Raw genomic sequence first — 72089 nt, forward strand, 5'->3', positions numbered from 1 at the left:
CAAAAAAATAATAGGGGTACAACAGACTCCAAATACACTGCTTTAATGCACTAAAAAGTAGTACAAGGCAAACAGGGTCGAACCACAGAGACACGGGACAAAAGTCTATACCTCTTTGCGCAAGGTACTTTGATCACAAAAGGGGGTTTTGTTTGAAAAAGTAAAATAATAAAATAACAATCTACTTTAAAAACATGCAGAAAGTGAAATAAACTTATAAATAATTTGATTGAGGGGTTCTAGTTCTAGTTCTCAATGTTGTTGTTCAACTTGATTATGACTTGATGTAATTCATGATTGCTATTCTAAGTTGGTAGTGAAAGATATTAACATGCTCTAATACCTCTCGCTTGCCAAATTATCTAACCAAAACATGCTCTTTGATTAGACCTAGCTTAACTAATTCAACCTAAACACGCTCTTAGATTGTATTGAAAAACTGCATTCGGTTTTGTACAAGCTTCCCAACAATGTTCATTTATTCTCATACGCTTGGAAGTGTGAAAACATGTGATATATGTTTTACAATAATAAAACTTATTGTTTGTTACCAATTATTAACTTAATAGAATGATTAGGTGCCCTAAAAGTTAACTTAACTACACAAAAATTCAATTCATGAAAGTGGTAAATCAAACACGAATCAAATTCAAGGGTTCTAGTTTAAAAAAAAAACATAATCAATAGAATAGAATCACAAATCAAACATCAAATCATATTCTTCAAGTCAAGCAATCAACATGTTTTGAACAATAACTAGAATTAGGGTTTCTTAGCCACACATGGTTAATAACAAATCAATCAAAAAGAAATATGGAATTGGAAATGTTTAATGCTTACAAATGGAAATCAAAAGTGTTTGCAATGATTAGGTCTTCTCAAAAGCTCCAAGAAATCTCCCTAAAATTTCCCCAGATCGTCTAAAATTGCTCCAAATCTGTCTCTGTGAAAAGTGTGGCGATCCTCCTTATTTTATTAATGCTCACGTGCTTGCCATAAAACCATACATTTTTAGCATAGTCATGCCTTTTCCCATGTGTTTTTGGAATGGCCATTTGTCTTGACCATGTGTTTTTGGAATGGCCCATGCTTTATTCTAAAAGTCCAATAAGTCTTCACTGTTGGCTCCATTTTCAGTCTAGCTTCACCATGAGTCATGTTGCTCAAATATAAGATGAGAAAGGACAAACACGACCCGTTTTGGTGTGACATAAATCGTGTTTTAAATGTAGTCCTTTGTTATAATGATAATGCAATAATGACTCAAGTTATGACTTCATGTTTTCTTCCATGGCATGACTGGTCCATCTTCTATTCATGCTCCAAAGATCCATGCTCCATGCTCCAAGCTCCAAGTTTCATGCTCCATGATCCATGCATCCAAGTTCCACACTCCATAATTCCTGCAAAATAAATCAAAAAATAGTGAAGTACTAGACATTCTTAATGAAATATGCAATTGCCCAAATAATTAACTAAATGCAAGAATTATGAAGTAGAATGCTATGAAATGACGGAAATAAACATGATGCACCTATCACATACATCAAAACAACAATGTTCAAAATTAACAAGGCATGTGAGTTCAAATTTTGCTTCGTTAGAGGTTTCCTAAAAGGATATAAGTGTAAAGGTTGACATGTTGGTCAAAGAAGTTTTGGAATCAAAATCAACCATATCCATAAAGTCCATTGAGAAATCATGTAACACCTGTTCCAGGTATTACTTATTTTATATAATTTTTAGACTATTGGGCATAGACTCGGCGAGTTGGGAGTCCAACTCGTCGAGTAGAGACATTTTTATGGACGCTAGAACAGGACCTACTCGACGAGTCGGAAGGCCCCGACTCGACAAGTAGGAGCTGTAAAAAGAAACCCTAATTTTCAGGGTTTGTACCCTATATAAAGAACATTAACTCCTAGGGCTGGCCTCCTTACCAGCCTCCCTTGGCCAGAAGAAACCCTAGATCGTTTTCTACACTTGTTCATGGAATTTTGAGAGCTTGAGAGTGATTCTTGAAGGAAGTCTTGAAGACAGAAGTACCAAGCTTAGAGGAGTGACCTTGGATCCAGAGAGTCTACATCAAAGGTTGCATCTTGGAGGTATGAAGTCACAACCTTGACTTGTTGATTAGTAGATCTCATTTCATGAAGTTTTAGCCTAGTTTGGGGAATATTTTGGGATTGAGCAAATTATGAAGTTATGGCTTCAGATCTGGACATATCAGGGCCTTTGGGGACTTAAAGCTTCTAACTTTGATTAAGTGTTTTCAGCCTTGGATGCCTTGCTTGCATGTAAAGTTTGCAACTTTACGTGGTATCTACATTAGGAGAGCTTGGATCTGGAGTTTGGGACCCTAGATCCCACTGAAAAGGGCTGGGCTTGAAGAAGGCTGAAGGAACTCGTCGAGTCCCTTAGCTGACCGACGATTCGAGTAGGGTTTACCCGTTTTCGGCTCTCCAGAGTGTTTTCGATTGTCAAGAGTTTTCGGTTGTCATCAATTTTCGGTTGACATGTGTTTTCGGTTGTGGACAATGAGGGACTCGGCGAGTTACAAAGGTAACTCGGCGAGTAGATGAATTACCCAGAAACTCGACGAGTTGCTGGGTGCACTCGACGAGTTGAGGTCAACATGGATTGTTGACCTTGACCGGTGACCTTAACCTCGGACCAGGAGTTGACTACGGTTGACCATTCGATATTTCAGGCCTTTTGTATTGGGCCTTATTAGGCTTTATGGGCCATTTCAGGTTTGGACTATTATTCGGGTTGTGGGTCGTTGGACCAGTTAAGGAGGGATGTTTTGATTGGGAATAAGTTATTGGACTTTAGGGTAAGGCCCATGCTATGGTTTGGGCCCAATTTGGAAAAGTGGGCCATTGGTGGACTTTTATGAGTGTTAGAGTTTTAGGCTTGTTTAGTTCTGGGATTGGACTTTAGTTGTGGATCATACTGGGCCAGGGGTAGAATGGTCATTTTACCTCATGCATGGATTAAGGATTATGGTATGGGACCCAATTGCTAATTGGGTATATTGATTGGTAGTGACAGCTCTGGAAGCTGACGGGGCAGCAGCTAAGGAATTAATGTCGGAAGCTTCTGTAGTGCGAGGTGAGTCTTCTCACCATACCAATGGGTCTAAGGCACCAAGGCCAGCCCATTTATCTGGTTGTGATGATTGTTGCGAATGTGCTATTGATACATTATGTATTTATATGAAGACCATGTAAGGGTTCCCATCGCAATTAGTTATATATAGGCAGTATGCTAGTTGATTGTGTGGTATTTGGTATGCTAGTTGTCTTTGTGATACTTGCATGGAAGACCCCGGGGGGTTCCCGAGGCAGTCGGATATAAGACCATGTGGGGTTTCCCATGGCTTTCCAGGCTAAGACCATGTGGGGGTTCCCATTGCAATGGGCTAAGACCATGTGGGGGTTCCAGTGGCACCCGGTGTAAGACCCTGGAGGGTTTCCAGGGCATCCTTATATGTTTGTATGTTTAGCTCATATGTTGGTATGTATATTTTGCATTATGACTATGTGGGGGTTCCCATGGCAGATAAGACCACGTGGGGGTTCTCGTGGCACTAGGTGTAAGACCCTGGAGGGTTTCCATTGCTTCTTTATATGATTATATGCAGGGCTTGTGTGGTAGAGATAACTTTTACAACTAATACGATATGTGTTATGTGGATTGTGTGTGGGGTATGCTCTGGGGGACTCACTAAGCTTTGTGCTTACGGTTTACAGTTTTGGTTTCAGGTATCATTGATTTGGAAAAGAAGAGCTCGGATTGATCGCAGTGCACACACCTATGATTTCCGTAATGAATGATTTTGGGATGAAATCTGATAAATGTTTTAATCAAAAATGTTTTGGAATGATTGGAATAAATGATATCTATGTTTGAGTTATATTAAAAATGAAAATTTTACCCCTGATTTTTGGGTCGTTACAAGTTGGTATCAGAGCCTTGGTTTGAGGGATTCGTACATACTTTCGGGGGTGTCTGAACTCAAACTGAGGATCTGTAAAGTTTTCAAAAGGAAAAATATTTGAAGGAAAGAATTTATAAGACAAGAAAGGGGGTGGTGCATGCAATCATCCGAGCTCAAGTAAGTTTTCCCCAAAATACCCACATATATTATTTGTTATGATTTGATTATGAATCTGAGTATCGCATGCTAGTTAGGGCTAGGGGAGATGCCTTTATATGTTGTATGAGCTGGTAGACTTGCATGCTAGTGCTGAGTAGGCAGCTATAGATTGGCCTGATATGTGAGGCTTGTAGCCTTGGAAATACTATATGCCATGCTAGAATGAGAATAATTATTGGTATTGATAACTGCTAAGTGTATGTTTTAAAATTTGTATACGGTTAGGACCTTATAGCCTTAGAATAATTGGTTGGGCTCGTTTCCTGTTTTGTGTACAATTTGCATGCATAATGCAGCCGGCAGTAAGGATGGATGGATGGATGTGGATAGCACGGGTTGTGGTACGTGGACTGAATGTCCGATGATAGCTTCGCAGGTTGGAGAGTGCCTTAGGGAGAGCCTAGGATGAGATTAGTGACAGGTGTTACCTGCTAGCGGGTTGTACGGGTCGATAGACTGACTTGTCTAGTGTATACTGGTTAGATTTACCGATTACCTGAATGCTGCTTGCTTTTTGCTTCGTAGGACTCTTATTAATGTGAGTTAGCTATTAAGCGAATATGCTAAGTCACATGTAGCACAAAATTGATAATCTCAGAGTGATGGGCTTGACCCTATTGCGCTGCTCTCGTATGAGTCCAACCGTTCTAGGGATGAGAATTTTACTTGAAGGATTATCTGATCTCTTCTACATGTGGTTATATCCATGAGGTAGCTAGTTGACATTAATGAGAATCTTTCAGCAGCTGAGGGCAGGGTGAGGTTGGGAACCTAGGAAAGCCTAGGATATGCTCCAGTGAGCTTAGTGGGGTGGTTCGGTGAAGTTGGAAACCTAGGGGGAGCCTAGGAGGCACTTCGGTGGATATTGTGTTGCTGTTTAGCATACATTTAGTACATCATGGGAGTAGGTGGCTTAGAGGATTCAGGATGATTCCAGAGGAAAGTATGGATAAGTCTGGAAGGTAGTATTGGGCCCGTACTACTGAAAGCACAGGATCCATACTCAAATCGGGGAAAGTCTTGGAGAATCTAAGAAGCCTGGAGAGGAGAATTCTCGATTATGATTGGACCGTAGGAATAGCTGCTTTGCAGGATGAGGATGAGCACGCATGGGTAGGACCAGGGTTTGGTCCCAGCTCCGGTGGTAAGCCAGTTAGTGGAAGGACTGCCAGGATTTTGAGTTCGCCTTGGATCAGGCGGCAAGGATTGTGCGATCTATTGCACATTCGGGATTGGAGACCAAGTCTCAGGGATAGTTTGTAGCCCGGTTTAGAGCAGAGATTGCTCCAACTATTGCAGTGTAGTCGTGATGATTGAGCTAGTGAGTGGGTCAGGGTGCGAGACCCTGCATGATATGGGTCCCAGAGCCCAAGGGCGGAAGATCGTTTTGGAGTACCTTGAGCAGGAAGGTTCGGGGCATGTGCATTCAGTGGAAGGTCTCGGGAAGAGACCCAAGATGTGGGACAACATTTGACAGGCCAGCAGGGCCAGAGTCAGTGCAGTACGTGCCGGGAACCGTACAATGGAGTTTGTCGCTCCAGGGGTTGGGTTGCTACTGGTGTAGCATGATTGGTCACGACAGCGAGATTGTCTACAGGAGGCAAGCCCGTTATATTTTTTGCGATCAGAAGGGTGGCAAGGAGGTCGACCATTTGATGATCAGAGAGGAGCGGTGAGCGCATTCGCTCCGGCTATTTTGAGTATCACCAATGGACGATTGGTTAGAGTCGGAGCCCAGCAGAGAGGGGCCCCACCTTGCAGGGTCAGACAGGGGAGATCGGAACTTCAGCAGGCAGGGGCGCAAAGTATGTACCCTTTTGCCTCCCCACCAGCGTTGCCTGTATTTAGTAGCGGTTATTTTCCATCAGCATGAATAGGCGTATCATTGGTTGTTATCTTTGGTTGTGGTTGAGTTATACGCACCTTCAAGAAGAGTTATATGCCATCTGCATACCATGGATTTTGGTGGAATAGTACGGGGTTGTCTCCTGGTATATCGCGGATTTTCCAGTATTCGAGTGTCATTTTGGGTATGGTAGGGGTTGGTTCAAGGGTTTGTACGAGGGAGTTATGACTAGGACTCAGTAGCCTTAGCAACTATGTTGGAAGAGTTTTCGGGGTTGTCAAAGGAAGAGAGATGTTGTTGAAGTTTTGCTTAGAGCATCCGACCCTTGGACGTCGAGGTATGGGTGCGGTATCAGTTTAAACATCTAGATTCATTGATGTCGTTGGGATACAAGAAGTGTTAGCTAGTTTTCAGGAGGTGTGTTGTTTTGGGAAGAGTTACTTATGGTGCACTCGTTTGGTAGGCACCGGTCGTCAGCAGATTGATCAGTGGAACGAAAGAAGGACTAGAAATCCTTCAATTCTTTATGTGCCAAGCGGACTTAGGGGAATGTAAGTGGGGGAGAATCATTCGGGAGCAGGAGCGGTTATGACAATAGAATAAGTTTAGCATCCCCTTCGGGGAGGAAGGCGACCCAAGAGGCTGATTGGCTAGAGAGTTGTGTGGGTTGGTAGTTCGGTAAAACTTCCTAGCATATGAATCACGTCTCATTGGTGCTTGATAGCAGAATGTGGGGAATCAAGTTGGGGTTCCGGTCATGGATTGAGTTCAGTTTGGGGAGTTCCGTCAAGTGTTCGCTTGACTCTGTATGGAATTCGAATTTATAGGTTAGGGGTAAGGGTTTTAGGTTGTACTAGTGTTAGGGCGAAAGTGTTGTAATACTACGGGGGTTCCGTAGCATTCACTAGCAGCAAGATGGTGTTGGAAGTGTTGTAAGTCTGCGGGTGTAACCGTAGCATTCACAAGGTTGTTGGATAGTGTTGGAAGTGTTGTAAGTCTGCGGGTGTAGCCATAGCATTCACAAGGTTGTTGGATAGTGTTGGAAGTGTTGTAAGTCTATGGGGTGTAGCCATAGCATTCACAGATTCGTTCAGGTAACTTAGGCCAGGGTGGGCCAGTTCGCAAAGATTGCGGGAAGCCACAACTTTATAGAATTAGGACCGAAGGTGGTTATTCGATCGGTTATCCGTGGGCAAGCCCATATGAATAAGGGAATTCAGAATGGAACTGATAGAGACTGTTGAGTCAAGGGTTTGGATCTTGAGTTGCAGGATCATGGGGATAAGTAGTACATGACACAGTAGGTCTACGACTGGGTAGTCCTGATATTGGATCTCTTGGGAACCTGGTCGTTGGACCGGGTGCGAGACTGGTAGTCTCGGGGATTGGCTAAGGGTATCTATTATCGATAAGGTAAGGGATGTCGGAAGTTATGTTGCATTATGGATCTTGAGGTAGTAGCGGGGTATCGACCCATTTCGGGAAGGATTCCGAATCGGGGTTCGCGCATATTCAATACATGATTTTGTTTCAGTGAGATGAGATTTGGGAGCATAAGGATGCCAAGGGCATCAAATGCAGGATACCAGGATAATGAATGGGTATGGTTCGATGGTAGCTTAATCCATCATGATGTGTCTCGGGCGGGTTCTATCAGTAATAGGGCCACGACATGTTAGAATCAGGAAACGGCAGGATGAAGGAGACCGAGAATGACGAAAGACTATCGTACTCGGATAGCACACACTACTATATTGGATTCAGTGGCGACAGGTTGTCAGGTAATGATGATTGAGGTGTCAGAAGGATTGACGGAGCCATGAGTAGTGGTAGGACAACTACTACTAGATGAGGTCTCTTCGGATGTCGCGTGGGGCGAGTGTCAAGTGAGGGAGATTTTGTAACACCTGTTCCAGGTATTACTTATTTTATTTAATTTTTAGACTATTCGGCATGGACTCGACGCGTTGTGAGTCCAACTCGTCGAGTAGAGACATTTTTATGGACGCGGGATCGGGACCTACTCGACGAGTCGGAAGGCCCCGACTCAGCGAGTAGGAGCTGTAAAAAGAAACCCTGATTTTCAGGGTTTGTACCCTATATAAAGAACATTAACTCCTAGGGCTGGCCTCCTTACCAGCCTCCCTTGCCCAGAAGAAACGCTAGATCGTTTTCTACACTTGTTCATGGACTTTTGAGAGCTTGAGAGTGATTCTTGAAGGAAGTCTTGAAGACAGAAGTACCAAGCTTAGAGGAGTGACCTTGGATCCAGAGAGTCTACATCAAAGGTTACATCTTGGAGGTATAAAGTCACAACCTTGACTTGTTGATTAGTAGATCTCATTTCATGAAGTTTTAGCCTAGTTTGGGGAATATTTTGGGATTGAGCAAGTTATGAAGTTATGGCTTCAGATCTGGACATATCAGGGCCTTTGGGGACTTAAAGCTGCTAACTTTATCAAGTCCTTGCCCTCATTCATGCTCCAAGTCCTTTGACAAGCTTTGATTAAGTGTTGTCATCCTTGGATGCCTTGCTTGCATGTAAAGTTTGCAACTTTATGTGGTATCTGCATTAGGAGAGCTTGGATCTGGTGTTTGGGACCCTATATCCCACTAAAAAGGGTTGAGCTTGAAGAAGGATGAAGGAACTCGTCGAGTCCCTTAGCTGACTCGACGAGTCAAGTAGGGTTTACACGTTTTCGGGTCTCCAGAGTGTTTTGGTTGTCAAGAGTTTTCGGTTGACATGAGTTTTCGGTTGTGGACAAGGAGGGACTCGACGAGTTACACAGGTAACTCGGCGAGTAGATGAATTACCCAGAAACTCGACGAGTTGCTGGGTGCACTCGATGAGTTGAGGTCAACATGGATTGTTGACCTTGACCGGTGACCTTGACCGGTGACCTTAACCTCGGACCAGGAGTTGACTACGGTTGACCATTCGATATTTCAGGCCTTTTGGATTGGGCCTTATTAGGCTTTATGGGTCATTTCAGGTTTGGACTATTATTCGGGTTGTGGGTCGTTGGACCAATTAAGGACGGATGTTTTGATTGGGAATAAGTTATTGGACTTTAGGGTAAGGCCCATGCTATGGTTTGGGCCTAATTTGGAAAAGTGGGCCATTGGTGGACTTTTATGAGTGTTAGAGTTTTAGGCTTGTTTAGTTCTGGGCTTGGGCTTTAGTTGTGGATCATACTAGGCCAGGGGTAGAATGGTCATTTTAACTCATGCATGGATTAAGGATTATGGTATGGGACCCAATTGCTAATTGGGTATATTGATTGGTAGTGACAGCTCGGGAAGCTGACGGGGCAGCAGCTAAGGAATTCATGTCGGAAGCTTCTGTAGTGCGAGGTGAGTCTTCTCACCATACCAATGGGTCTAAGGCACCAAGGCCGGCCCATTTATCTAGTTGTGATGATTGTTGCGAATGTGCTATTGATACATTATGTATTTATGTGAAGACCATGTGGGGGTTCCCATGGCAATTAGTTATATATATATGTAGTATGCTAGTTGATTGTGTGGTATTTGGTATGCTAGTTGTCTTTGTGATACTTTCATGGAAGACCCCGTGGGGTTCCCGAGGCAGTCGGATATAAGACCGTGTGGGGTTTCCCATGGCTTTCCAGGCTAAGACCATGTGGGGGTTCCCATGGCAGTGGGCTAAGACCACGTGGGGGTTCCAGTGGCACCCGGTGTAAGACCATGGAGGGTTTCTAGGGCATCCTTATATGTTTGTATGTTTAGCTCATATGTTGGTATGTATAGTTTGCATTATGACTTGTTTGGCAGGAAGACCTTGTGGGGGTTCCCAAGGCAGATAATACCACGTGGGGGTTCCCGTGGCACTAGGTGTAAGACCCTGGAGGGTTTCCATGGCTTCCTTATATGATTATATGCAGGGCTTGTGTGGTAGAGATAGCTTTTGCAGCTAATATGATATGTGTTATGTGGATTGTGTGTGGGGTATGCTATGGGGGACTCACTAAGCTTTTGTGCTTACGGTGTATAGTTTTGGTTTCAAGTATCATCGATTTAGAAAAGAAGAGCTCGGATTGATCGCATTGCACACACCTATGATTTCCGCAATGAATGATTTTGGGATGAACTCTGATAAATGTTTTAATCAACAATGTTTTGGAATGATTGGAATAAATGATATCTATGTTTGAGTTATATTAAAAATGAAAATTTTACCCCTGATTTTTGGGTCGTTACAAATCAGTTGAAGTTATCAATCAAAAGATTGAACTCTTGGCTAAATCTATGTATAAAGTAAAGCTAGTACAAGATTCCTAAAAGGATGTATTGTCAAAGTTGAAGTTGGTTTTCATGGGTTTTCAGTTCAATTAAATGATAAAAATGATAGAAAAACTCCCGAGTCGACGTGTTTAGAGACTGATGGTTTCTTTACAAGGGGAAGATACGAGAGTGACAATGCCTTAATAGACCATCACTATTATCGGAACTACTCATCTACCACCATTCAATCATGCGTATATTTCAAGAAATGTATAAAGTGGAGAAAGATTTTATGGAAAATATCAATGTTCCTTTACTTTTACTACTTATCAAGCCACTATATAAATTTCGTATGTTAATGCCCTACTTAATCGAGGAGTAAAGGCTGGTTTCAAATAATCTATTGGTGGTCCAACTCAAGCCACAACAATAACAACAACAACAACAACAACTAATGAAACCCAAGGAACCAAAGGAGCTGAAAAGGACAAGGGATAAGATATTGTCGATCCAACCCTATAAAAGGAAGATAGGAAGAGGCGTGAGCATGAGAGAAAATGACTTCCTAAGGCAACAACTGGCTATATTAGAGAATTAAAGCTAGATTGATATTGATGCTCGTTTTTTTAACAAAGTGTGGAATGAAACTACAATCCAGGATCATGCCTTTAGCGAGGAAGACTTATTTTAGATACTTACTACATGTAGTTATTCCATGGATAATCTTCCTACTGACCAAACTGATCTAACAATCACTCCAAAAGCTTTTACATTCTATATATTTTAGACAAAAGAAATAGAGACCCTGACATCCCAACAACATTTTTTTGTTGATTTGATTTCATGCAATGAACAAAAAAGATTAGGAAGATGTATGAAGCTTGGATGGGATCAAAGGGTTAATAAGTATCAAACCAACTTTGAAGTTTGAGAATATTTTCACAAGTCATGAATTTTGAAGTGTCATACATGGAAGAGGGAAAGAGAATATTTACTGTTATAAATTTTACACTAATGAATTCACATGACTCAAGTATAATATTTTGGTGGAAAAAATCTCAAAATATCAATTGGCAACTATTCAAATAAATATATTATTGATGTCTTAATATAATAAGTTGGGAGTATGAATTTTGACGTTAGAGAGATATAAAGATGGACAAATCATTCAAACTTTGGAATGGGAAATAATGTATACTTTTCACACTTCACACAAAGGCATGCGAATTTTACCCCACCTGCTGGGGAACCAGTTGACCAGCCCCAATCGGGGACGGGGATTCCCCGCAAAAATGGGTACCTGGTATGGGGTTGTGGATCCCAATTATGCTAAAAACGAGGATGGAGTTAGGGCCGGGTAAACCAATCCTCAACCCGCCCCGCCCCCATTTTGATGACATTGTATATATACAATATATATATATATATATATATATATATATATATATATATATATATATATATATATATATATATTAGTATGTTATTAATTTATTGAATTGGAATTAAGTCCACTAAGCATGAATTGATATGTATTAAACTATTAGAGTCAGAGTCCATATATCAAATTATGTTCCTAATTACAAGAGTTCGGCAATATTAACTTCGTTCAACAGTCCATATATTAAATCGTCACTTCTCGTTTTGATGCTTGTTAAATTTTATAATTGATGTAAACACAATCTGATTATGGAATCTGGTTTTGATAAGTTATTAGACTTGAAATTATTTTTACATAAGTTGAGTTTATTATGTTAATAGATTGGGTATGGACATAGGATGGGTCGGGGATGGGCAAGGGATAATCCCAAAATCTAAAAGGAAGGGATTTAATTCCCTTATCCATCGGGGATGGGGATGTAGATGGGGACCAGGTTAGACACTCAGAGATGGGGACATGGATGGTCAACCCCACCTCATCCTCGTCCCATACTCATACATTTAGATCTTGAAGAGAATTTACAGAATCGGTTAGAAATAGCATATTGTATTGGGTTATCCTCTAGGTATAGACATAGCAACAAATATGGATGACTTCTATTATCTGGGTATTTGTTGTGAAAAGGTTGTAGCAAACATTAAATCACTATTAAATATTAAATATTTCATTTACAACTAAATAGAATATTAAATTTTCTATCTTCCAACATCCAAATAACCCATATATATATATATATATATATATATATATATATATATATATATATATATATATACACATCATTGTGAAGATGCCTGTTAGATTTAAAAAATGAAAAAGTGTCATGGACAAATTTAACAATCCCTCTACATTAGCCAATCCCTTTACCACCGTCGATAAAGGGAAAACATGGATGTCAGATGAGATGAAAAAATGGCTTTCATGAAAGCAGTTTAAGTCAAGAAGGAGTATAAAGCATATGAGTGACCAGAGTGTATGATATGGGTGTGTCAGTGTGTGTACCGATATGTCAGTGCGTGTGTACGATATGAATAAAAAAAACTTGGATGGATGAGAATTTTTTTCCCTATGAGTTTCTAGAGTGTATTGTTAGAAATAATAATGAGTAGTGTCTTTTATTGTTCTAGTATTTTAATTATGTATCTTGCTTATTCATATTTTCATAATTTGTAAACTAGTAACTTTATATAAGACTGGTTATTTCTAATGTAATAACATTGTATTAAATATGTTCTAAATATGACACCTAGTACCCTCCAAAAAGACTTTATATAAAGGGCATCCTATACTACAATTATTCACATCAAACCAAACACTCTCTCTATATATCATCATTGCAAATATGTTTGATTCTCCTTATTTAGTAAGCATATGGTGATGCCAGATGATGTGAAAAATATTCTATTAGTGAAATAAGAAGAGACTGTCATCGAGAATATAATTATTGCTAAAGAAAAGAAACGTTTAGAAAAACTAAATTATGAAGTTGAAAGCAAATAAAGGTGGGTCAGAACCACCAGATATGAAATAAAAAAAACAATAACTTGGACATGAAATACCCTAGAGTATGCTAAAAAGGGTGACATGAAATTCCGAAAGACCATAAAATAGATAAAACTGCGCTAACAAAAAATAAAAAAATAAATAGGTGATTGGAGGATTTTGTTTTTGGAACGGCGGAAATTTTATAAAAAACTAGCAAGAAGCTAGAAAAAAGACATGACAACATATTACAAGCTAAAAGATGGTTATGTAGCCAAGAAGTCCAACCTATTTTAGCTTTGTACACCTATTGGAAATCCAAAAGAAAGCCTTATCTATCACCTCGTCAAAAAGAACCGATTTCCTAGGCAAAACCGATCCAAAAATAACAGAATTGCGAAAATTCAATAAACACCATAATGTGGTCAAAATAACCACATCAAAAGCTTGACGAATACCACCTATAAGGGAAATAGAATTCGACCAAGAAAGGAGGGAATCAATAGATAAATGTTGAGGAGACTGAAAACCCCACCAAATAGCAACATGGTTCCATATCTCAATCAACTGGCTACAACCTGCGAAAAGGTGATCAATAGTCTCAACAGCAGTGGAGAAAATAGGGCATAAAATCGAGTCAACCGTAATGCCTCGATGAGAAAGTCTCTCTGTAGTAGGAATACTATATAACCACAATCTCCAAATAAAGATGTTCAACTTGATAGGAACCCAATTATTCCATCTAGTTTCACATACATCGGTGAACAACATCCCATTATCCAAAAAAGCACGAGCTGGAGAGACAGAGAAAGAATCAGACACGTCAATAGTCTACCCCAAACGATTAGGACTCGACTGAAGTTGAAGGTCATGTATCAAAAAAGTAAGAGCATCCCACTGAGTCTGCTCGATGCCTCCCCTTGGAATCCGTATGAGAGAATCGATATTCCAACCAAATAACATCCTATCTCGGACCGAAGTTGATCTGTGAGTGTCCAGGGCAAAAATCCTATGAAAAGATAAAGCCAAAGGAGCATCCCTCTTCCATACATCATGCCAAAAAGAAGTAACTCTCCCATCCCCAATCCTAATGAGGCAAAAGGACTTAAGATCTAAGTCACGGTCTTTGAGCTGAACCAACATCCGAATAATACCATTCCAAGGACCCGACCATCCTCTTCTCGGGGAGAAAGAGCTACAACCATCATCAGAACCATTAATAGCTTTAACGATCCTAACCCATATCAAGTCTGGGTTATGAAAGAATCTCCAGCGCCATCGAAAGAGCATAACCCGGTTGAAAGAGAACAAACTACCGATTCCAAGACCCCATTCTTTTTTGGCAGATAAAAGTCTATCCCACCTAACCCAGTGCATGCATCTCTCATCCAAATCCGCACACCAAAAAAACTTGGCTCGAAAAGACTCCATCGAATTGATAACAGAAATCGGGGACATAAAAATAGACATCAAGTAACTTCCCAGACTTCCAAGAACAAATTTAATCAAAGTGAGCTGACCTCCAAACGAAAGATATTGCGCCTTCCAACCCGCTAAGTTGGTTCGAAACCGATCTAAAATAGGAGTCCAAGCAGAAATCTGAGACATATTCTGACCAACTGGCACCTCGAGATGAACAAAAGGACAAGAATCTGGAGCACACCCCATCCTACGAGCCACCGTCTCCACCTGAGAATAAGGAACCCCCACACCAACCAATTTGCTTTTATGCAAATTGATTTTGAGATCCGATGCTAAATAAAAACACCGTAAAATACGAATAATACGGTTGCCATTGTCAGGATCCTAAGAAGACAACAAGACAACATCGTCAGCATAAAAGAGATGCGAGATATCAATCCCACTGTTAGAAATGCATCGATACACATTCGCAATGTAAGATTTGTGCAAAGCTACATGAAGTCCCTCCATCACCAAAATAAATAGAAAAGGGGACAAGGGATCACCTTGCCTCAAACCTCTCTGGATCTTAAATTCATCATAGAGGGGCCCATTGACTAGGACAAAGGCCCTAGCCGATCTCAAAAACTACATGATCCAGTCACGCCATATCTGAACAAAGGCCATAATCTGCATGATCTCCAAAAGGTAGTCCCACGAAACTGAATCAAAGGCCTTCTCGAAGTCCACTTTGAAAATCATAAGAGGATTTTTCGAGGCCTTACTCCAGGCTACCACCTCATTCAGAAGCAACGTGCCATCCAAAATTTGTCTACCTTTCACAAAGGCAGACTGCTCCAAACTGACAACAGAACCAATAACTTTTGCTAACCTATTAGCTAAAAGTTTACCAATAATTTTATATTGGAAACCTATTAGACTAATAGATCTATAATTTCTAATATTCTTCGGGTCTCTAACTTTGGGGATGACACTAAAGAATGAGACGTTACAACCTTTTGGAATCGAACAATGACCATGAAAATGTTGAATGAAGGCCACCAAATCATCATAATTAAGATCCCAATATCATTTTAAGAAACCAAAAGAAAATCTATCAGGACCCGGAGCCTTATCTGAACCACAATCCCAAACCTCCCTTTTAATTTCATCGTGAGAAAAATGGGTCTGAAGAAAATGAACTTGGGCCTCCGAAAGCGTAGAGAAAATACTTGCATTAGTAGTCGGGCACCTCCCATTGTTCCTAGAGAAGAGTTTTTTATAAAACAATTGGAACTCCTTCTTAACTCTCCCAGGGTTGTCAACCCAAATTCCATCTATCATAACACCCCTGATAGCAAGCTGACGCCTCTTTTGATGGATAGTTCTATGAAAAAAACTCAAGTTCTCGTACCCCTCTGTACCCCACTGGACTTTCGCCTTCTGAGCCAACTCCACCCTAGAAATAAGATCCAAGTCCGTCAACTCTTTAATAGTCGAAACCCTTTGTTCTTGAAGGTCAGCACTACCACCATCAAGAATAAGAGAAGCATCAATGGACTCAATCTTGTCTTGCAATATTTTTCTCTTTCCAATCAACCGATCTCGAGTGCAAGAGTTCCAAACTCTAAGGTTAGATTTAAGAAGCTGAAGTTTCTTCTTAAAAATAACCCAAGGATTATCAATCATCCCCCCATCAACAACAGTAGACCAAGAGTTAAGAACCACAACATCAAAACCATCCAACTCAAACCAATAATGAAATAAACTAAAAGGAGACGGGCCATAATAAACACAGTGCTCCAACAAAATAATAGGGCGATGATCTGGAATATTTTTATCCAGATTTAAGCCTGTGAGGTGAGGAAAAGACCTCAAGATGCCATCAGAAACCAAAAAACGATCTAGTTTACTAAAATTTGACCCCCACCTATCGATCCAAGTAAACCGAGGACCTCCCAAAGGAATATCAACTAGATCCGCCTGATCAATAAACTGATTAAAATTCCTAGCTGGATTAGGGTGGAACTGAGAACCCAATATTTCAGACTCATCCCTAACTTCGTTAAAATCCCCCATAACAACAAATTCCCCCGAAAAAGAAGCAATCAACTGAGAAATCTCACCCTAAAGTTGCCTTTTACTTTCAACCCCTTGAGGGGCGTAAATTGAAATAAGCAACACATCCACACCAGAAACTAACCAAACTCCCTCCACCGCCACATACCAATCAGAAATGATCACTCTATTATGAATAAAATGATACGAGTCCCAAATAAGAAGAATACATCCCGAAGCACCACGGGAGGGGGAAAAGGCATGAGAAAACGAGATATTACCCCAAAAACTACGAACCGACATAAAATCAATAGTTTCCATTTTCGTTTCTTGAATAGCCAAAAAAATAACCTTGAATTTAAGACATAATGATTTTATCCAAACTCTCTTATCTAAACAACCCGCTCCCTGGATGTTAATAGTTAAACAATTCATGTCTAAAGTTGTTTTATTACCTCTCCTTCTACACTTCTCTTAACTTGAGTAGAACATCCATCCATATTGTAACCAACCAAATCTCCCATTCTAACTGTTTTATTAGTTTCAACAACAGTAGAATTTATGTTGCATGAGCCTTCTGAAAACGTTTCTTTATCTCCATAAATTATATTAGAAAATCCTAGAGGGTGTGACAATGACTCTTCCGTGGTTTGGATTCCCATCATACGAGTGTATCCACCCACAAATCCAAGCGAAACACCCATATTCCTACCATCTACTGTAAAAGGATCCACCCCCATGACATCAGCAGGTGTCGAAATCTGCACAAGAATCGCAGCAGCAGGTGCTGTCGGCGTCGTAGATATGGCAGGGGCTGGCTGTCGGGCCTGATGTCGGGACAGAAACAACATCAGCAACTGGTTCCGCTGCTGGACCAGATGCAACAACCTGATCTCTGGAATGGAACGAACACAGTACATCAAGAGAGCAAGAATCAGTTCTTTTGGCCACCGACTCATAACAATTAGAGTAAAACAAATTTTCTATTGCACAATTCCCATTTTGCCCCTTCATACCATCTTTAAAATTATTCACCTTCTTGCCACTACCCTAACCATTAAATCTTATCTGAATATCATTTTTCACCTCACCAGCTTTCATTTTCTCAATCGTATCATATAAACCAAATGGATAAGAAGAAACATCTTCTTTTCCATCCAAAGAATTGAGAATATCTTCATTTTCTTGATGACCTTGCAGTTCACTTTCCTGCAAATCCTGTTTAGGAAGGGCATACACAAAGGAAGGCGTCCATCCCAGAGCTTCTTTAACTCTAATCGAATACATGATCCCATCCACACGAACTTTAATCACCTCATAAATAATATCCTGAAAAGAAGACAACATACAAATCCTATTCGTATACACGTTTTCCCCAAGATCGTCATCTAACTGAACAATAGAACCCTATTTAGAAATGATTTTTCTGAAAGATTCTTTACTCCAATCAGAAAGATGCAACCCTTCAACATCAACCCACACTATACGTTCCGAATGGACGAAATTCCGATCCCATGCACATTTTTCCAATATCCAATGATCCATCACATCGCTGCCCATAAAATTTTTACATGCATTTTTAGAGTTGAATTCTATCATAACCCATAAGCCTCCCACGTATCTCATTTCAAAATCTTCAAAACCCTCATCCAAACAAAGCACCCGGAGGTTAGGAAGGGTTGAAAAATCTCTAGCCTTAACGAGACATGCACGTTTCCTTTTTCCACGATAAAGTCTCCCGATGTTAAATCAATAATCTCCTCTATCATTTTTCTACTACTATTATCAATATTTGAACCTCTAACAACATTTGCATACGAATTTGCATTCATATCCTGATTTATCATTGTGGCGTTAACAACATTCAAAGATTAAGAATTATTGTCTTTCATGGAACGGGAGAAAGAAGCAAACAATTTATAAGAGCCAAACTAAACATCACATAACTGATTAATCATATGATCAAGGTTGTCAACACCCGGAAATCTGATGAAACCAAAGCGGTTTCCCATGCGAGACAATTTTTTTGCAATGAACACATCCACGAGTTTACCCAAACGACCACAAACTCGCCATAGATCAGGGACTTGAACCGATTCAGGGAATTTAGTAATGAAGAAAGAAGATACATGTGAACTTACGTGAAGATTTCTTGGAACATGGCTGCTACGTTGAACCCTAGAAGTATCAGAAACGTCCCTGTGTTTATTCCCACCTCCAACATCTCTCCATCTCGTTGACATAATGATGCCGTGACGATACGACGATAGCCGACGATTGGACCTCCGATTCCGGCGTTAGGGCTTTTCCTTCGTTTTTTTAGTTAATTTTTGAGGAAAATTTTCTTATGATTATCCAAAGTTCTAATGCAGTTTCCATTCAATGTTTAAGAGTTTCTAATATGTGTGATCGTATTATGTGCAGTGAAAAACTCATTTACTAAATATCTACATATTCCTCCAAAAGCTTGTTAGTTAATTGTTTACTTATAGGTTTACTCATTGCTATTTCACTTACATTTACTTCAAATCAAAACTAGGATACCCACTTTCGGTCTTTGAATCACTCCCCGAAGCCCCCTAGTTATTTGATATCTCCTCTTTACTCAATTTTTTCATATGGTCTGATTCTTCTACTTTACGTTTACGGGTTGATAAGACTACTAACTGATTCATCTACAAAAGTTGTCTTTAATTTACCAAATATAAAAAAATCAAAACATTTTATACTTGCTTAAAATTATATTTTGTAGTTTTTAATGAAAAGTCTAACATATTTTGGCTTATCAACAACAATCTCTTACTTTTCACTGGTGGAAAAACAAATGAAAAACTAACTAGAATTTGAACTCAAGTTTTTTTTTTTTTTTTTTTTTTTTTTTTTTTTTTTAAAAAAAAAAAAAACTAAAATAACATTGAAAAAGTTGATTTTATGAAACTTTTAATAAGTTAAAATTTTAAATATTTTATGTATTGTATATTTTTTTTCTTTACACACAAACCTTTAAAATACCAATTAAATTGTGTGGAATAAGAGTCTAGGTCTAAAATCACAACCAGAGTGTTATAAGTCTTAGTCAAAGGGTTAAAAGAGGATATCACTTGTGAAAAAAGAGAAAAACGTATGACCTGCTAACCTAATGGCTAGTAGCCTAGTACCACTTATGACCTTACACCGTCGACAATTTCGTGTGTGTGTTTTCTTTTTTGAACCTTGAATACTATAGGTTTTCTTGATGAAATCACAATCCATTGTAAAATCGCCATTCCATTACGACCCATCTCAAATTTTAATGGTTATTTGAGTCTTTTTCTTTTCCATCTTTATTTTTTTATATATATAAAAACATATCAAGTAAATTGACAAAAAAAAAAGATATATGTTTATGATATAACTGTAAAAAAGTTACGAACTTAAAGATCTTGTTACTTATTTTAAAATAACCTAAAACTATGATAAACTTAAGTTTTCGTGATTATCCGTTATATCTGATATAAACATATTTAATATAGATTGAGACGAAGTCAAAAAGTCATATAGGGAAATAAACGTGGGTCCGACCTTTTTTCATGTGACGTGAAAATTTTGGGGGGGTTTTCAAATTCCAAAACCCATCGTCTCCATGGTTGGTCTGGTTTTGTATCTCCTCCTGAAATACGAGAGTCAGATGCGGTGATTAGTGGAAGATTCAGAAGGTGGTTGGTTGATGGTAGCCATGATCCAAAATAATCACCCTTTCTTTCCCCATAATCTCTTCAGGCCTTTTCCAACACCTGTACTACCTCCTTGTTACCCACCTCAACCCCATCACCATCATCTTCGCCTTCCATTCGTCACCCTCCTCATTGGTCATTCCCTCACAATCCCCTATGCTCATTTCATCAATGCTTTCAAAATTACTCTTAAAATCAAGATATACCATGAATGTAACATGTACAAATGTCAATCCCTGTGTTCACCACACCAAATCTTTGCTAAATATAGGAAAAACCTTTTGCTTACTACACCCAATTACAGATCGTTGCACTAAGAGAGAGAGAGAAAGCCCTAACCCTAAAAACTGAAGCTGGATACCCATCTGGATATGGATATGGATATGGTGGAGAGAAACGAGGCGTGTGGTTTGAGGGCATTTGGTGGTTTCGAAATCAGACTTGGAATGGGAGTCGGAATCAATTTTGCTGGTGTTCAAGACACCACCTACAAAACTAATAATAAATCTTCTTCTTCTGTTGCTGATGCTGCTCCTGCTGCTGATCCTGTGGCTGTTGACAGGGATCTGGTGGCTGCTGCTCGTTTTGATTTCCTTAAGAAGAAGCGGATGCCCAGGTTCCGCCGTGGTGCCTCCGCTGCTGCAGTCCGCTCCTTCACTTCCTTCTCCAGTCCTCTTCCTCCTGCAACTGTAATTTTCTTCTCTCTTTTTTTTTTCTTCTTGGTTTTGTATTTCTGACTATCTCTGTATCTGTATCTCTGTAGATCTATCTGATAATATGAGTTTTTTTTTAATCTAATTTATGGTTTCACTTTATCCCTCTTTTACACATGGTCAGTTTCCTGGAATACATTTTACATTTTACCCTAAATTTATTTCCTTTTTAAGATCTTATAGTCCATGTATTCTTTAATTAATGTTCGTTAAAGTTTATTATTAACCCTAGCAAGTAGTTTCTTTTGTCAAAGTTCCACTAGATTCGTATAATCCACATGAATCTACTTACTATTCTCATCACGTGTTGCCTTTTTTATAACCTACTCTATTACTATAAATCCCAAATAAAAAACGGAAGGAAATCTGGATCCATACTTAGTTTTTCATATATTTTCTATTGATCTTTAGTCTTAAATTGTGGGTGACAATTTGTCTCGCATGTATTAAAAGATTTGAAGTGTGGGTTTATAACATCTTGTCACACACACATAGATGATGAGAAATATGATTTTTTTAAGTCTGAAGTTGTGGGCTACTGATAAGTAATAACTTGAACTATGGTTTTATGTTGATAAGGAGGCTATTAAAAAAGTTTATCACTTTAGACATAGTTTTTGAAGGGAATTGTATTTTCATGTCAAATTTTAAGTTATAAGTCTTAGTTTCTTAAAAATTTAATTTCAAATTTGTTTCTATTTTTTAGATTGCTGATCATGGAAGGCTGACATTTCTGTTCAGCAAGAAGCTGCAAAAAAGTGATGTGGGTGTGCTTAAAAGGATTGTGCTTCCAAAGGTCGGTTTTTATTTTATCGATATACCTTAAAAACATGTATACATAAAGATTGCTTCTTTTTTGGACCGAAAGAACCATCTGAAATTTGAGTAAATGACCCTTTTGAGATGCTTAATAATAAATGGCTGTTCATTTGTGGTTAAAAGGGATGTCTGAATGGATAAACTCACATTTATCTAACATAACTCGTTAAGTCGTTTTGTTTGTCTAAAAGAGATGAAATTCTTGAATTATCTTAACCGAAAACCGGACTGGTTAAAGGTGTGCTGGTTCCGGTTCCAGGTCCCAAATCGGGTTTTGATTTTTGAACCAAGTTAACAAAAAACTGCATGTTTTATAAAAAACACTTCACTTTTTTTTAAAAAAACTGCACTTAATTAACAAAAAACAACATTTTTTATAAATTAAGAAAAACAACACTTATTAACAAAAAACAGCACTTTTTATTTAAAAAAAGTGGACTTAATTTACAAAAAACTGCATGTTTTATGGAAATAAGTTCACTTTTTTTAACAAAAAACTGCACTTAATTAACAAAAAACATTTTTTATAAATTAAAACAAAAACAACACTTATTAACAAAAAACAGCACTTTGTATTAAAAAAAAAGTGGACTTAATTTACAAAAAACTGCATGTTTTATGAAAAAACTTCACTTTTTTAACAAAAAACTGCACTTAATTTACAAAAAACAACATTTTTTATAAATTAAAACAAAAACAACACTTAATAACAAAAAAACAGCATTTTTTATTTTAAAAAAAAAGTGGACTTAATTTACAAAAAACTGCATGTTTTATAAAAAAAACTTCATTTTTTAACAAAAAACTACACTTAATTAACAAAAAACAACATTCTTTATAAATTAAAAAAAAAAACAACACTTATTAACAAAAAACAGCACTTTTTATTTAAAAAAAGTGGACTTAATTTACAAAAAACTGCATGTTTTATAAAAAAAAACTTCATTTTTTTAACAAAAAACTACACTTAATTAACAAAAAACAACTTTCTTTATAAATTAAAAAAAAAAAACAACACTTATTAACAAAAAACAGCACTTTTTATTTAAAAAAAGTGGACTTAATTTACAAAAAACTACATGTTTTATAAAAAAAAAAAACTTCATTTTTTTAACAAAAAACTACACTTAATTAACAAAAAAAAACATTCTTTATAAATTAAAAAAAAACAACACTTATTAACAAAAAACAGCACTTTTTATTTAAAAAAAAGTGGACTTAATTTACAAAAATCTGCATTTTTTATAAAAAAAAACATCACTGTTTATAAAAAACAGCACTTTTTATAAAAAAAAAAAAACTGGATTTTTTTTTATAAAAAACAGCAAAAAAAACATTCTTACCTCATTAGTTTTTCCTTTCGTTTACCCAAAAGTGACATTGTTTTCTCAAATATTATTTATTCATATAGCATGTTATTTGGACATCAATAATTTTAATATTTTTTGTTTCTTTTTACTTTCTTTATTCCAGAAAGCAGCAGAATTACACTTACCTGCTCTAATTGCTAAGGAAGGTATCATTATGGAGATGGATGACATGGATAACATGCATGTCTGGTGTTTCAAGTTTAGGTTAGTTTAATCATTTAAAACCATGAAAACCAATAAAGAAAAAAGAGAAGACTTGTTTTTAGTTTTATTATGATCATATTCTATGGAAAGTTTTCTTTCTTTAAATAAGCTAGCAATTAGGAATTTGCTTCTTGTCCTTTAACAGGTTTTGGCCAAATAACAACAGCCGCATGTATGTTCTTGAGGGCACTGGTATGTTCTTCGTACATATTTTCTTAAATCATTTATAAACTATATATTATTTTATTATACCATATGCAAATTCTTAATCTTTTTTAGGGGAATTTGCTGAGGAGCATGAACTGCAATTGGGTGATTACATAATGCTGTATCGGGATTCACTGAACCTCAACTATGTAAGCATGCTATACCTGAATAAGTTTTCTATATTAATTTCTAGTTATCTTGTCTTAACTGTAAAAAGTAAGAAGGTGATAATCCATAACTGTGGTCTAATGTTCAAGTTGGGATTCGGTATGGACTGGTCCTGTCTTTTTTTATCTAAACAATTTATAAAATATTTTGTTGTATAAATTTTTTAGTAATTAGTTATAAAATAAATATGAAAAAACCATTAACAAATATTGTTAACTGTTCATTTAACCAAATTATGATTTGTTTAAAATCAGGTGATACAAGCAGTAAAAGCTTTCGAAGTAGAGGAATTCACAAAGAAAGAAATGAAAACAAGCCACACTACTACTCAGGGAAAATCCGGCAAAGCACCACCACCACCACCACCTGAGAGTGGTTTAATGAACCAAAACTGGCTGTGGGGTGGTCCTGAGGTGGAGGTTTTTAACCCTACAAACACAAACACAAGCTACCCCATGAATATTTCGACTGTGGAAGAGCAAATGGGCATGAATTTCGTATATGATACTAGCTACTCCAATGACACCATGACCCCACTTGATTTCTTGGGTGGATTCATGACAAGCTACCCGGCACCTCAGCCTAACTTTGCAATTGAAAATCTGTCTATCGATGATCTTTATAAGATCTAGTTACTTGTTGACTTGTTGTAATAAGATGTGGATGTGAACGTAAAAATAAGCATCTGAGTGAAAACACTCGAACTCAGTAGATGTTTGTGTTTGTAGACTTAAGCAGTGGTTTCAATACCACATGAACTCGTCTTGAGCTATGGTGTCATGTTTTTTGTATAAGTGTTGTGTCCATGGTAACTTTGAAAATGTATTGTTCAAATAATCGGATGTGTAGTTGTATCATGATTTTGTTTTTATATGGTTCGTTAATGCTTTTTAATAATGGGATAAGTTATGTCTGATGATTAGTATATGGAGATATTAACCATGTAGTATTATTTATCAATATCTGTGATAGTTACCCTTGCCACTTGTAGCCCCTTTTATTTTATTTTCTGCCCTATCTTATGACACTTGTATTCATAGACCCAAAAAGCAATCCATTTGTTCTCAAGAAAACCAACGTTTGCCAACGTGCGACTTATAGAGTTGGCAATCTTAATCTTTACTTTTTATTGCTTTTTAATTTCTCATATCATAGAGCTAGCAAAGTTGGCATCCACTTTTTATCTTTCTCAAATTATATTTTCTATCTATTTTATTTTTTTATTTTATTATTATTATTTATTTTTAAATATTATAGAAAATGACATTTCCTCTCTTTATTTTTTCTAAAATATCATTTTAACCATTCCACTTTAAATTTTATCAAATATCACTTTCACTGCCTCCATTTTGTAATCTTTTCTTTTTGTCCCTCTAATATATATAATCTGATTTTTCTTAATAACTTTTGTTCGTTAATTTAAAATAAACTAATTTTTTACGTGCTTATTTTTATGTGTCGTTATAAATACGAGATAATCACGTTTAGACGCAAATTTAGAACTTTCGTTCGTTAATTTTAAAAAAAAAATATTATTTACTTATTTTATGTACGTGTTGGTGTACTATAAGTCGGGTCACATATAATATTTTTTTATTATTTAAACTTTCGTTCATTAACTTAAACAAAAAAAATCTTACTTATTTTTATGTATATGTCGGTATAAATTTTAGTTTCTTTATGTTTTCATGTTTTTTTTTATATATATGTTTCATAAGTATGAATTTGATCACATATAATACATTTTCATTTGAAGGTATATATTGGAGTTAGTTAGTGGTACATACCTTGTATATTTATCTACCAACAAATATAACAATACCTAACTTAGTCAAATATCAACTTATAGAACGGATTTGGGCGCCTTTACTTAAATTACCATATATAGTGGTAGCATGCACACATATTTACACATATCATTTTATATTTATAACAATACCTAACCTTGCGACTTCATGACCATAAATGCGTGAAGACCATTTACCCTCATCATTTGCGATATTCATTAAATTGGCGATTAAGATTTATGTCTAACCCTAAAATTAATGTGAATCGTGCTCGTAAGTTCGTGATGTGTATTAAATTTTAGACTATCTATATCTAATCTCTACATGGAACCAATATCGGATAGAGTCATCTCACTTTTTATTGTTTTTTCAACAGATACGTAACTAAAAATAACCGATTATGAATATGGTAATTTGTTTAAAACCTCAAAACCTAGTATATGTAGACACTCGCGAAGGTTGTCTCAAATTATGTGTTGTTTTACATCATGATCAGATTGTTAACATCTTTGGTTTTTATTTCTTTTTTATTTATTTATTTATTTTTTATTTTTTTATCTAGTGGTTTGGAGAATATAAACAAACATTTTAAAAAGATCCCAAAAGGGGTAAGAAGAAAACATGGAGGAATATGAAGTTATCACAATTGTTGCATGAGAAGGTAAGCATGCAACTCATAAGGATTAATGTTTTTATAGTCAATATGGGATATATCATTTATGAATTATAAGATGATTGTAACGACAATTACAGAGGATCTTCAATTACCATAATTTTATCTCGTCTGATTAGATCGGAATAGTATTAGTAATTTAGTATCGCAACATTCATCATGAATGCCAAAAAAATATTTTTGGTATTTTGAGGGTTTAGGATAAGATGCTAAAAGTCTCAACTATATTAGTGGCTTATAATTTTTAAAATTTATATTATAGTCGATGGGAGGTAGAGATGCTTGTATTTTCACTTTCCTCCTAGATGTTAGCTAATCTCCATAAGGATGGCCGTGAGAATGAATGTTTGATTCGACCGACTATGTAGTTGGTTTACTCGGTTGTTTATGTAATGTAATAATTTGTTCTCTAATATGTATTTTTGACGATTTAACTTATGGATGTGTATTCACATATATATTAGAAACAACAATAATATGAGCTCAAACAAACAAATACACAAACTCATAAAACGATTACATTAATATAAGAGCATAAATTCATAACAACTTTCATCTCTATGCTATTTCAACATGAATATTGCCCACTAATCGGGATTTTTGTTTATAATTATATAAATATAAAAGATACTATAATTGTTAGTAACAAGTAATGTACGTTGTGTCTCTTGATCTAAATAATATATAATGAATTTCAAATCAAAATATCGTTTTTCAACTAGTAGTATTAAGTAAATCATATAAAGAAAAGTAGACAACCTCGTCATGTGGGTAACTAAAATCATACAGCAATGTCCACCATCGGGAAAAAATGCTCATTTATCAAATCAAATATTAACATTGTTGTGCCTCAGGTTTTCGTAAATACTAATTCAAATTTACCGGTTCAGCTTAGGTAGTTTGGTTGTGGATAATAATAAGTATTTAATTTTGACTAAACCGTTTTGTGCCCCTATCGTTCATCATCATCTCTCTCTCTCTCTCTCTCTCTCTCTCTCTCACACACACACACACACACACACACACACACACACACACACACACACACACACACACACACATATATATATATATATATATATATATATATATATATATATATATATTGTAGGTATACCACCTGATATTACCTTGGTGCCTAAGGTATATATATATTGTAGGTATACCACCTGATATTACCTTGGTGCCTAAGGTATGAACTGAACAAAGAAGAAGAAAAAATCAAAAACGAGGAATTACTTGATGAACTTTATTGTTGAAAAAGTTAACTTAAACATCCTAAACATTAACCTTATTTATACTAATAAAACTAGACTCATACTCTAACACAAAATCTGCATAAAAGGAATGTTTTCTAAAATACCCCTAGAACTAAAATTGTCCCATATTTTCTCTTGTGATAAACCGATTAATCCAACAATCACCCCCTTAATCGGTTTGTCCACGCCTATCACTTACAACTGTGTTTCTCCGCCATTAACCACCGATGAACACCACATATTCACAACATTTGTTCATTGTCGACCTACCGACTGCTTCACCTGCAAAACCCGTTGACAACAGTTGCTTTAAGCAACACCATGTTCAACATTTGAATACCGAGGGCCACCTGCTATCATCATCACCGAACCACACATAATCTTGTTTTACCTTGTTCCAGCAACCTGTTTTACCAAGGCAGCAACCACCGTGGTTCTCGACCTTTCCCGGACACCCGACCTCCACCTCGGTCACGTCTAAAGTCCTCCACACCGTTTGATTGTTCACAACAAACGTAACACGTACCATGCCATCCCATTGGGCATGTTCATTACCATCTCAACTTTTTCTGGATCCCGACCTCTCCCCGGTCACATCCAAAGCCACCTGACTTGAAATCCAAAGCCATAATATTCACACAGTGTAGTTTCTCCAGTCTCTTCCTTTGTTTCGATCACCGTTGTTCAAAGAAGCATCTCCACCGACTAAGAAAACAAAGCCACCCGCTTCACCGTTTTCTTTCAACCTGCCAAACGAATTGAATCCAAAGCCACCTACTCTGACAGATCCTTCTTGCCCGCTTTTCACGCACCTACACCAGTATCCCCTTATCATGAACAAGTCGATCTTTCTTCCTCGTTAATCATTGTTGTCCGATTAATGTAAACACAACCCTTTGATTTTTCAGCCTCTTGATTTCAACCGTTAAACGTCTTATTCTCTCTTTTGACAATCCTGACCTCTTTAATCAAGCTTGTTCCGAGAGAACTTTTCCATCGAACAACAAGACAAGGTCACGACCACCTTTAGCGTCTTCCATCACCCACAAAACGAACCGAATCAAAGCCACCCGCTTTGACGTCTTCCAGTCCGTTTATTCCGCGCCTCCGGTTAGTCTCTCTCTACCTTAGAACAAGCACAATCAATAAAAATTAGGGATGATGTTGAGATGCTTCAACTCGCGCTAAAAAACAATCCAAACCCCCTTAAGCCGAACCTGGTTCATGCTGCGTATGAACTGAACAAAGAAGAAGAAAAGAACAAGAACGAGGAATTATTTGGTGAAATTTATTGTTGAAAAAGTCAACTTAAACATCCTAAACATTAACCTTATTTATACTAATAAAACTAGACTCCTACTCTAACACAAAAACTGCATAAAATGAATATTTACTAAAATACCCTTAGAACTAAAATTGTCCCAAATTTTCTCTTGTGATAAACCGATTAATCCAACACACACACATACACACACACACACACACACATATATATATATATATATATATATATATATATATATATATATGATAGTTCAAATAAAAACAATAAATAGTGTGAAAACATAAAAACACTACTTTTATATTATTATTCTGCAATGAATTTTGTATCCACAGTTTTATCTCATTATTCAGCAATGAATAAATGAATGTGTTGGATAAGGTGTCTAAGTCCATAACTATAGTTGGTATGAACTTGACCCGACCCGACATGGTCCATTTGGGTTGCACTTCACCTAACAATTTGTATGGATATACTTTTGAGAATAAGATGTTTAAGATCTATTAATATATTATAAGTTATAATATATTAATATGAAATCTTATTATTTAATTAGTGTTGATCAAGAATTGATTTTGGAATTAATCTAAAGATCAAAAAGAGGCTAATTAAATATGAACTCTTACATATATATGGATTGGGCTAAGATTTATTTAGGATGGGCTAAGAGTATATGGAAGTCCATGGAGCTTTTAACCCATGGATCCTAGGTAAATGAAGAGTCATGGGTATTAGGGTGTAACCATAATCCTCCATACTATATAAAAAGGTCATTGGTTCTAGAATTGGCACTAGTGTGTGTGAGAAACAAGAGTGGGCCGATTTTAGAGAGCATCATATTCTCTCAAGTATTTCCAAGTTGTTTTGGGTGATTTGTGACACCACTTGAGGCATCCACACTATTGGTGCTAGGCTCTAAAACTCCAAACAATCAATCAAAAAAGAAATGTATGTTATTCTACTTAAAGTTTTGTATTACAAGTACCCCATAACATGCTAGTTAGGTTGTAAACCTTGGAAATCAAATTTGCATGTATTTTAGAGAAAACATAGATCCAAGGTTTCTAGGATTGCATGTACACCATAGGAGTGTTAGAATGCTCAAAACCCAACAGTGGTATCAGAGCCTAGGCTTGTTTTCTTGATACTTGATGCAAACTTGTTGAAAAAGCTCAAAAATCTGCTATCTGCTGCATGAACTCGCTGAGTCCATGGGGGGACTCGATGAGTCCATGTGATAATTCATCCTATTCGTCGAGTAGGTTCTTGCACTCGACGAGTAGGAGCCCCTGAATGCAGATTCTAGAGTTTTGCTGCTGGAAATGGACTAGAAACATTACCCTAAACTGTTTTGGTGTTTTAAAACTTGTTTTAGATGGTGTAATGCTTATGCTAATCCATTTACAATGGCTAATATCAAAATTCCATGTTTTATATGTGTTAATATGATTCTTGAAATTTTGATATGAATGTGCATGTTCTTATGAGTTATTGTTAAATCATAGGAATTATTTGCTGAATTGTTTAATGATTAATTCTTGATCAATTATGTGTTTAATGGAATCCATAATTTGTCCTTAAGTTATGGATTACCAAAAGTCACTCTTTTAAAGTCCATATTAAAAACACATAGGTTACATAAAATGAAAAGTCTCTCATTTTAATAAACCATTAGCTCATAAGTTATGAAGTTGAAAAGTATTGAATAGTTTCAAAACTTGCACTCAAGTTTGGAATTAGTAAAGTCTCACACATTAATACTTTAAATTCCAAATTGAACCTTAGCATTTTAAAAGTTTAAAATTCAACCCTTATACTTCTATAATATTAAAATGTTAGTTATTATTATTATTATATATATATATATATATATATATATATATATATATATATATATATATGTAAGAATAAGTCGGTCTTACCGTTAGTAGGCCTCATTCACGAAGCCGGTCTATAAGGAGGGTATAAGGTTACTGCCTATAAAATGCCGGTTTAATGGGTGTCCACTCTCACCCACCGCTTCCTTGACTGGTGGAGGGTCGTTAGCCGAACGGGTAGGATAGCACTTTAATCCTCATTAAAAGTATAATGAAATTATAAAGTAAGTAAACATTTATTAATACCCAATCTTAGTTACTTTAGGAAAATGTGAAATAGGTGCTAACCCATGAAATTACACTTTGTAACTTACCAAATCGTTAGTGAAGCGTGTGTGGTTAACCGACACACTAACAAGGACTGGTAAGAGTGGCAAATGGTGACTTAAGTTTTATCATAGATCGGTGGAACGCGTGTGGTTAACCGGCACATCAATTGGGTGATAAAATTAAGGGTACCAAGTCAATTTGCATGGTTATTCACACCTTGTTTGTGATCCTCGGCATCCCAGTCACAAACTTGAGAGGGCACAATCGAGATTCAAACATGCGATTGAAAGTTCAATGTATCTCAAAAGATCTAGGAGTTTCAAATCCAATTAAAAACTTAATAATCTTTTTCGTTTTTTATGGTAGAAATTGGTAAATCGTCATTTACCTACCTTCAACTATTTTATAACTTGGATTACGACATCCATCTTCCAGTTATAAATAGGTTGTTGGGTCCTAGCCTTAATATTTCATTTGGGTGACTTATTAAGGACTCTTTATCTAATAAAACTTGTCTTTCTTTCTTTCAGATGTCTTCCAACACTGCTACTGGCTCAAACCCTACAGGCTCCCTTTCCCTAATGAACTGGTGTGGGAAAGTCACTTTTGATGGTTCCAATTTCAATGAATGGATTAGGAACATCAGAATGATTACTCGCTATGAGAGGAAGGAGTATGTCCTTGAAAGAGAACTGAAGGTTGTTGATGAGTTGACTGCTACTCCTGAGGAGGTTGCTGAGTACACTACCCATGAGAAAGATGCCACTAAGGTGTCTTGTATCATGTTGACCACAATGACACCAAAACTCCAGAAATCCTATGAAGATTTCTACCCTTTAGAGATGCTGTCACACCCCAAAACCAGAACGGTGGAATCGTTCGGGGGTGGAGGACGTCATGTATAGTATCACAACAATGAATAGTAGTAAACAAGCAACAACATCATCCATTGCATTAATAATATAATTTAATACAAGTGTGTTCTGCCAAGTTTAATAGACACCAAAAATATGAATCAAAATAAAAGATGAGTCTTGAACAAGCTCCATCTTCTCAAAACCTGGCACCGGTACCTGTCTACTGGTGACCTGAGAATACAAGTTATTTTGAAAGAGTTTATCAGCTTTAAAGCTGGTGAGATCATAAGTATTTTAGTGTCTGAATTTGTATGAAAGTGTTTGTAAGTACTTGATGTATAAGTTTGTAAATGTTTGAATCTCCTAGAAAACCCTATGTTTTCTACTAAAAGTAGCCTTCTACCAAGGCATCTAATGTTTGTATGTAAGTCTCTTGTAAGAGTATGTATTTTCCCAAATCTGTCTATCATTAACCAAAACTATAGTTTTTACATTTCTGTTCATTGTGTGAAGATCACAAAGTGAATGCAATGGGGAAATAAAATAGTACTGTAGTGTTGTATTAAGTAACTACCGTCGGACAGACACTTTTTCAAGAGTCTCTCGTTGATCTCGATCTCGTCGAGTGGGATTACAAGAGTCTCGTCGGACAGACACTTTTTCAAGTTCGAGACGTGGAAAGTAGAATGTACGTTACTGAGTTCGCGGGGTAAGTTAAGTTTGTAAGCTACAGGGCCGATTCTAGCGAGAATCTCGAAAGGCCCTATGTATCTTGGATTTAGCTTTCCACGCTTTCCAAAGCGTATTAAGCCCTTCCAGGGTGAGACCTCTAATAGAACACGGTCTCCCACCTGGAATTCCAACGGTTTCCTTTGTTTATCTGCATAGCTTTTCTGTCGGTCTCTAGAGGCTTTCAATCGTTCACGAATCTGAACGATCTTCTCTGTCGTTTCCCGAATGATCTCCGGACCCGTGAGAGTGCTGTCAGGAACTCGTCCTTTACCTAACTGGGTATCACCCACCTTAACCCAGCACAGAGGGGATCTGCACTTTCGGCCATAGAGGGCCTCGAATGGAGCAGCCTTTATGCTCGTGTGATAACTGTTGTTGTAGGAAAATTCGACAAGGGGTAAATGAGTATCCCATGCCTTCCCAAAGTCGATCAAACAGGCTCGCAACATATCTTCCAAGGTTTGGATAGTCCTCTCACTTTGTCCGTCGGTTTGTGGATGGTAGGCTGTACTCATGTCCAGCCTAGTTCCTAGGGAACTTTGTAGCAACTGCCAGAACCTCGAAGTGAATCTACTATCTCTATCAGAGATAATGGATATGGGAACACCGTGCAGTCGTACAATCTCCAGAATGTAAGTTCTTGTAAGCTTCTCCATCTTGTCTGTTTCTTTGATAGGCAGGAAGTGTGCGGACTTGGTCAACCTGTCGACGATGACCCATATGGTATCAAGTCCATCCGTTGTCTTAGGCAGGTTGGTTATGAAGTCCATAGTGATCCACTCCCACTTCCATTCCGGTATCTCCGGATGTTGTAGTATACCTGAGGGTTTCTGGTATTCGACCTTGACCTTGGCGCAAGTAAGGCATTTACTCACGAAGGTAGCAATCTCTGCTTTCATGTTAGGCCACAAGTATAGCTTTTTAAGATCCATATACATCTTATCTGAACCCGGGTGGACGGAATAACGAGTGTTGTGCGCCTCTGTCATGACCAAGTCTCTGAAACCACCGTGTTTCGGTGTCCAGATCCGATCCATGAAATATAAGGCTCCGCCACCTTTGACTTCCAAGTTCTTATCCATGCCTCTCAGGGATTCACTCGCCACATTTTAAGGTTTCAAAGCGTCGAGCTGAGCCTCCTTAATTTGCGTGGGCAAGTGTGAATGGATAGTTATAGTCAATGATTTGACTCTACGACCAGAGTATTCTTTCCGACTTAGGGCGTCAGCTACCACGTTGGCACCCGGATGATATCGAATTTCACATTCGTAATCACTGAGTAGCTCGACCCACCGTCGTTGTCTCATGTTGAGCTCTTTCTGGTCGAATATGTGCTGTAGGCTTTTGTGGTCTGTAAAGATAGTGCTCTTCGTACCGTATAGGTAGTGTCTCCAGATCTTCAGAGCAAACACAACTGCTCCTAGCTCAAGATCGTGAGTGGTGTAGTTGACCTCGTGTGTCTTCAGCTGCCTCGAGGCATAGGTGATGACCTTACCTCGTTGCATCAGAACACAGCCGAGCCCTTGATTTGAAGCATCGCAATAGACAACGAAGTCTTCTATCCCCTCGGGGAGGGATAGTATTGGTGCGGTGCACAAGGTTCGCTTGAGCGTTTGGAACGCTCTTTCCTGCTTCTCTTCCCAGTCAAAGGCCACGCCCTTCTGGGTCAGTGTTGTAAGGGGTTTTGCAATTCGGGAGAAGTTCTGAATGAACCCGCGATAGTAGTCAGCGAGGCCTAGAAATTGACGAATTTCTGTAGGCGTCTTCGGTGCTGACCAGCTCTCAATGGCTTTGATTTTGGACGGGTCCATGTGTATACCTTCTTCGCTAACCACGTGTCCTAAGAATTCGACTCTTCGGATCCAAAATTCACATTTCGAGAACGTCGCATAGAGCTTCTCCGATCGCAGCGTTTCTAAGACTTGTCGCAAATGTTGACTATGCTCCTCCTTACTACGAGAGTAGATAAGTATGTCATCGATGAAGACGATGAAGAACTGATCCAAGTAAGGACGACACACCCTATTCATTAAATCCATGAATACTGTGGGTGCGTTGGTTAATCCGAACGGCATCACTACGAATTCGTAGTGTCCATAACGAGTTCGGAAGGCTGTCTTTGGAACATCCTCCCCTAGCACTCGTAGTTGGTGATACCCGGATCTTAAGTCGATTTTTGAAAAGAAGTTCGCCCCTTGAAGTTGGTCAAATAAATCATCTATGTTAGGCAGAGGATAACGATTTTTAACGGTCAGTTTGTTGAGCTCTCTGTAGTCGATGCACATACGAAACGATTCGTCTTTCTTCTTGACGAATAAGACTGGAGCTCCCCAGGGTGAGAAGCTTGGTCTTATAAAGCCCTTGCTGAGCAGTTCGTTAAGTTAACCGGACAGTTCTTGCATCTCTGCAGGTGCTAGACGATAGGGCGATTTGGCTACTGGGGTAGCCCCTGGAACTAAGTCGATTCTGAACTCGACTTGACGTTGCGGAGGTAGTCCTGAGAGTTCTTCTGGAAAGATGTCGGGAAAATCACGTACTACTGGAATATTCTTAATAGATTTCGTTTCTGGGCTCACATCGACAACATGAGCAAGGAATGCGCGACATTCCTTTCGCAAGAATTTCTAGGCTTGAATGCTCGAGATGAGGCGAAGATTAGTGTCGGGTTTGTCGCCGTAGATTACTAGAGTTTCACCAGACGGTAGATTAAGGCGAACAGCCTTTTCATAACACATGATGTCGGCACGATGTAAACTCAACCAATCCATGCCGATAATGACGTCAAAACTTTTAATTGAGACCGGCATGAGGTCGATCGAAAATGAATGGCTATCTAAAGTTAGAGTACATCCTATGAATATACTGCTAGTGCTCTCTGTCTTCCCATTAGCCATTTCTACAGTGAACGGTTCTTTAAGTGCTCGTGATTTTTGCTTAATTAAATGAGCAAATTTTTGGTTCACGAAACTCCTCTCTGCTCCACTATCAAACAGTATGCATGCATAAGAGTTATCGAGGAGAAACGTACCAGTGACCACTGTGGGGTCGGCAACCGCTTCCTCATGGCCTATAGCCAGAACTCTTCTTACTCCGCCGGTGATCCCTGCCTTTGGGCAGTTCCTTTTGTAGTGGCCCACTTCACCATAATTGTAGCAAGCTTGGCCCACTGCAGTGTCGGGGACTTGGTTGACTGGCCTTGCCGGAGCTTTGCAGAAACGGGCAGTGTGCCCCTTCCTGTTGCAGTTAGAGCACTGCATTTCCCGACAGGCTCCTGTGTGGTGGAAGTTGCATCCGTTGCACTTTGGCAAAGTTCCAACATACTGCTTTACCGGAGCAGCAGCGGCAGGTGCTATCGCAGCATGAATTGCCACGACCTGCTGCTTTTTGGCAGCCTTCTTCTTCTTATTGTCATCCCAGAATTTCTGCTTGTTGTCAGCGGCTTTGGAGGGTTCTGAGATGGCTAGGGTTGTTGTTGCTGCTGGGGTACGGACCCCATGGTCAATGAGCCTCTGTGCCAACCTCTTGGCACTATCGAATGTAGTGGGGTTTGAAGCTAAAACATTCCCCTGAAATGGAGGCACCAGCCCCCAGATGTACCTTTCGATTTTCTTTCCCTCTGTATGAACCATGTTGGGACAGAGGGTCACCAGCTCGCAGAATCTGGAGGTATAGGTCACAATGTCGGAGCCCTTCATGGTCAGGCTCCAAAGTTCTTGCTCCAGTTTTTGGATTTCGCCCCTTGGGCAGTATTCCTCAATCATCAGCTCTCTAAGAGCTTCCCAGCCCATGACATTTGCCACTATAAGAGATAGTGACTTGACATGACTATTCCACCATGTCAGGGCTTTTGCCTCGAAGGTGCACGCAATAAATTTGACTTTGCTTTCTTCAGGGCATGAGCAGATCTCGAAGATCGACTCCGTCTTTTCGAACCATTGCGAGAGGGCAATGACTCCGCTAGTCCCTTTAAAGGACAATGGCTTGCAGTTGGTGAAGTCCTTGTAGGAGCACTCTCTCAAGCGCACAGGGATTTCACCATGAGTAGATTGAACAGGGGTTCCTCCTCCAGTGGAACCGGAAGAATGATATTGAGCCATGGCTGTTGCCACAGCCGCAGCTACTGCAACATTCAGAGCTGCCGTATCGATTTGGGGAGCAGGTGGTGTTGCAGTTATCGGAGGATCGCGTCTCGTTGATCGGCGCAGAGGCATCTTTTAACTATAAGTTTACAAAGATGAAGAAATTGATAAGAATTTAATAGGGAGACTTTGATGAGAATGACTCATGGACTAACTCTCCATACCCCAACAACACAATTGAATAGTATGATTGAATGTAGATCTAGTACTAACAGATGAAAGCATTTGGATAAAAATTTCCATGAGATTAGATATCTGTCAATAACACTGGAATTACAGATGTAACAAGTTTGGGAAAAATGACCTAGAAGTAGGTCTTACATCAACCAAGATGGGAAAATTTTGACAGAACTACGACCTAATCAATACCTAACAGGTCCAAGTTTTAACAAAGATGGGAAATTAGACTAGAGTTTTACATAACTAAGTTATATCCAAAAGAGAAGGTTGAGTAGGCTCTATCTATGACGAGAACCACTCGAATGAGTCCTTGATTCAGACAGACGGCGCTCTATGTCTCACATGCGCCTTTCATACATTGACTGCCTAGCCCGAAGTTCCCTAACTTCAGCTTGGGATGCAGCTAGCTGTTGCTGCAGAGTCCCATTGGTTATCCTAGTCCTTTCCATAGCTACCTCGAGTTGGCGAATGCGGACCGTGTTAACGCCAGAGTTGGCGTCAATCTCCAGGACTCGATCAATAGATGCTCGACCTTGCTCGGTATTCCGAGCAATCCTACGGACCATGATGGGCAGGACACGATCAGCTGAACCTCCCTCGGTGAGGTTGTAAAAGCTTCTGTCCCCATTGTAGGGAATGGGTTGACCCTCTTCCTGACTCCATCTGTTTAAGTTTGTTGCCCACAGAGGTGTGGGGCCTTGAAATGCTGGACGAGGGTTAGGATTTGGGTTTGGGTTTGGAGCTACTGGGGGTAGGTTGTTGACTTCAGGTTCGGAGTCAGAACCATCAGAAAAGCCTTCAGCGAGGTGATCATCCAAAGGGATTGGATAATCATCATCTGGCTCTTCTTCAAGCCATCCTGCATTGCCTTCGTTTGGGAAGTATGGATCTCCGGGAAGATGGAATCCAGCCATGATATCTATGCGAGAAAATGGGTATAAGAAATAAGCACATAAGTAATTTATAGTAACACAAAATACTCCTATAGTATTTTAGGTTTATGTTTTGTTCTAAGGTTTTCGTTGTGGTATTGTTGGTAAGTTTTTAGACTTGTTGCAACCTCACAACCACACTTAGGCACATGCTAGTCACTCCTCGGATAATATAGTTGATCAGGCTATATCTTCCCAGATTTGACTATATGTCTCTAAGTCTACTTGTGCTGCCCAACAATCGTAATACTTTTGTTTTGTCCTAGTGACACTGATTTTAGTATGAATGCAGGTATGTATACTTGGTTAAATATTTTATTATTTAAAAGTATAAACTCTTGGTCAGAGTATTTTAATCCCGTTGTGTTTATAGTTTGTATATCTTTTATGGGTTGATATACTCGATTCACTATAAACAATGCTCTGATACCAATCTGTCACACCCCAAAACCAGAACGGCGGAATCGTTCGGGGGTGGAGGACGTCATGTATAGTATCACAACAATGAATAGTAGTAAACAAGCAACAACATCATCCATTGCATTAATAATATAATTTAATACAAGTGTGTTCTGTCAAGTTTAATAGACACCAAAAATATGAATCAAAATAAAAGATGAGTCTTGAACGAGCTCCATCTTCTCAAAACCTGGCACCGGTACCTGTCTACTGGTGACCTGAGAATACAAGTTATTTTGAAAGAGTTTATCAGCTTTAAAGCTGGTGAGATCATAAGTATTTTAGTGTCTGAATTTATATGAAAGTGTTTGTAAGTACTTGATGTATAAGTTTGTAAATGTTTGAATCTCCTAGAAAACCCTATGTTTTCTACTAAAAGTAGCCTTCTACCAAGGCATCTAATGTTTGTATGTAAGTCTCTTGTAAGAGTATGTATTTTCCCAAATCTGTCTATCATTAACCAAAAATATAGTTTTTACATTTCTGTTCATTGTGTGAAGATCACAAAGTGAATGCAATGGGGAAATAAAATAGTACTGTAGTGCTGTATTAAGTAACTACCGCTGTACTAACCACCTTAAACCAATTGTTATTTAAAGTACCATGTGATCTGCCTGTACCATACTACCGACTAGAAACACGACGATGTAAGACGTCGGAAGAAATGACGTTTGGCACCCGTAGACTTGCAAGTCCCACTATAGCGAGCAACAAGGTGTAGGATAGTCAATCCAGTATAGATCTATACACAAACTCAACGCTCTCCACTTAAGGAGATTCTGGATACAAAACGAGCCATGACAGGTGATGCCATGCCCCGTTACGTGGCTCACATAACTGTAGTAGTGTTCTTGTATATGTATTGTGTGTACTAGCTGTATTGTATGTTCTCTCTCTGTCTAGTATGTATGTATGTTCTCTCTGTTCCTCATAATAGTATGTTCTCTTGTATAATGTATAGTATGTACTAGCTGTATTGTATGTTCTCTCTCCGTCTAGTATGTATGTATGTTCTCTCTGTTTCTCATAATTGTATGTGTTGACTCATGTATGAACTGACTCATTGTATGTTTCATTGTTCTAGTAATAGTATTAGTAACTTCGTAAAGTATACCTATTATAGTTTACTAGAAATGTGGTTTGTATGTATGAACATGCTTGTATACCTTTGCTACCCAAAGGTATTGAATAGAAAGAAGGAACTTTTATATCTATATACATATACATAATATATAACTAGAATTCGAACGACCTTCGGACAAACAACCGATACCCTAAGTCCACAACCAAACAAGGAACATGAGGTAAGGTGAGCTATCAGTCCTAAGTCCTTCCAATCCTACTTATATAACTATATCTATATAGATACACATTTGACAAAATATAAGTTTAAAAGAGTTTAATAAAAGTATTTAACATGTAAAAGAGTTTGTAAAACAGTTTGAAGTAGTTTGTTTGATAACTCAGTTTGAAAAGTAAGAAATCTACTTGTTTGGTAGTTATTAATCACATGTGATTGATATAATAACTATAATAGTTCAATTTGTATTCCCCCCATAAAAGCATTTAAAATCATTTAAAAGGTTGATTAAGGGGGTATGAACTCACCTGTAGTTAGTGGTTTGGATGAACGGATGGTATAGGATGCTAAGTGTCAAGTGAAGACTTGAACACACACACACGGATCCTATTTAACATATAATGACACATATATGTATCCAATTAGTCAATTAACAACTAATTAATCAAGTTAAGACACCCTAAAACATGGATAACACTTTGATTCAAGTGCTATAAGTACCAAGGATTGCATCTAAGGGTTGTAGGGCTTTGCTTTTGAGTTTACGGTCCAAGGGTAAACTCTTCATGAGTTTACAGTTTAGGGTTTACGGTCCTAATGGGTTTACGGCCGTAAACCCATGGTAACTTCTACCATTTGGTGTTTTAAGGTCTTACAAGTCCAAGTTAAGCATACTATGATCAAATCCAAGCCTTCGGAAGTGATTGTGGCACCATTGCACCAACTTTTAGAGTTTACGGCCCATGGACCATTTCTCATGAGTTTACGGCCGTAAACTCATGTGTGTTTGGTTCTTTTGTTTGTTTAAGGTCCTATACTCCACAAGGAGGTGATCTAGACTTGTATCCAAGGTTTAGTAAGGGACTAGGGCTCACAATGGCCCTTTCATTAGAGTTTACGGCCCAAGGAGATTGCCTTGGCCGTAAACACTTATTATCTTATGTTTCTTGATGTTTTCTAGTTGCTTAACCAGTGTATCAAGCCTATAACAAGCTAAAGTAGGAGTACTTACAATATAGAAGCTTGTAAGGGTGTTTAAAGTCCAAGAACACTAGTGTGTGTTCTTGGTGAAATGAAGAACACTTGAAGATCTATCAAAATGAAGAGATTTCATGGATAAAATCATGTAAGATCACTAGATGATGAAGGATATCAACTAATTAAGGCAAGAAACACTTACAAAGTTGAAGATCAAGAAGGAAAATCAGATGCTACTTGAGAGAGAATGAGTTTCTAGGCTTGAAATGGTAAAAAAGTGTATAAAATGACTAAGTGTCATATTTATACTCCTTAGAGTTTACGGCCGTAAACTCCATGTTTGGGCTGTAAATTCCAAACTCTTGGAGTTTTGAGACTTTATTGATGCACAATAAACTCTAGAGTACACGTCCTATAATTTCCTTTTTGATGGTCTAGGCTGTAGAACACTCAAACGGACTCTAAACAGCTCAAAAGTTACCAGTAACAAGACTGACTTCTATTGAAGTGAATGGTTGTACATAATAGAAATTTCAGGTTGTCACAGATGCACCAGGATCTGATGGATAGGTACCATCAGAGTGCTCGTCAAGAGAGGTATGAAGTCATTTCCTCCATGATAACAACTAGGATGAAGGATGGTGAACCCATCACTGGCCACTTGCAGAAAATGCAGAGGTTCATGGACCAGTTATTGAAGCTTAATGTGGACTTCCCTGAGGACATGGCGATTGAAATCATTCTCCATTCCTTACCTCCAATTTATGATCAGTTTCGCATGACTTATCATATGAACAAGGAGGAAGTCACACTCAACAAGCTTCAAGGACTTTTAAGGACCGCTGAAAGTAGCCTTAAAAGTACATCAGCTGTTGCTCCTACTCCTACTACTGCCCCTGTTCTGGCAATTGGGCAAGGAAAGGGGAAGAAGAGGAAGACCCCTTCGAAGGGTACCAAGGGAAAGCCCCTTGATGGCTCCTCTTCAAGTGGAACCAAGAAAGGTTCCATTCCTCCTTCTTCAAACCCTAAAGAAGCACAGTGATTCTACTGCCAGGAAAAGGGGCACTGGAAGCGAAGCTGCCCGAAATACTTGCAGGATGTAAGGGATGGGAAAGTTAAACCCACCCATGCAGGTATTTATACTATATTGTCTAATAACTCATTGCGTTCTAACTCTTGGGTACTTGATATAGGTTGTGGTATTCATATTTGTACTGATTTGTAGGGCCTAAGAAGAAGTGAGAAAGTGGAGCACGGGAAGATAAACTTAATCATGAGGAATATGAAAGCATCACCTGTTACCAAGATTGGAGTTTATTCTTTATTGCTTAATAATGGGTTAATTTTAGATTTGAATAAATGTTGTTACTCGTCAGAAATGGCGAGAAATATTATTTCTTTCCATGGCTTGTACAAACAAGGATTTTCCTTTTCATTTGATAATGATAATGGTGCTATTAATGTTTACTACAATGATTTATTTTACTTTAAAGAATTACCTTGTGATGGTGTATATGAAGCTGTGAATGTTGTAGATAATCTAGGAAATAATGTATTGTGGATTGATTCTTCAAATAGTTTAGATAAAGCATCCTTGTGGAATTGTCGTCTTGGACATGTTAACAAGAAGCGCATAGGCCAACTCCAAAAGGCTGGAGTTTTGGAATCATTTGACCTAAAATCTGATGATAGTTGCGAGTCATGTTTACTTAGAAAAATGACAAAGTCACCCTTCACTGGTTCTTGTGAGAGGGGTGAAGGTTTGTTGGACCTCATAGACACAGATGTGTGTGGACCCTTCAAAACCGCCACTAGGGATGCTAATCGCTAATATGTGACTTTTACTGATGATTATAGTAGATATGGATATATCTACTTAATCAAGAATAAGTCAGAAACCTTTGAAAAGTTCAAAGAGTTCAAGCAGGAAGTGGAGAATCAACTGGGCAGGAACATCAAGATGCTCCGATCCGATCATGGAGGAGAGTATCTTAGTATTGAGTTCCTTGACTATCTTAAGGAATGTGGGATTGTCTCACAATTCACACCTCCTAGGACACCATAACTAAATGGTGTGGCTGAGAGGCGCAATCGAACCTTGTTGGACATGGTTCGTTCCATGATGAGTCGAGCTTCGTTACCAATCTCATTCTGGGGGCATGCCTTAGAGACTGCAGCCCATATCCTTAATCTAGTCCCTACTAAAAAGGTTGCCAAAACACCTCATGATATGTGGACTGAGAAAGTTACTAACTTAGACCACATCAATATTTGGGGTTGCAAGGCTTTCGTGAGGCGCGAGTCTCACGACAAGCTCGAACCTCGAAGTGAGAGGTGTATTTTCATCGGCTAGCCACAGAAATCCTTTGGTTACCTCTTCTACAGACCCACTGAGAATGTGGTCTTTGTAGCTAGAAGAGGAGTCTTTCGTGAGAGAGAGTTCATAAGCCAAGGAAACAGTGGGAGGAAAATTGACCTTGAAGAAATTAAAGAGTCAAGTGGTGAAGGAACCTCAAACCCTAGTAATCAACCTGAGGAGGAAACTCCTGTTGATCCGACTGACGAGCCCATACCTCTGAGGCGTTCCACGAGAGTTAGGAATGCACCTGAGCATTACTATGGTTTCCATATTACTGCGGAAGGTGATACGCTTATCAGTGATAGTACACTGGTAAGTATGGATGAACCTAACAGCTACACGGAAGCCATGGCAGGCCCTGAGGCTGCTAAATGGAAAGAGGCTATGGACAACGAGATACAATCCATGTATGACAATCAAGTTTGGAACTTGGTTGACAATATACCAGGTCGTAACAGTCGGGTGCAAATGGATCTTCAAGAAGAAGACCGACATGGATGGTAATGTATACACGTATAAGGCGTGACTGGTTGCAAATGGCTTTTCTCAAACTCCGGGAGTTGATTATGATGAGACCTTTTCACCAGTAGCAAAGATTAAGTCTATTAGGGTTATGATAGCCATTGCTGCATTTCATGATTATGAAATATGGCAAATGGATGTTAAAACCGCTTTCCTTAATGGAAAGTTGGCCGAGGATGTTTACATGAATCAGCCAGAGGGTTTTGTCGATGCTAAATACCATAATATGGTGTGTAAGCTTGATAAATCCATCTATGGATTGAAACAAGCACCTCACAGATGGAATCTTTGCTTCGATGAGAAAGTCAAAGAGTTTGGCTTTTCGAGGAGTGAGGACGAGTCCTGTGTATATGTTAGGGCTAGTGGGAGTATAGTTAGTTTTTTGGTACTGTATGTGGATGACATACTAATATGTAGGAGGTTAAGTCTTGGCTTGGGAAGTGTTTCGCTATGAAGGACCTTGGAGAAGTTGCCTATATCCTAGGGATAAGGATACTGAGAGACAGGAGTAAAAGACTAATTGAACTTAGTCAGAGTACCTACTTGGATAAAGTGTTGAAGAGTTTCAACATGGAGAATTCCAAGAAAGGGGAGTTACCGATCCAGCACAATGCCAGACTGAGTAAAACTCAGAGTCCGAGTACAGAGGCTGAGATAGGTGAGATGAGTCGATTACCATATGCTTCCGCTGTTGGCTCGATCATGTATGCTATGAATTATACTCGTCCTGATGTGGGCTTTGCTTTGAGCATGGTCAACAGATATCAGGGAAACCCTGGCAAGGCTCAATGGACTGCGGTAAAGAATATTCTTAAGTACCTACGGAGGACTAAGGACTGGGTTCTTATCCTCGGTGGGAGTGATGACTTGAGAGTAGTAGGGTATAGCGATGCTAGTTTTCAGACTAATTGGGATAATTTCCGCTCTCAGTCAGGCTGGGTATTTACCCTAAACGGAGGAGCAATTACGTGGAAAAGTTCCAAGCAGGAGACAGTAGCTGATTCTACTTGTGAATCAGAGTACATAGCAGCAAGTGAAGCGGCAAAAGAGGCGATATGGCTGAAGAACTTCATTGGAGACCTTGGAGTTTGTCACACCCGCAAACCAAGGATGGCGGAAACGTCCGGGGGTTGAGGACTTCATGTATAGTATCACAACAACGAGTATAATAGTGCTCAAAGTAAATACAACCATCATAAATATAATTGAAAAAGTTACACCAAAGTATATGTTTACGTGTTTCAAATCAATTACATTATGATGACAAAATAAATTGTTTGACGATTTAACTTCCCATCCTCAAAATGCTGTTGATTTCCTATTTCACTGATTTCCTGAGAATACAAGTAGGTTTGAAAAAGTGTCAACAATTAAGTTGGTGAGTTCATAAGACTTTTTTTTGAGGAAGAATCCGTTTTCCTTGTAAAAGCGATAAAGTTTGATTTCCAGAAAATCCAATATTTTCTTAGTTAAGTGTGTGAACAATGTTCCTATGTTATGTGATAATGAACCCTAGAACGAACCGTAGATCCCTTCTATAATCACTTATCGTATATAAGTTATATAAAATTTAAGTTAAATAAACCGTCGAATATAATGGGTCTGCCCTAGGTCCACAACCAAACAAGGAACAGGAGATAAGGCGGGCCCACCAATTCTAAGTCGATTGTGACTAGATTCTTATATAACTCTAGCATATACACTTAGCAATTATAGCTGAAGTCTAACAATTCTAGATGAAATAGTTTTTAATAGAAATATGTTTCCAAAGAAAATCCAATATTTTCTTTATTAAGTGTAAAATGAATGCTTCTATGTTATGCGATAATGTACCCTAGAAGGACCTATAGATTCCTTCTATAATCGCCCAGCGCATACAAGTTATATAAAATTTAAGTTAAATAAACCGTTGAATATAATGGGTCTGCCCTAGGTCCACAACCAAACAAGGAACAGGAGATAAGGTGGGCCCACTAAGTCGATTGTGACTAGATTCTTATATAACTCTAGCATATACACTTAGCAATTATAGCTGAAGTCTAACAATTCTAGATGAAATATAGTTTTAATATCATAAAAACTATTTTGTGTGAACCTGGTACTTTGTATTTGTACCCCTTTTTGGTACGAAACCAGTACTTTGTATTTGCACCCCTTTTCGTATGAAAACCTGGTACTTTGTATTTGTACCCCTTTTTGTATGAAACCGGTACTTTGTATTTGTACCCCTTTTTTGGTATGAAACCGGTACTTTGTATTTGTACCCATTTTCGTATGAAAACCTGGTACTTTGTATTTGTACCCCTTTTTGGTATGAAACCGGTACTTTGTATTTGTACCCCTTTTCGTATGAAAACCTGGTACTTTGTATTTGTACCCCTTTTTGTATAAAACCGATACTTTGTATTTGTACCCCTTTTCGTATGAAAACCTTTTGTAATGTAAATGAACATAAACTATACCTATTATAAACTATACCTATTATAATTTATCGAAATGTTTGTAATGTATATGCAACCTAACTATACCTATTATAGTTTAGTATGTTTGTTTGTGGTGTATAAGAACCCTTTTCTATGTAAGTCGAATGTATAGCAAAATATAACTATGTTTATCATGCCTTGTTTTGTACTATTGGTAATGATGGAGGATTCTTACAAAGTGTGAAATTCTCAAAGATTAACACTTTGCTCAACATGTTACAAAGTGTGTTGAAAGTTATAAGCTGTTATCTAGATTTTTATCTTTCTACACTGTTTTAGAAAAATCATAGAAAATTATACGAAGTCGAAAACTGAATCCGTAAATTCTGAGAGTTCACAAAATGTGTCTAGTTTATTCATAATTTTTATTATGATTTTTAGAAGTCTTTAACTTGTGTTAAAATGTTCATATTCACAGACTGGTCCGAATTCGTTTCTGAAATGATAAACAGTTTTGTAAAAATCACCATAAATCGTAGAAAAATCGTATGGAGATGTGAAAATAATCATTTTAAAGGTATGAAGCTGAACTATTCGCATATTAAACAGTTTTTAAAGATATTAAGTTTAAGATAGTCAAAACTGTCCGTGAATAACACTCAACGTTCCTGATGAAACCTGTTGTTTGAGTTTAGTTAAGTTTTTGGTGTTTTAACTTGTATTCCCCCCCTTAAAACTTGAAGAAAACATGAAAATGTAGGGGTATGAACTCACCTTGAGTGTTTTCAGTAGATGGATGATGAAGAAAAGAAGTGTTCAACTCAAGAACACTTAGATGATGCTTGAAGATTCGAAGATCTAACAACAAATATGACGATATTTGTGTAAGGAACTCATGATTTGAGTGAAGAAATGTAAGGAAATCAAGTGTGGGAAGAGATTTACTTACCAAGGTAGATGAAGAACTTGAAAATCAGCCTTGAAATCTCGAAATCTAGAGAGAGAAGTGAGAGAGAATGAGTTTTTGCTTCTTGGTGAAGTATGAGTGAATGGGAGGAGAGATAAGGGTTTTCCTACCCTTGAGTCAAAGTACTTGGCTGGAAAGAGGGGGAAAAAGGACAATGAAATGACCAGGTGTGGTGGAAGGACAAGGGCTGGTCATTGAGTGGGCATGGGTGGTTGCTTGTGTCACACATTAAAGCAAAGTCAACACTCCACCAATAATATCCCACCCACTCTTCTTGGATAAGGATTATACCCCAAAAACGTGATTAATTATGAAAGAAGGGGTTCTATATGTTAAAATATGATTTTGGGTGAAAACCCCACGTTAAAATAATTAAAATCGGGCTTAGAACGCAAAACTAGTCGAAAACCAGGAAGAAAAGGGCGATCTGCGAGACCTCTCGGTACTGGGCCGAGGTTCGGTCCCTACTGCTGCTGGGCCGAAGGCGAAATAGGCCGAAACAAGGGTGAGGAGCGAAGGCGAAGTTCGGTCCGTCAAGGTTCGGGTCCGAGACTTCGGGTTCGGTTCAATGGTGCTTCGGGTTCGGCTCGCGAGAAGCTTCGGCTTCGGGTCAGCAGGGTTCGGTCCCTTAAGGTTTCGGTTCTAATGGGCTTCGGTCCTCAGAGGTTCACCTCTAAGAGGTTCGGCCCTAAGAGGGTTCGGCCCTATTTGGCTGATTTTCGCATAAACTCCCCGTTTTGTGCGGTTTTTCACCAAGTTAAGTGTCGGGATGACCCGAAAGATTATAAAAAGTTGAAAGAGATTTTGAGAGAGATTTGGGAGAGATTTCACACACTTGGAGAGATTTCTCATACAGAGAGAGATCTGGGAGAGATTTCACATTCTTGGAGAGATTTCTCATTCAGAGAGAGATTTGGGAGATATTTCACATTCTTGGAGAGATTTATCCTACAGAGAGAGATTTGGGAGAGATTTCACGTACTTGGAGAGATTTCTCCTACTTAGAGAGTTTTGGGAGAGATTTCACATTCTTGGAGAGATTTCTCCTAGAGAGAGAGATTTGGGAGAGATTTCACGTACTTGGAGAGATTTCTCCTACTTAGAGAGTTTTGGGAGAGTTAGAGTGAAAGAGATTTGGAGAGACTTCTTTTGTGACCTTTTTGAGTGTTTGGCTTTGTAACGCAAGATTCTTACACTCTGTTAAGCCTTGTTATAAATGTTATACGCTCTCGAGGGGTATGGAATAATGTTTTATCGAGTAGATTCATCACTTACCCTGATTAGGGTTAGAATTTCCGAACACGTGAAAACTCTAAGTGATACTTTATATTAAGATTGCGAGTTGTTCAATAAGAAATATAGTGGAAACCCCAATGTACAAGGGTTAGATGAGTTGACCGGTTTGACTTGTTGACTTTAGTTGACTTTGACTTGGCCAAAAATTGACGGTTGTCACAGAGTTGTACTAGCTATACAGGAGCCTATGGAGATTTTCTGTGATAGCAATAGTGCGGTTTCCTTAGCCAAGGAACCAAGAGATCAAGGCAGATCCAGACACATTGACATAAAATATCACTTCATAAGACACAAGATAGAAGAAGGACTCCTCGTGGCAAATAGGGTATCGTCAGAAGAGAATCCTACATATCCCCTCACGAAGGGACTGACTAGGGTTAGGCATTTGCAGCATGCAAGAAGCATCGGGCTGAGGGACGATATTAGTTTTAATAATTAGATAGTTTTGAAACTTGTAAAATATAATTGACATTTGATGATTAAGTAAAAGTTATTATTTATTTATGAGTAAAGTGTTACTATCCTATGTTAATCGTTTACTATTGTTTCAATTTTGCATGTTTTGACTTCCAGGATAATTATTTTATTCAAAACTCTCCACAGTCGGTCATACGTTGGAAGTAGGTATTGAATTAAGACTGTCATGAATTTGGATTGTATGATTTGTCTAAGGTGAATTAGACATTGCAATGGTTGCTACAACATTCATGAGTTCTCATAAGGTCTGAGTATTGGATTAAACCCACGCTCACTTGTATCACTTCATGGAATTTATCTCGAGTGATCGTGTGACGGTAATATCATATATATCTTCAAACCTAGAGATGTGAGTTGTTGACTATCAGTTGGTTGTCCATTGATTATACGAAAACACATCAGTAACATGATGTCATAGAACGTGCTTTTGTGCATAATTCAACTAGTAGTTAGTATAAGCATATGGTTCGAAGTTTATCTGTTCCTTCTAGCAATAGAAGCGATATCTGGGCCCCTCGATGATTTGGTTTTGGCTTATGTGCCGGGCCCGGTCAGAACCTGATTGATGTGTTCAATTTAGTTCTATGTCAAACAAATCAGAGATCGAGAAACAACTACTGGACAATAAGTATGACATTGTTCCATGTATTTGTCCGGCTGATATCTTGAGAACGGAGGATTATATGATCACTTATCTAAAATGGCGCTTCATAGTTCAACAGAGTTTTAAAGAGCTACGATTGCTGGTTGGTTCCTGAAGTTATACTTGCAACTATAGTTATCAGACTTATCCAAGTGGGAGACTGTTGGATAAGGTGTCTAAGTCCATAACTATATTTGGTATGAACTTGACCCGACCCGGCATGGTCCATTTGGGTTGCACTTCACCTAACAATTTGTATGGATATACTTTTGAGAAGAAGATGTTTATGATCTATTAATATATTATAAGTTATAATATATTAATATGAAATCATATTATTTAATTAGTGTTGATCAAGAATTGATTTTGGAATTAATCTAAAGATCAAAAAGAGGCTAATTAAATATGGACTCTTACATATATATGGATTGGGCTAAGATTTATTTAGGATGGGCTAAGAGTATATGGAAGTCCATGGATTGTCCATGGAGCTTTTAACCCATGGATCCTAGGTAAATGAAGAGTCATGGGTATTAGGGTGTAACCCTAATCCTCCATACTATATAAAGAGGTCCTTGGTTCTAGAATAGGCACTAGTGTGTGTGAGAAACAGGAGTGGGCCGATTTTGGAGAGCATCATATTCTCTCAAGTATTTCCAAGTTGTTTTGGGTGATTTGTGACACCACTTGAGGCATCCACACTATTGGTGCTGGGCTCTAAAACTCCAAGCAATCAATAACAAAAGAAAGGTATGTTATTCTACTTAAAGTTTTGTATTACAAGTACCCCATAACATACTAGTTAGGTTGTAAACCTTGGAAATCAAATTTGCATGTATTTTAGAGAAAACATAGATCCAAGGTTTCTAGGGTTGCATGTACCCCATAGGAGTGTTAGAATGCTCAAAACCCAACATAATGATCACACGTTAAAACTAATATAAGAATTTACTATAATAATACACATACAAAAAAATTATAATAGAATAATAACATTCTAATGAACATATGAATAATTAAACGTTAATATTCACATTAAAATTACTTCAACAATACACATATATAACATTCATTGCAGAATAATAATATAAACATAGTGTTTTTACGTTTTCACACTATTTACTGTTTTTAGTTTAACTTAATATATATATATATATATATATATATATATATATATATATATATATATATATATATATATATATAAGGGCATCAATGTTATATTATCTTCCATCTTCCCCAAAAATTTGAAAGAGCTCATGTCACACCCCCAAACCAGAACGACAGAAATGTCTGGGGGCGGATGACTTCATGTACAATATCATAACAATTGAATAGTAGCGATCAAAGCATTACAACCATTGTATTTAATATTTAATAATTTACATTGTGCTCAAAACATTATTTACATTATATCAAATGCATATGACAAAATAAATAACATGATGCGACGACGTCCCATACACCAAAAACTTCTGTGGTTACCTGTTTACTGATTTTCTGAGAATACAAGTGATTTTGAAAAGTGTAAACAATTAAGTTGGTGAGTTCATAAGTGTTTTTGTATGAGAAAGATTTTGTAACTATTTCGTGTAAAATGATAGTGTATACTTCCAGAAAATCCAATATTTTCTTTCATATGAACTGTAAGTCTTAGTCCAAAGACTAAAAATGCAAGTAATTCTGTCCTGAAAAGTAGTGTTATGAAGTTTTATCATTATATAAAACTACTTGAATGTATGTTAACCCGTAAATTAAATGTTTTGTTAATAACCTATGTGAGTTATTATAACCATACTAAAGCGACTAATTTCCTGAACGACGTGCTTCAGATGTCAGAACTGTTACGACATTTGTCACCCTAGACTTGCCGGTCTAACTGTAGCTAACAACTTAGGTGCAAGGTTGTCAATCCCGTATAGATTTATACATAAGTGTCACGCTCTCCCTACAAGAGACTCTGGTTATAATGTAGGTCTTAGTGTGTGTACTCTGGTGGGTATGGTGAAGCCAAATGTCTCACAACCAGTATCAATCGATTTACGTGAACTGAAAACTCCTTTTTCTTGTAAATGAAAGAATTATACCTTTAAATAATTGTGTGTTTCTTCTGGAATGATAGTGTAGTGTTTGTGACTCCCAAACTATACCATTTATAGTTTATCTTGTTTGTTTGTTGAGACTATTTATATAATCATTTATATAAATACATAGTAATTATATATCTTGTCTAGTTTCAAAATGTAAGGTCAAACATCATATTTTTAGGTGGTAACCCACAAAATAGTGAAAAAAATGTAGAATGTACTCCTTTTTGATAGAAAAGCTATATTTTGGTAAAAAGTTTCCAAAAACCTTGTAGTTTACAAATCATAATTTTTCTTATGATTTTATGACATGGATTATATTTTGTTTTTGCTAGTTTTGCATTTGAAAACAAATATATCACAAATATTTGTATAAAAGCTAGTAACAACCATAACTCATGCAAATAATATCTTATTTTGACATAAAGATAAAACATTGCAAGTATTTGTGTGGTAAACTAAGTTTTACTTGTATTCCCCCCCCCCCAAACATGAAAAACTTGAAAATGTGGCGGTATGAACTCAGATTGAGTGGATTTGTGGGTTGTTTGAAGAGATGGTGTGAAGATTTCCAAGACTAAACACTTAAATGTGGTTGATGAACCCTTTGAAGATGATATTACCCTAAGAGTTTTAACACATAATAATGTGTGTAAATATAATGAGACTAACATGAATGGGTATGAAAACACTAGATAATCAAGAAGAACTTACCAAATTTCTAAGAATAAACTTGGAGATTTTTAAACTTGAAGGATCTGGACTTGATTCTTTGAGAGGAAAATAGAGTTAACAGTATGAAGCAACGGAAATGGTGGGGAGTTTGGGGTGATTTCGGACCTTATAAAGAGAGAAAGGACGATGGGATATTTACTTTGATATCTGGTGGGTATTTGCTTGGATATATGCTGGGCATTATTTTTTATCGGAAAAGAGGAAACATCTAAATCACGAAGTCAAATTCTTATCTCTTTATTCCACCTAAATCACCTTAGGAAATGGATAATATTGGTGATTTTGGCCAAGGCATGACCGAAATCACCTTGTACACCATGTGATTTCGGTCCTAATCCCTCCAATAATGGTGTTTTCGGTTTTGGTATCACCCACTAAAGGGTGATTTTGGTCCTAGTGGTTTCATGTGATTTCGGCCTTGGGTGTTACCCATTAAAGGTTGATTTCGGTCCTAGGCCTAAAACTCTTATTGCAAGGGTTAATTCATGATTTATGCTCTAGCTTGTTGGCTTTCAAGGGCTCATTTCAAGTATGATTTTCAAAACATATATACTTACTTATACAAATAATGCCCCTTTGGCTTTCAAAGATTTATTGCAAACAAAGTTATGATTTGGTTGTACTCATACATAGATACATTTTAAACCTTTTTTGACACAAATTTTGCCAGTTGTCACATCATCCCCCCCATTAGAGGGAATTTCGTCCCGAAATTTGCATCTTGGTCGGGTTCTTGCAAACTAGAGGAAAAGTTGTGGGTACTTTTGTTTCATCTGATCTTCTCGTTCCCAGGTGAATTCGGGCCCTCACTTGGCGTTCCAACGGACCTTCATTATGGGTATGCGACTTTGTTTTGTCCTTTTGACCTCCCTATGCATGATTTTCACAGGTTCCTCTACAAGTGTAGACTCTCGTTTACCTTGATTTCATCGATTGAGACTACGAGAGTCTCGTCGGACAGACACTTCTTCAGGTTGGACACATGGAAGGTGGGGTGTATGTTACTGAGTTCCTGTGGTAGTCGAAGTTTGTAAGCTACCGGGCCGATTCTAGCAAGGATTTTGAATGGCCCGATATACCTTGGATTCAGCTTCCCACACTTTCCGAATCGTATCATTCCCTTCCAAGGTGAGATCTTCAACGAAACGCGGTCACCAACCTGGAACTCCAAGGGTTTTCGTCGCTTATCGGCATAGCTCTTTTGCCGATCCCAGGATGTCTTTAATCGTTCACAGATTTGAACGATCTTCTCCGTGGTTTCCCGTATGATCTCCGGGCCGGTGAGCGTGCTATCAGGCACTTGTCCCCTTGCTAGCTGCGTGTCACCCACATCAACCCAGCACAGAGGTGATCTGCACTTGCGCCCATAGAGAGCTTCGAATGGCGCGACTTTAATGCTAATGTGATATCTGTTATTGTAGGAGAACTTGATGAGCGGTAAATGGGTATCCCAGACTTTACCAAAGTCTATCACACAAGCTCTTAACATGTCTTCTAGCGTCTGTATGGTCCTTTCACTTTGACCCTCTGTTTGAGGCTGATATGCTGTACTCATGTCGAGTTTGGTTCCCAAGGAATTTTGGAGTGATTGCCAAAACCATGAGGTGAATCTACTATCTCTGTCGGAGATAATAGATATTGGCACACCATGTAGTCGTACAATTTCTTTAATGTACGTCCTTGTGAGCTTCTCCATCTTGTCGGTCTCCTTTATTGGTAGGAAGTGTGCGGATTTGGTTAACCTGTCAACGATCACCCAAATGGTGTCAAGTCCACTCCTTGTGTTGGGAAACTTGGTTATGAAGTCCATGGTTATCCGCTCCCACTTCCACTCGGGTATATTCAGTTGCAAAAGCAAACCTGAGGGCTTTTGATATTCTACCTTGACCTTGGCATAAGTCAGGCACTTGCCCACATAGGTAGCGATCTCTGCCTTCATGTTTGGCCACCAATAAAGTTTCTTTAGGTCCAGATACATCTTGTCTGAAATGGGATGAACGTAGTATTTTGTCTTGTAAGCCTCGTTCATGACAACGTCTCTGTACCCGCCGAATCTCGGTGTCCAGATTCGATCCATGAAGCAACGAGCTCTGTCATCCCTGACTTCGAAGTTTTTATCTATTCCCCTCAATGCCTCCCCTACGATGTTCTTGGGTTTCAAGGCTTCTAGTTGTGCCTCCTTGATCTGTGCGGACAGGTGTGAATGGATGGTCATGGTTAAAGATTTTACTCGGCGGCCCTGTTGGGTTTTGAGCACTATAACACCCCATATGGTGCACATGCAACCCTAGATGATTTGGATCTATGTTTTCTCTAATTATACATGCATTTTCAATTTTCCAAAGCATACATCCTAACTAGCATACAATTCAAGCTATACAACATAAAACTAGTTTAGATGATTACCTCTTATATGTAGGGTGTAGTTCTTGACGTTTGAAAGCTTGAGCACCTAAGTGTGATGCCTCTAATGTGTCACAAACACCAAATGCAATAGGATGCTTGAGAGAATAAGTTACTTAGCACAAAATCAATATCACTCTCCTAGAATGAATGGTGTAACCGATTTTGGCTCTAGGGGTGCGCTTTTATAGTGTGACAAATGCTAGGGTTACATCCATGCAAACCCTAATGCACCATGACCTTTCATATTACTTAGGCTCCATGGGTTAAACCTCCATGGACTATCCATGGACTATCTCATTGGTTTAGCCCATCCTAAATAAGCATGGATCATTAGCCCACACTATAATAATCTTTGATTTACATAATCAATCCCCATATATTTAATTAGTCTCTTTTGATCACAAAATTAATTCCAAATTAATTCTTGATCAATACTAATTAAATAATATGATTTCTCAATTAATATATTATACTTATAATATATTAATAAATCATAAATAACCTTATTCTCAAAAGTCCATCCTATCAAATTGCACTGGTGAAGGCAACCCAAAAGGACCATGCTACAATCAGGTCAAGTACATCCCAGTTATAGTTATGGGCTTAGACACTAAATCCAACAGTCTCCCACTTGGATAAGTCTCATAACTATAACTGCCAATGCAACTCCAAAATCCGATTAACAATCGTAGCTCTCAAAAGCCGCTGTCGAACTTTGACCCAGTCAGTGACCCGTCCTTTAGGTAAGGGATCATATATTCCTCTGTTCTCAAGATATGTATGCGGACAAATACATGTACCATAGTCATACTTATTATCCTGCAATTTGTTTCCTGATTTCCAATTCGTCTGACATAGAACATAACTGAACACATCAATTTAGTTCTGACCGGGCCCGACACATAGTCAAAACAGAATCATCAAGGGGCCTAAGATATCGCTTTTAATCCTCTTAAGATAAAAGGAACAAATAAACTTCGAGATTATATGCTTGTACTAACTACTCATTAAGTCATGCACAACGATACGTTTTATAACATCAAGTTACTGATGCGTTTTCTTATCATCAATGCACAATCAACTCGTAGTCAACAACTCATATATCTTAGTTTGAAGATTATATGATATTATCGTCTCACAACAACTCGTGATAAATTCCATGAAGTGATTCAAGTGAGCATGGGTTAATCCAATACTCAAATCTTATTTCAGGAGTACTTGCGAATGGTGTAGCAAACGTTTGCTATGTCTAACGGCTTAGACAATCTACAAGCCAACTCATGACAATCTTATTATTCGGGAAGACAATATGGCCCAAAAACTTTTGAGTATAAATAAAACACCATTTATTTAATCACCATATTGATTACACATTATTCATTGTATATTGTTTTGATTTATCAACTAATACTTGAATTAAAACAATAGCTATCCCATGCTCCAAGCATGCACACTATGTTTACCTACGGTCCTTACTTTGTGAAATAGATCAATTGTAAACATTTCCAACGATACTCATTTCACAATTCCAAATCATTATCGTAAGTGTAAGAATACCAAGTTCTTGCCACTTACTATAATTTGTTAGATTCTAAATTTATATGCAGTGATCCTTTTGTAATGACTATGTACACAAGTCACAGAGACTTTGTCAATTACAAAACTTTCTATTGGAGATTGTTACAAGACAATTCCATAGATCCGAAGTCTCATATTCAAAGCATATTCCTTTAAACATCCTTCTTGCATAAAAGTTTCTAACTTTCTCATAGATTTTTGATATCCAACTCCCATTATGGAAACATTTCCATATTTTCCATATGACAACTCATTGTTAATAGAATCTTGTCTATTCATAATAATGTCAATATGGTCCATCCATTACTATTCTTCCAACTATCCGTAAGCAACCAATCTTTGGCGAACCTTGGCTTGTTCTTAGCAGTTGTTTAATAACTTTAGTCATATCCAGTTCTAGTCCTTTTTCCCTCTTAATGCCCTAGGCATTTGGAAAATTAGAACACATGAATATTATAGCATATGCAATCGATCCTATACCCGAATCATATAGGATACGATTCATAATGTCTTACATAAAGACATAATACTTGACCAGTCTTTTGCTATAATATTCCATATATAGAATTTCCAATGTTGAAGCATTTCAACATGGTATTCATATAAATCCTTGACTAAATTTGATTAAAATCTCAATCTAAACCTTTAGAATTGAAATGAAGTATAAGTTCCTCTCCCTTAATTATAGCAAAACTACTTTTCAACCATGCAAGTTTGCGAATTGAAAACTTTGTTTTCTATAATTAACATTGCTAACTTGCAACACTTACCATAATAATTATGCTCCCACTAGCATAAAAATTATTCTGTTACTTGCATAACATTTATGCTCCCACTAGCTGTGACAAAAATCCAGAAATCAGCTGGACTTCTAGAAGTCAATACTTTATTGACTTTCTTACCAAAGTTCAGATTTGTAACAGGAGATGCTTCGATAAGCCTTTATCTAAGCTCACACACCTTTTATTAGAAAGCTCATATGTGTGTCTAAACAATTTTATAACTTACAGCAATAAGTCTCAAATGTTTAGACCTTTTGCTATTTCTCACAATTCGAACTATGAAGAGGGATGCCGTAGTCATAATCGAATTTGAGAAAGCAAATATCACAATTGCTAACTCTTTAAAATCTACTTAGTGAAAGCATTTCCTCACAATAATTTTCATGAATTGGAGAGAAACCTTATGACACTTAGATTTTTTATGGTGTATGTGTTCCTTTCCATGTGAATTTTTCATAACTATAATCTTAAGACAAGGTTAGTGACAAATCTAAAGTCATATGGACTGAACCTATCTAATCTTAATTCCTTGCCTCTCGGTAGCACAAGGGCCTACCATGTCTTTGAAGTTATTAAGCAGCTCACCTTTACTGATCAATGAAATTTCACTGATCAAAGTGCTTAGCCTTATGCAAATAGTTGAGAACTCATAGAACTCATGTGCATAGTCAACCTTAACTGGAATGAGCACAAAAACAAGAATATGTCAACACGATAGGTTACAAACCTAAAGTCGTGTGCTAGTGATTAACAATTGGTTGACTCTTGATTAGTTCTTAAAACTTTTCAAGATCTTTAAGACTCCCACTGACCTCTTGACATATAAGTTTTTCTCTGTCAAGAAACATTACTTGACAAACAAATATTCAAGAGTTAGTGCGATTTCTTATCAAGAAAAACACTTTTGACAATCGGTATTAGTTGATATTTGTTTTATCCAAAACATTACAACTTACCAATTTCAAATGTACAAGAATAGAAAACATTTTACTCTACATTTGCTGATATGTCACTTAATATACAATCTTGGAGCATGACTCTAAGATTTTATTTTGGAACGAAGTATGATTCATCTTAATTGATTTAACCATTTCAACAATACCTGATTCCTCTTCTTAGCCAAACAAATGCACTAAGGCGTCCTTAGAGGATCAAATTGTGATATGGTTTTCATAATCATTAAGATGATCATAAAACACGATACTCAAGTACTCTCCCATCTTTTCAGATTGGAGAAACTTTTATCTTTCTACCGACTTTGATTCTTATTCGTTCTGCTATTATGCTATACATTGAGACTTTTCAATGACTCAGAATTATACTTAACCATATTTACTAACTTTAGTAAACCATAACGAATAGTATTATCGTTCTTTGTGGTGGACCTGACCAACGCACAACCAAGTGTACCCGATCCCCTAGTCCTTCACTTAACTAACCTCTGTATGTGAACAAGGAATTAGTCCTAATTTCCCAAAGATGAAGGTTCTCATTCATCATACAATACAAGTTGCATGATCCTAAGTTTCTATTCAATTGAAACTTGGGTGATGAGAATCTTTCCTTATTTGGTAAATTTAGACACTACCACATACGAAAGAATCAAATCAATATTGCTAAAAAAAATACAAACATCAATTTTCACATATGCCATTGCAAGGAAATATAAAATAAGATAAAATATTTTTTTTCTTTATTTATATAATTGTGGAAAAACTTTTCCTTACAATGCAATTACAAATGAAAACTATGTTATTACAAATTTCTAAGCAATCTATCATAACTCTTAAGCAGCAGCTCAAAAATCCGATCATCGAACCATGCGATCGAAATCCATCTTTTCGCGATCAGACTCTGCATGCCTTTCCTTTAAGCTTCCTTTGATCCTACAAAACATCAAAATGTAATCTTATCACATCATGTATTAAGAATCTACAAACAAGAACTTAATAGAGTTAGATAGTGGAGTTACCTGAAGTACAACCATACAATTTGATTAAAATTGTCAGGTAGTTAGGGCAGCTTCGCTTCCAATGTCCATTTTCTTGGAAATAGAAACAAACAGACTCTTCTGGAATGGTACACAGGACAATCTCAGACTTAGCCTTTCCCATTCCCTTGGGAAGAGAAACCTTTTCTAGACTTCCAATGTTTCCCTTGTCAATGTCAATGTCAATGGAAGTTTGGGAAGTAGATATTCTAATCAAATTTGCTTTACCAGTACGTCAAATCATTGCAGACTCAACAACAATAACCAAATAGGTAAGATCAATAAGGGTCATGTCGCGGTTTGTCATATAGTAGTCTTTAACAAACTGACTATACGACTCGGAAGTGACTGAAGAACCAAGTCAACAACCAACTTCCTTGAGACATCGACTCCTAACATTCCCAGCCTGTCAATGTGTGACTTCATCTCCAAGACATGTGCACACACAGATCTTCCATCTTCATGTTTGCTTGCCAATAGGGCCTGAGTGACCTTGAACTTTTCAAGTCTTCGAACATGTGGGTCAGGGAGAATAATCGGAGGAGGTGGAGGAAGTGAAGCATGCTATTGTGGAATATCATCTTCATGTGGAAAGCCTTTTCCAACAGATTTGGGAATACCATAGTTGTATGACCTAGACATCTATAATGGGGGAAATTCAAGTTAGTTGATTTAAGTCGTAATATAACACCCAAAACGAAATATTAAGGCTAGGACCCAACAAAATATTTTACAATTGCGAAGAGGGATGCCGTAATCCAATTGTAAAAATATTTGAAGGTATGTAAATGACGATTTACCAATTTCCACCATGAAAAACGAAACAGATTCTTTGAGATTCATTGAACTTTTCAATGGCATGTTTAATTCTCGATTGTGCCCTTCAAGTTTGTGACTGGGATGCCGAGGATCACAAACAAGGTGTGAATAACCATGCAAATTAGCTTGGTACACTTAATGTTACAAATTACCTAATCAATGTGCCGGTTAACCACACACGCTCCATTGATCTATGATTAACATCAAGCTACCCTTTGCCACACATTGTAAGTACCAGATTAGTGTGCCGGTTAACCACACACGCTACACTAACGACTTAACAAGGTGCAAAGTGCAATTTCATGGAATAGCACCATTTTCACATTTTTCCTAAAGTAACTAAGATTGAGAATTTAATTAAAAATTAATTACTTTATAATTATCATTATAGGCAGTAACCTTATACCCCCTTATAGACCGGTTTCGTGAATAAGGCCTACTAACGGTAAGACCGACTTGTCTTATATATATATATATATATATATATATATATATATATATATATATATATATATATATATTAACTTTTAATATAAAAATAGTATAAGGGTTGAATTTTAACTTTTAAGACTCTAAGGATTGTAATTAAATGTTTCAGTTGTGAGACTTTACAAATTCCAAAACTTGAGGACAAGTTTTGAAACTTTTCAAAACTCTTGGTTTCCATAACTTATGAGTTAATGTTAGTTTTTTGAAAAGACTCTTGATTTTCCATAACTCGATGACAAGTTATGGAGTTCATTAAAACATTTATGATAAGACTTTTCATGTTCCATAACTTGAGGACAAGTTATGGAACTCATTAAAGAACATTTAGATCAATTCTAACAAGTAAAATTATCATATAATTTTTTAATCATGATCTAAACTAACTCATAAGGCAAAATAGTTTCCAATCAAATGATACAAGTAATTAGCTTAACATATAAACTAACAACTATCATAAGAATTTTGACAACTATCTTTTGATGACTCTTGAAATTTATAACTTATGAGTTTAATGTTATTTTAATGGATGAGACTTTTCATTTTCCATAACTTGAGGACAAGTTATGGAGGTCATTAAAATCATTAAGATCAACATTTTAACTAACAAAAAATTATAAAACAATTTATCTGTGATCTAGTTAAACTCATAAGTCAAGACAATTCATATCAACAATTTGCAAGAAATTAGTCTAATCACATAAACTAATACAAATCTTGAAATTTTGACAATTATCTTTTAACTGGATGAGCATGATCACTACCATATCAAGAAAATAGATTTTATGTTTCAAAAAACAGTTTGTGGTAATGATCCTAATCCAATTCTGCCAAAAAACTCGAAATTCTGCAACCAGAGCCATCAACTTGACGAGTGCATGAACCTGACTCGTCGAGTTGGCCTTTTACCGAGTGGACTCGTCGAGTCAGCCATTGGACTCGGCGAGTTCATCAGTCAGAGGCCAGAAAATCGATTTTTTCAACTTGGAAAACTAACAAGCATCAAGTATAACATAAAACAATCCTAGGCTCTGATACCACTGTTGGGTTTTGATCACTATAACACCCCTATGGTGCACATGCAACCCTATATGCTTTGGATCTATGTTTTCTCTATGATACATGCATTTTCAATTTTCCAAAGCATACATCCTAACTAGCATACAATTGAAGCTATACAATATAAAACTAGTTTAGATGATTACCTCTTATATGTAGGGTGTAGTTCTTGACCTTTGAAAGCTTGAGCACCTCAAGTGTGATGCCTCTAATGTGTCACAAACACCAAATGCAAGAGGAGGCTTGAGAGAATAAGTTACTTAGCACAAAATCAGTATCACTCTCCTAGAATGAATGATGTAACCGATTTTAGCTCTAGGGGTATGCATTTATAGTGTGACAAATGCTAGGGTTACATCCATGCAAACCCTAATGCACCATGACCTTTCATATTACTCAGGCTCTATGGGTTAAACCTCCATGGACTATCCATGGACTATCTCATTGGTTTAGCCCATCCTAAATAACCATGGATCATTAGCCCACACTATAAGAATCTTTGATTTGCATAATCAATCCCCATATATTTAATTAGTCTCTTTTGATCACAAAATTAATTCCAAATTAATTCTTGATCAATACTAATTAAATAATATGATTTCTCAATTAATATATTATACTTATAATATATTAATAAATCATAAATAACCTTATTCTCAAAAGTCCATCCTATCAAATTGCACTGGTGAAGGCAACCCAAAAGGACCATGCTACTATCGGGTCAAGTACATCCCAGTTATAGTTATGGGCTTAGACACTAAATCCAATAGGCCCGTGTATTCTTTTCGACCCATGGCGTCTGCTACTACGTTGGCCTTGCCTGGATGATAACGAATTTTGCATTCGTAGTCATTTAGCAGCTCTACCCTCCGTCGTTGTCTCATGTTGAGCTCCTTTTGATTGAGAATGTGTTGAAGACTCTTATGATCTGTGAAGATGGTGCACTTCGTGCCGTAAAGGTAGTGCCTATAGATCTTCAGGGCAAACACCATTGCTCCCAGTTCGAGGTCGTGCGTGGTGTAATTAACCTCATGAGTCTTGAGTTGTCTTGAGGAATAGGTGATGAACTTTCCTCATTGCATGAGCACACATCCTAAGCCCTGCTTGGATGCATTGTAGTAGACCACAAAGTCTTCGGTCCCTTCTGGGAGAGACAATATTGGAGCACTACACAGAGCTTACTTAAGCGTTTGGAAGGCAGTTTCTTGTTTATCCTTCTAGCTGAAGGTCACTCCCTTCTGATTCAAGGTAGTGAGAGGCTTTACGATCTTAGAGAAGTTTTGTATACATCTTCGGTAGTAGCCAGTGAGGCCTAAAATTGGTGGATGTCTGTCGGTGTTCTTGGTGTTGCCCAGTTTTCAATCACCTTGACTTTGGAAGGGTCTACGTGTATCCCTTACTTGCTGACTACGTGCCCCAAGAAGTCTACTTTTTGAATCCAGCACTTTCATTTCGAGAACTTTGCGTACAACTTTTCTGCCCTTAACGTCTCCAAGACCTGCCGTAGGTGTTGACTATGTTCCTCCTTACTTCGTGAATAAATTAGTATGTCGTCGATGAATACTATCACAAATTTATCCAAGTAAGGTCGGAACACACGGTTCATCAGGTCCATGAACACCGCTGGCGCATTAGTTAAACCGAAGGGCATCACTACAAACTCGTAGTGACCGTAGCGGGTTTTGAATGCAATCTTAGGAATGTCTTCCTCCTGAATTCCCAGTTGATGGTATCTCGACCTTAGATCAATCTCTGAGAAGTAGCTGGTGTTGGGTTTTGAGCATTACAACATTCCTATGGTATGCAACCCTAAAGCTTTGGACCTAGGTTTTCTCTAATTTTATATGCAATAATTATCCAAAGCTTATAAACCCTAATCTAGCATACAAAAATAGAAATCTATAATTAATACATAGTTAGGATGTTACCTTTCAATTGTAGCTTGATCTTCAACCTTTGAGAGCTTTAGTATCACAAGTGTAATACCTCTAATCGATCACAAACACCAAAAGCAAGTTGGAAGAATATGAGAGAGAGGAGGAGGGATACTAATTTCAGCTCTAAGATCCTTCTAGGGTTTCTGGTAGCCAAAATATGGAGTCCCAAGGGTTCCTTATATAGCTGAGCTGCTAGGGTTTCAGTCAAAACCCTAATCTGATTGCTTAGGCCTTAAGCAGTCCACATGATCCTTCCAGAAGGCCGCTATGGACGATTTCTATGTGGGCTTCCCCATAGAATTCGTCCATCCCTTCTTCAGGGATCCTAAGCCCAACTTTGTAACTGTCTTATAATTACAGTATTAGTCCCCTTAATTTAATTAATCTCTTTTGACCACAAAATTAATTCTAAATTAATTCTTGACCAATATTAATTAAATAATATGATTTCCCTTTTAATATATTATTCCTATAATATATTAATAAATCATAATTAACCTCTTTCTCCATTATTCATCCAGTCAAATTTCTATGGTGAAGGCAACCCAAAAGGACCATGCTACTATCGGGTCAAGTACATACCAAATATAGTTATGGACTTAGACACCTAATCCAACAGTCTCCCACTTCGATAAGTCGAATAACTATAAATGCAAGTACGAATTCAAAATCTGATTAGCAATCGTAGCTCTCAAAAGCCGCTGTCAAACTCTGACACGTCCAATAGATAAGGGATCATATAGTCCTTCGTTCTCAAGATATCATGTGGAGAAATCCATGAAACATAGTCATACTTATTGTCCAACAATTTGTTTCCCGATTTCTGATTTGTCTGACATAGAACTTAATTGAACACATCAATTTAGTCCTGACCGGGCCCGACACATAAGTCAACACAAAATCATCGATGGGCCCAAGATATCGCTTTTAAACTCTTAGGATAAAAGGAACAGATAAACTTTGACTTATATGCTTGTATTATTTACTCATTAAATCGTACACAACAATACAATTTATAACATCAAGTTACTGATGCGTTTATGCATTATCAATGCACAACCAACTCGTAAAAAACAACTCATATATCTCGGTTTAAAGACTATACGATATTACCGTGTCACAATCACTCATGATTAATTCCATGAAGTGATTCATGTGTGCATGGGTTTAATCCAATACTCAAATATTATTTCAGAAGCACTCATGAATGTTGCAACAAACTTTTGCTATGTCTAAACGCTTAGACAATCTACAAGCCAATTCATGACAGTATTGGCTCAATACCGACTTCCAAAGTATGATTGACTGTGGACGGTTTGAATAATCATATTATTCTGGAAGTCAAAACATGCAAAATGAAACAATAGTAAACAACTGACACAAGACAATAACTTTACTCATAAATAAAACTCCTTTATTTAATCATCAAATGTCAATTACATTTTATCTATTACAAGTTTCTAAACAGTTATCTAATCACTAAAACTAATATCGTCCTTCAGCCCAATACTCCTAGCATGCTGCAAGTGCTTAACCCTACCCAATCCCGTCGTAAGGGGATCTGGTTGGTTATCTTATGACGATACCCTCTTCAATACGAGGAGTCCCTCTTCTACCCGATATCTGATTAAATGGTATTTTCTGTCAATATGCCTGGATCTGCCATGATCCCTCGGTTCCTTGGTTAAGGCGACGACACCTTCGTTATCAAAGAAAATCTCCATAGGCTCCTTTATGGCAGGTACAACTCCAAGATCTCCGATGAAGTTCTTTAGCCATATCGCCAACTTCGACGCTTCGCTTGCTGCTATGTACTCTGATTCGCACGTTGAATCAGCTACGATCTCTTGCTTGGAACTTTTCCAAGTCAATGCTCCTCCATTTAGGGTAAATACCCAGCCCGAATGAGAGCAGGAATTATCTCAGACGGTCTAAAAACTGGCGTCACTATACCCTCGCACTCTCAAGTCATCACTCCCACCGAGGATACCTCCGTAGGTACTTAAGAATGTTCTTTACCGCAGTCCAGTGAGCTCTACCAGGGTTCCCTTGATATCTGCTGACCATGCTCAAAGCAAAGGCCACATCAGGGCGAGTACACGTCATAGCATACATGATCGAGCCAACAACGTAAGCATAAGGTACTCGACTCATTTTTGCTATCTCAGCATCGGTACTCGGACTCCAAGTCTTACTCAACTTGGTATTGCTTTGGATTGGTAACTCCCCTTTCTTGGAATTCTCCATGCTGGGACGTCGTTTCCTATGAGTAGTATGTCATCCACATACAATACGAGAAAGCTAACTATACTCCCACTGGCTTTGACATATACACAGGACTTGTTGGGTTTTGAGCATTCTAACACTCCTATGGTGTACATGCAACCCTATAAACCTTGGATCTATGTTTTCTCTATTATACATGCAAATATTAACTATTCCAAGGTTTCATCCTAACTAGCATATTATGAAGCACCTATACTACAAAGTTCTAGTTAGATGACATACCTTTTGATGTAGCTTGATGTCTTCAAGCTTTAAGAGCTTAGCCCCAATAGTGTGGAAGCCTCAAATGGAATCACAAATCACCAAAACACCTTGGAAGAACTTGAGAGAATATGTATGCACACTAAAATCGGCGCACTCTTATTTTCACACACTTGTGCCAATTTTGTGAGTCAAGGACCCCTTTATATATTATGGAGGATTAGGGTTACATCCATTTAAACCCTAATAGCCATGACCTTTCATTTACATAGGATCCATGGGTTAAAAGCTCCATGGACCATCCATGAAAGCTTAGCCCAACCTAAATGAACTTGGCCCATTCCATATATATAAGAGTCCATATTTAATTAGTTCTTTTTGATCACTTAATTAATTCTAAATTAATTCTTGATCAATACTAATTAAATAATATGATTCCATATTAATATATTAGAACTTATAATATATTAATATAAATCATAAATATACTATTCTCAAAAGACTATCCATATAAATTGTGTCGGTGAAGTGCAACCCAAATGGACCATGCCGGGTCGGGTCAAGTACATACCAAATATAGTTATGGACTTAGACATTAATCCAACAGTCTCCCACTTGGATAAGTCTAAAACTATTATTGAGTATGACTTCAAAACCTAACTGGCAATCGTAGCTCTTAAAGCCGCTGTCGAACTCTGACCTTGTCAATGACTTGTCCATTAGATAAGGGATCATATATTCCTCCATTCTAGATATCATATGGACTGAGAGATGGATTATAATCATTCTCTCTGTCCATTTGTTGTTTCCCGATTTTTGATTTATGATGACTGACTGATTGAACAAATCAAATCAGTCCTGGCTTGGCCAAGCACTCACATGTGTCATCGCTAAATCATCGAGGGGCCCACATATATCGCTTTTATCCTGAAGGTAAAAGGAATGGATAAACTTCGACTCATATGGCTTGTTCTACTACTTGTTGAATCATACACAAAGGCACGTTTTATAACATCGAGTTACCAAATGCGTTTTCGTGCAATCAATGTATAACCAACTCATAGTAACAGCTCATATCTCTAGGTTTGAAGAATATAAGATATTATCGTCTGATGATCACTCGTGATAAAATCCATGAAGTGATTCAAATGAGCGCGGGTTGAATCCAATACTCAGAACTTATGAGCACTCATGAGTGTTGTAGCACCACTTTGTCCACCAACTTGGACCTCTACAAACCAACCCATGACAGTCTTGATTCATATCTACTTCCAACATATGACTGACTGTGGATGGTTTGAATAACTTAATCATTCAGGAAGAGCGACTTAGTTATTCTGGAAGTCAAAACATGCAAAGTGAAACACAAGAATAAATGAATCAAATATGGTATCAAACCCTATGAATATAAATAAACACTTTTATTTATCACCATACTGATTACTCATTATTCATTGTTTCGGTTTTATCAACTTTATACTTGAATTAAAAACACTAGTTGTCCCATGCTCCAAGCATGTACACTATGTTTTTCTTAAACAATAGCTTTGCCATACACCAAGTATGCACTCTATGTTTGTCTATGATCCTTACTTTGTGAAATAAACCAATTGAACATAATTTCAATGATTCTAATTTCACACTCCCAAATCCTTATCGAAAAATATGAGAATTTCAAATTCCTATCATTTATCGAAATTTGTTTAGATTTTAAACTTATATGCATTGACCCTCCTGTAATGAATATGTACAAAGTCACAAAGACTTGTCAATAGTCATTATAAGGTATTCCAATGGAGATCAACTCCATGGAAACTAAGTCTCATATTCAAAGTACATTACTTTGGACATGCTTCTTGCATTAAGTTTTCTAATCTTACATAGATAACTTCCACCTATGGAGACAACTCCATATTCTCATTTTGAGTATCACTTCTGAATAAGAGATGCCTCTTTTCAGAATATGTCAATATGGTCCTTCTAAAATTAGCACTATACTTCCAACTGTCCCTGAGCAACCAATCTTTGGTAAACTTCAGATTGTCCTCGACAATTGCTTAATCATTTTAGTCATATCCAATTCTAGACCTTTTCCCTTCTTAATGCCTCTGGGCATTTGGAAAAATTTAGAAATGAAAAATATTATAGCACATGCAATCGATCCTGTACCCAAAGCAAATGGTACACGATTCATGATGTCTCACATAAAGACATGATTCTAGACCAGTCTTTTGCTACAATATTTTTATTTGCCATGTTTTCAAAATTTGACTATGAAGAGGGATGCCGTAATCATAATCGAATTTTGAGAACGCAATATATAGAATTTCCTTAAGTTGAACCAATCCAACATGAAATTCATATATATATTCTTGACTAAAGATGATTAAGGTCTCAATCTAAGCCTTTAGAACTGAAATGAAGTATATCCTCTCCCTTAATTATAGCAAAACAACTTTTTCAATCCCTGCAGCCTCACGAATTGAAACTTTTGTTTTCTATAATTAACATTGCTAACTTGCAACACTAACAATAATTATCATGCTCCCACTAACATGATGATTATTAGCATAACACTTATGCTCCCACTAGCTTTGACATGTACTCAGAAATCAGCTGGACTTATAGAAATCAATACTTTGTTGACTGTCTTACCAAAGTTCAGATTTCTGATACGAGATGCTTTGATAAAACTTTATCAAAATCATACACCTTTCCTTAGATAGCATGCATGTGTGTCTAAACAATTTCAGAACTATGAAAAGGGATGCCGTAATCATAGTCTCAATTGTTTAGACCTTTTGCCATCTGCTTCAAATCTACTTGGTGGAAGTGTTTCCTCACCATCATTTTCATGAATCGGAGAGAAACCTTATGACCCTTAGATTTTATGGTGTATGTGTTCTTATCCATGTGAATCGTCAAAACCATAGTCACAAGACAAGGATAATGACAAATCCAAACTCATATGGACTGAACTTATGCAATCTTAACTTCTTGCCACCTGGCAGTACAGGGCCTGCCATTGCTTCCAAGTTGTTATGTAACCAATTGAGAACTTTCAGAACTCCTATGCAAAGCCAAATTTAACTGGAATGGGCACAGAATATGTCAACACGATAGGTTATAAACCTCAAGTCGTGTGCTAGTGAAGAACCTCAGGTTTTATTCTTGATTAGTTCTTGAAATTCTTTTTAGGATCTTTAAGACTCCCACTATCCTCTTGACATATAAGACTATCTTGCCAAATATTCAAGAGATAGTGCGGATTCTTTATCAAGACAAACACTTCACACAATTGGCCTTAGTTGGTCTTTGTTTTATCTAAAACATCACAACTTACCAATTTCAAATGTACAAGAGTAGGACACTTTTACTCTTACATTTGACAAGTGTTTTAAACCTTTCTGTAAGATATGTCACTCAAGTTACAATCTTGGAGTATGATTCTAAGAATTGTTTTGGAACGAAGTATGACTCATCTTCCTGATCTAACCATTTCAACAATTCATGACTCCTCTTCTTAGTCATAAGAATGCACTAAGATGACCTTTAGAGGACTAATTGTGATATGATTTCTAAATCATTAAGATGATTACAAACATGATACTAAAGTACTCTCCCATCTTTTCAGATTTGAGAAACTTTTATCTTTCTGCCTAATTTGATTCTTCCCATTCGTTCTGCCATACATTGAGACTTTTCCAATGTTTCAGAATTATACTTAAACTTGTAAGTATAACCATATTTATTAAACTTTAGTAAATCAAATAGTCTTAACGAGCTTTGTGGTGGACATGACCAGTGCACAAGAATGTGTACTCGATCCCTTTAGTCCTTCACTTGACTCACACATCCATGTGAATAAGTAATTAGTCTTGATTTTCCAATGCTTGAAAGTTCTCATTCATCATACTATTCAACTTGCATGATTCCAAGTTTCGGTCCAATTGAAACTTGGGCGATGAGGAACTTTCCTGATTTGGTAAATTTAGACACTACCACAAATGAAAGAATCAAATCCATTTTCCAATATTGCTGTCAGTGGAATCATATAAGCAACAATTTTCCACAAATGCCATTGTAAGGATACTTCAAATAAATAAAATTAAACAATTTTCTTTTATTTTAAAACTTTGCGGAAAAACTTATCCTTACAATCCACATGGAAAATTGTTGTTATCTATTCCTTAGCATTATATCATAACTTCTTAAGCAACTGCTCAAAATTCTAATGCGATCGAAATCCACCTTCGCGATCTGAATTAGCATATACTTCCTTTAAGATTTATCTCTATGCTTTGATTGTTAAAACATCAACATGTGACCCAGTCATATCATGTAATGAGGATCTCAGAATAGAACTTAACAGAGTTAGATAATGGGCTCTACCTGATGTAGAGTCAAACTTATTGACTTTAACATCCTTAGGTAAATTTGGCAGCTTTGCAATCAACGCCCCTTCCTTTGGCAAAATAAACATATGGACCCTTTGGTAATGGGACTATCTCAGACTTAGCCTTTCTCTTTACCATTTGGTCAACCGGGTTGACTATGGCCAATCCCTTTCCATTGGGAAGAGAATGCTTTTTCTGGATTTCCAGTGTCACCATTGTCACTGTCCATAAAGTTTTTAGGAAGTTGATCTTCTAATCAAATTTGCTTTACTATCGTTCCAAATCATTGCTGATTCAGCAGCACCAAGCAAATAGATATGATCATTAAGGTTCATGTCATAGTCTGTTTCATAGTAGTCCCAAAGGAACTCACTATGTGACTTAGAAAGTGATTGAACATCCAACTTTCTCAAGACTTTGACACCCAAGTCTCCCGGCTTGTCAATATGTGACTTCATCTCTAAGATGTGATCACACATAGACCTTGCTTGCCATTAGGGCTTGAGTGACCTTGAACTTGTGGGTTAGGGAGAATAATTGGAGGAGGTGGAGGAAGAGAAGTATGACTTCCATGAGCCAAACTTGGGAATTCATATTCATTAGGAAAGCTTGGTTTGGGAAGATCATTGTTGTCTAAACCAGACATCAACAATGGGAGAAATTCACGTAAAGTTGATTTAAGTCCTTAATATAACACCCAATATGATATATTAAGGCTAGGACCCAACAAACTATTTTATAACTTGGAAGAGGGATGCCGTAATCCAAGCTATAAAATATTTGAAGGTAGGTGAATGACGATTCACCAATTTCCACCAAGATAAACGAAATGTATTATTAGGTTTTAATTGGTTTTGAAACTCCTAGATTCTTTTGAGATTCATTGAACTTTTCAATGGCATGTTTCAATCTCGAGTGTGCCCTTCAGGTTTTGTGACTGGGATGCCGAGGATCACAAAACAAGGTGTGAAGTAACCATGCAAATATACTTGGTACCCTTAATATTTACCCCTCAATCGATGTGCCGGTTAACCACACACGCTCCAACGATACTATGATAAACATTAAGTTACCCTTTGCCTACCTTGTTAAGTCCAGGTTAGTGTGTCGGTTAACCACACACGCTCCACTAACAACTTAAACAAAGTGCAAAGTGTAATTTCATGGATTAGCACCTTATTCACATTTTCCTAAGTAACTAAGTTTGGGAATTTATAAGTGTTTAGTTACTTAGTATTTATCATTATACTTATAATGAAGGGAGAATTATAGTCCTTGTCCTACCTGTTCGGCTAACGACCCTCCACCGGTCAAGGAAGCGGTGAGTGAGAGTGGACACCCATTAAACTGCCATTTTATAGGCAGTAACCTTATACCCCCCTTATAGACCGGCTTCGTGAATGAGGCCTACTAATGGTAAGACGACTTGCTCTTATACATATAATATATTAAACTTTTAATATTATAATAGTATAAGGGTCTATTTTAGACATTTAAAATACTTGGTGGTTTAATCTATTAATTAAACTAGACTTTTAATTTAATTAAACTCAAACCATATATTTATAGATTTAATAATACTCTTTTAATTAAACGCTTTAATTAACTATTAATAAAGTCCATAAGAGTTAATTTGAACTATTCAACAAAACATCATAATTCCAATTATTAAACTCAAAATTAAAACCATTTAATTAATTGTTTAAGTTATGAACCCAAGAGTTTTAGAATTCAATTCTTTTTTTCATAAAAAACTTTTCTCAAATTCCAAAACTTGAGGGCAAGTTTTGTAATTCTTGAAAACCTTTGGATTCCATAACTTATGGAATTAATGGTGTTTTATGATGAAACTTTCCATGTTCCATAACTTAAGAACAAGTTATGGAATTATTTAAAACATTAACACCAAATTTTGTAACTCCATAAAAACTTTGAATCATTTTTTTTTTTTTTAAAAAAAAAAACTTTCATATCCATAACATATGGAAGTTTCAAAAACCCTTAAGATCACAACTTTAAAAAAAACTTTTGAGTTCCAAAATTTTATGACAAAATATTTAACTCCTTAAAACATTTAGATCAAAC

The 72089-nt window shown here is 37.4% G+C and overlaps 2 protein-coding genes across 2 annotated transcripts; one reads left to right on the forward strand and one right to left on the reverse strand.

Moving 5' to 3' along the window:
• Nucleotides 1-15225: 15225 nt before the first annotated feature.
• Nucleotides 15226-16656, reverse strand: LOC145164672 (uncharacterized). Its single transcript, XM_079083382.1, has 2 exons — nt 15810-16656; nt 15226-15476 (listed from the first exon to the last, which is right to left on the reverse strand). Exons 1-2 carry the CDS (start codon nt 16654-16656, stop codon nt 15226-15228), a joined length of 1098 nt encoding a protein of 365 aa, XP_078939508.1.
• A 3537-nt stretch (nt 16657-20193) lies between these two features.
• On the forward strand, nt 20194-24686 carry FUS3 (AP2/B3-like transcriptional factor family protein). Its single transcript, XM_079086418.1, has 6 exons — nt 20194-21037; nt 21768-21857; nt 23354-23454; nt 23600-23646; nt 23734-23810; nt 24084-24686. The coding sequence occupies exons 1-6, from the start codon at nt 20720-20722 to the stop codon at nt 24459-24461; spliced, it is 1011 nt and encodes a 336-aa protein (XP_078942544.1). The 5' UTR covers nt 20194-20719; the 3' UTR covers nt 24462-24686.
• Nucleotides 24687-72089: the final 47403 nt, after the last annotated feature.

The sequence above is a fragment of the Lactuca virosa genome, chromosome 3 (assembly GCF_052849685.1).
Source record: "Lactuca virosa cultivar CGN04683 chromosome 3, Lactuca_virosa_CGN04683_v6, whole genome shotgun sequence".
NCBI classification, from domain to species: Eukaryota; Viridiplantae; Streptophyta; class Magnoliopsida; order Asterales; family Asteraceae; genus Lactuca; species Lactuca virosa.

Excerpts from the sequence above, each read along its gene's own strand:
- LOC145164672 (XM_079083382.1), bottom strand. The coding sequence starts at position 16,656 with ATGGGGGATTTTAACGAAGTTAGGGATGAGTCTGAAATATTGGGTTCT. Across the intron at positions 15,477-15,809 it reads GTGCCCGACTACTAATGCAA|CTAATAGGTTAGCAAAAGTT; the intron begins GTATTTTCTCTA and ends GTAAACTTTTAG.
- FUS3 (XM_079086418.1), top strand. The coding sequence starts at position 20,720 with ATGGATATGGATATGGTGGAGAGAAACGAGGCGTGTGGTTTGAGGGCA. Across the intron at positions 21,858-23,353 it reads AAAGGATTGTGCTTCCAAAG|AAAGCAGCAGAATTACACTT; the intron begins GTCGGTTTTTAT and ends TCTTTATTCCAG. Across the intron at positions 23,647-23,733 it reads GTATGTTCTTGAGGGCACTG|GGGAATTTGCTGAGGAGCAT; the intron begins GTATGTTCTTCG and ends AATCTTTTTTAG.